Raw genomic sequence first — 72089 nt, forward strand, 5'->3', positions numbered from 1 at the left:
TCAACACATGAACTTGTTGCTATGGACTCGTCTCTAGGCTTCCTCAGTCATTGTAAAGCTGCCGAAGCTGAACATTATCCAAAACTCAATTTCTCAGACGATTTGGGAGCTTGCTACACCTTCCTTCTCAAATGACTTGAAAAGACCGTTTGCACAATTTCACAAATAATCACAGGGACCGAAAAATACCTAACAAGCCAACTTTTTCCGGGTTTAGGCCTATCATTTTACCTTTTCCCCGCAGTCTTGCCGTTTTAATATTTTCCCGTAGAATATCCCATATTACTGTAATACTCTAATAACATTAGTCCTGCATTCTGGCCTTTCTCTGTGTTGTCCTGTTGTTACCCCTTGCCCTTCCAGAGAAACAGATGTATTCAAATCATCGTTTTTTTGCTTGCTTGAATGCGAACTCAGAGTGATGTTAACCTAAAGTAGGCCTATTTAAGTTAACGACGTGGTTGTTGTGAGAGCACGATTCATTGGCGCTTGCAGTGTTCGGCCGTAGGCTATGTCTGACCTGCCAGGCTAAGAGCCAAAGAAATCCCCCTGTATATTCACTCCAAGTTGGCCTACCATAACTTACCAACTCTAGCCTACACTGTAGACCATAAACTGGCTATTTATATGACCAATGTATTTGTATTCTGTACTCTGCTTTATGAAGCAGAATTACGCACTGCTACTTGGAACGTAACACATTTTACGCACTGCTAATTGGAACGTAACACTTGTTGCTTACCAATAAATAGGGCCTAGGCCTACTATATATTTTTTTGCAAACAACAAAAACAGAAAGGATGGAGACAGCAAAGCTAGAGATGGGCAGGAACAAGGTCAATTGGTAGAAATGCTTGTCAAAACGTTAGGAGCTGGATGTGTGGATGAATGAAGCACAAGTATGCTTTATAAACATGCACACTGTTTAAAGTTAGGCTATGGCTACACTAAACTACAAGTAAACCAAAGTTAGCTTTTTTAGGGCTGGATAAAGTTGACCAAATGGATATAGGCTGTTAGGCTTGAATAAAGTAGGCTACTTTGTTGCTCCAACCCTTCCAACGTTAATGGGGACGGATCGCATTTCCCGTATGTTGCTTGAGAAACCCGGGAAATCTCCCTTATTTTCATTGTTCAATTTTGACAGAGCTATGGAACGAAAGAGAACGTTATATGGCGACAGAAATCAACTATCAAACAAGCCACTTTGATTTTTTGCTGTTTTCATTAATACAAAAGATGGGTGACCCCCCCCTCCTAGACAAAAAAAGTTAGGTGACCCTCCCCTCAACAAAGAATAAAAAGACATGACCCTCCCCTATTTTCCTCCGGTGACCCCGTTTATAAATAACGAACGGTCCCTTAGCGGTGTCACGTCTGCCTGTCACAGACGTGGGGAGCTCTTTGAAGCTTGGGATAATGTGATACAGAAACAGTATTTTATTTTACTTCTTATGTATTTTTATTTTTTCAATTTTATAAATGCTTTGTTTAAATGCTGTTGGAACAAATAGGTGATTATAAAGGCAACTTTCTGTTGCAATTTTCTGTGTGTTCTGGACTGGTAACTTGTTAAACCAACACTTGTTAAGTTCTAACATTGCATAAATATTAACTGCAAACACACAGTGGAGAGTTGATTTGGTTTATACCAGACAATTTAAGTAGGCCTAACTAGGCTATTTGATCATGTAGCCTATGTTTGGATCATAGGCATGATGATTCATTCATGGCTTCATAAAATATTAACATCCCATGTTGCTTTTTTCTACCATTGGCCCAAGTAGTGACCAGTATTCTACCATTGGCCCAAGTAGTGAAAAAAATTGTTTGAAAACAATCAATGGTATTATCTTAATATTCTGGCAAGTTTAAAATATGATGGTCGAAAGTGGGCCAGAGGTGGCGATCCGATATCTGGAAATCTGATCTCACTATGCTTTGTGTTCACAATTTGGTCCCCCTCACTTTCAAAATATCTCCTGCGCCCCTGGCATTATTTAAGGTGGAACAGAAAATTAACTCCCCCGCGATCTCAAAGTGGTCTTCCCCCGCGGAAACGAAAGTGGTGCTAACTTCAGCCTCGTGTGTTAAGTGGCAATGCTAACCAGGCTAATAAACAAACCATGCTACCGTGAGTAACGTCGAAGGGTAAAGTCACGTGGCTTTTTTGTAGTTCGTTTATGAAACAAAAGGAGCAATTTCGATTTTTTTTAAATAAGGCAAAATAGGGTCTGACATTTTCACAGTTAGAAGATTATTACTGTATAGACACTGAAAAATATTGTTGGTGGATAAGATCGCTGATTTGGCTTCACAGTATTTTAAAAAAATAGGTCTATGGGACTTAACATTGGAGCTGCTCTTCGATAGGAACGCAACCACTTGGGGCGCTGGTTTTCACTTTCCCTCCCTATGCTACAGACCTTTTATTTATTTTCTTATTTCATCACACGTCAAAACACACACACACACACACACACACACACACACATATCTGACTTTCTCCAACTTTTGCACATCTCCATAGAACTTTTTTTTTTATTTATTATTTTTGATTTCTCCTCTATCTATCTACCCATGTCCTTGATTGCTTTCCTTGTAGAGCGTTTTTCCTTGCCCCTATTGCTCTTGGGTGCACCTTGTTGGTGCCCCCCCCCCATCCCAATCCTCCCACACCTTTCTTATGCAGCCCTTGCCACTTAATCTACTAAACCCCTCTTCTACTGCACGTTTTACCTAACCCCCCCCCCCCCCCATAAATGCACAAATAGGCTGACACCAGACTTAATTTCACTGCATTTCTTACTTCCAGTAACTATATGCATGTGACAATAAACTTCCTTGTATCCTTGTATCCTTGTACACAAGTTTGCTGCCGCTGGAGCGTTGCAATATGTGTCCATAGGATAGAATAAAAACGTTGCAATAGCGTTGCAATATGTACGTATCCATAGGATAGAATAAAAACAGTAAAACTGTAAAAATCCAAAAAGTTGCGAAGTAAAAAGTAAGCAAAAAACATAGAAAACGTAATCTTACCCTTAATTTACGTTGTGATGTACAAAACACATGTTTTATATTGCAGAGTTTCAGGATAAGTTTGCATAATCACTAATACGTTTTGCCTTTTATTAATCTCTGCCAAGCTATGTCTTCAACGATGAGAATTCAAATATTGATGCCAAGTCAGCAGTCAGTCAGGGAGCAAAACAAATGGACTAGGTCATCAACTATAAATCTCATATCAAATGGTCCTTAAGGATCGAATAACACACTCAAGACTCCCAGAGACACCCAGGCATAAGACAGAAAGCAACTGTGGAGGAGGGAGAAGCAACTGTGGAGGAGGGAGAAGGTTCCATCAAATGTAAGTTAATATTTCAGCTTTTTGAATATTTCTACACTTTTTGGAAGTAACTGGAGTTGAGATTGCACAATGTAATTGCTACATCATTAATCTGTCCTGTATCACCTGTGGCTGTATACTTAAATTAACTGTATCAAGGTTGACCATGGCAGACCATTTGCTGTGCCGTAACAGTAAGATCACCAAAAATAGATATAGATAATGCCCCTTGTTGACAACGTTTTTTTCTCTGTGAACAACAGATACTTACCCTTATTTATTCAATTTCGGACATTATAATTTACCTAGATGTTGTTCTGTTAAATGTTGGCTCACCTAAAATTGTTCTCTGTAAAGTTTATTGTTCATAATTGTATTCATTCTAATTTGATACGAATATTGAGAATATTTGAGTTTAAATTGCAACACTAATAAATAGTTTTAACAGTCTGAACCTTGATAGTTCTCAAAATAAGTTGACATACAAATATAGAAGTATCAGTGACGACAAACTCTTATGAATTAAGTTAAATTGGCTTGATTTGGAACTTGGAAAACAAACACAGTACAACAAACATATCAAACAGTGCAACCCATATATACTTAAGTTCTGACTAAATGGAAACAAGGGGGTGATGTGCTTCTTGTGGCATCCTGCATCCTTTTTACTGTATTGCATTCTTCTGTACTGCATTACATTTTGGACAAAAATCAAAATGCCTGTTCAACATGGTGGTGTTAAATTTATACAAGTGAATCGCCAGGTCAAACACATAAATATCAGCCTTAATGCCAGTAAGGTCAAATGTTTTGTGTCTGTTTTGACCATGAGAACATGGGAGCTTCTAGACCTGGCTACATAATATGATTGCATGCCCTTTCATTTCACTATTGGACAGAGAGCCCACTTAATCTCTTTGCCAGATTCATCATGGACTGCATGGCAGCAGCAACTACAGCAGATCAAGCTTTCGAGGACTACAGCATATACAGTGGCTTATCTGATGGTGAACTGATTCAGCTGGCCATTGAACGCAACCTGAGTGATATCTTCAGTCCTCCCTCGGAGCACTCACAGAGGTCATCTTATTCACTAGCTGAAGCAAGCCAACCTATGCTCTTTGAGCATGAAGCCATGCCAACATTTCCGAGACAAACAGCTTTACACACTCAGAACATCGCTCCTGCTGCCAATCCACATCAAACCGCCAATCACTCCAGGTGATACTCAGATATACAACTGTTCCATATGCACAACTCTATAGCAAAATGCTATAGATTTTAAATGCATTCTATGCAAGTTTTTTTACCATCATATACAGCTTTAAAGTCATTTGATGATAAACAAACGTATATTACAAGTAGAATATAAATACTCTGCAACTCTAGGGGGAGCCCTAGAACCCAAAAACTGCATTGGATGCCTTTAACAGCTTAGCGATTGCACAATTCCTATTGTCAAGGCTGACTTTATATCTTTGGCTGTTATTTCTGTTTAGCCAAAACCGGGCGGAGAGTTCATATAACTGTGCTGGAGACGGAGTAAGGGTGTGTTCTTGGACGAAAAGCAACAATGGAGGTTTGCAAGTTAGACTGAAACCAATGGAGTAAGGACACCTGCATAATTTCCATTATTCAAATGAAATGTACAGTATTCAATGAGGAGAGTTGTAATAGCACTACATCAAAACCTGTTAACAGTTAGGTTGGGTCAAACTACTGGGTCATTCCACGTCAATTCAACCAGGGGCCCACGTAGTCTAGGTCAATTTTGAAAATAAATTAACCCTGAAGGCAAATCATGTTAATTTTTGGCATACAACACTTTTAGGGGTTTTGAAGGAAGGGTGCTGAATTCAAATCTTCTGTATGCCAGGCTCAAAAATTTCCCATAATGCCTCAAAACGGAGAAATCCAATATGGCCGCCACCGCCAGGTCAAAATCTAATTAATCACTTATCTTTAGGACTGTACAAGGTAAAAACCTGAATGTAATGTGCTTTTATAGGTTTTCACATATAGGGAATTCAATGCCATGCTCAGATTTAAGATCAAGACTAGAGAAAATGCTTGAAATGAATGTACATGGTTAAAATTGTTGTCTCGGATAACGAATAATTCATGAAAAAAGAGGACCATGAAACAGGTTGATAGCTTTCTGAAGAATTTACTTGAAACATGTTTTTTATTTTTATATTTTAACTATCTATTTATATTATTTATCTGTATTTTAACTATTTATTTAGTATTTGAAGAAAATGCTTGAAACTCTTAAGCTATTACTACTAGATTTGCCTACTATTGAAATATTGTACCTGAGCTTATTGTTTTGATGTCAGTGTGCTATGATGACATGTTTGCCCATCCCACCCCTACCCGTACCCCTACACTCACACAAATACCCATATGTAACCCTGAATGAGGCCACACCCTCTACCTATACACTGAGGAGGCACTTTTTAGCAATTATGTTGCTCCTCTCACATGATGCTCAGCAGTAACAGGTAAACTATAACATAATATCACAACAATTTGTTTAGGACCATGTAATACATCTATAATAGCATGTGAATATTGTTATGTGAGGATTATGTATAGGCTAACTGAATAATTAATATATCGTAAGAAACTAAAAAAACGTTAGCTAGTTAGCCTTTGTGAATAGGAAGAAGCTAACTAGAGCCTCGACTCTCCGGGATGTGGGCCCCCTCTTGACAAGATGTTGGCCGCAGCATACAAGGCCCCCGGCACATGAACTGCTCTGAGAGAGCTGAACAGGGGATGAGCCCAGAGCCACAGGTCTGTCGACAGGCTGCAAAGACCTGGAGACCCCAAGCCCCCCTGTCTGTTGATGTAGGCCGCAGTCACCGTGCTGTCGGTCCTCACCATCACATCTTAGCCACGGTAGATAGTGTCGGAGGGCGAGGAGAGCAGCCCTCAGCTCCAGGACATTGATGTGCTGGGATAGCCAAGGGTCCGTCCAGAGACCATTGATGCCCTGACCATCGAGAACGGCGCCCCAGCCTACTGGGGATGCGTCTGTAAATACGACCCAGTCACGAATCTCTGGTTCCATGGCACTCTCCTTCTCGGTGTTGGCGGGATCTCTCCACCAGTATAGGGCCCTGTGAAGCCTGCGGGACACAGTCACCTTGGCCTGGGAGGGCCCTTGGGGGCACAGACCAAGGCTCAACAGGCACCTCTGGACTGGGCGCATGTGAAGGGCCATAAGGCCCAAGAGGCGAAGGCAGAGTTTCCACTCCACCTGGGCGTGCAACGTGAAGCAACTGAGACATTGAGACGGTTGCCCTCCTGGAGTCCAGGACCATGCCCAGGAAGGTGGTGACCTGGGAAGGCTGGAGCCTGCTTTACTTGGGATTGGGGCGCAAGCCAAAGTCCTGAATGTGCTTCAACAGCAAGGCCACGTGTAGGCGGCATTGCACTTCTGAGGTTGCACAGATGAGCCAGTCGTCTAGATAGTTTAATATCCTCAGCCCCCTCTGCTTCCATGCACCTGGTAAAGGTTCGGGGGACCAGAGAGATTCCAAATGGGGGGACTTGGAACTCGAAGACCTGACCCTGGAACGCAAACCTCAGGAACTGCCAATGCCCTGGCCATGGGTATCTGAAAATAAGCATCCTGTAGGTCGATGGCAGCAAACCAGTCCCCTGCATTGATGGCCTGCCGCACCCTCGGAACTGTGATGAACCTGCACCTCAGAGACCGGTGTACGTTGAGAGCCCTGAGGTCTAAAATAGGACGAAGGTCCTCTGTGTGCTTGGGTACAGGAAAATAACGGGAGAAGAACCCCGCTTGGGGGTCTGAACTCCTCACTTCCCTTATCGCCCTTTTGTCCAGGAGGGTGGACAGCTCTGCACATAAGGTCTGAGCGTGGGTCATGGTGGAGAGCACCCATGGATCTGCTCCAGCCAAGCCTTAATGCATCGAGCTGAGAGGTGAGGCTGGCTGGCCCGGAGATTGTCAGGAATGACGAGAGCACCTGGAGAGGCCACGGCTAGTAGCACGCTGGCCCCCTGGCCAGCTTGTGGGCGGCCACCCCGCCCCTGGGATGCCTGAAGCCGCTGCCTGAGATCAGTCGGCCCCCAAGACGGATGCCGCAAGGTAGGTGTTGGCTGAGGCGTGAATGCTCTAGGGCGCCTAGCGCCCCTGGTACGCCTGCCAAGAGACCCTCTCACCTCTTCTGCACAGGGCCAGCTGTCACGCGCCTGCTGTGGGCCGAACATGGACCCAGGCTCCACCGGCACTCTCAAAAGACGTTCTCTGTCTGCCTGCTGGAGCTGAGATTAAGACAGCCAGAGATGGCGTCTAGCTACTTAGAACTGAGGCAAGGAGCGGCCCGATGACACTGCCTGCTCCTTAGACACTGCAGTGAGGTACACAGAGGCTGACTGGAGCTCTATCAAAAGAGTGGGATCACCGGCACTGCTTTGCAAGAGACCAGAGAGGTGTCGAACATACAGGGACAGAATGGCCGCTCTGTTAGCCAGGCGGCCTTGCATCACTATGGGCCTATGCAGCTTACCCAGCAGAGCCTCCATAGTCCTGCCATTGGCACTGAGGCAGGAGGGACCACCAAAGAGGGAGTTGGGGGAGTTGAAGACGGGCTCCAAAGCTTGATCCACTGGGGGGAGCGAGCCACAACCTATCAGCCCTTCACCGTGCATGTTGGAAAGCACCTTAGCCTGGCCAGACCACCTATGAAAAGTAGTTGGGGAGGAAAACTGGTGACAGACCAAGTCACTAAAGTCTGGTAGGAGGGGAATAAGCGCCGCCACTGGGCGCTCAGTCATGTCTGTGTGGAACCTAGATGCAGAGGCAAGGGGCTTTTCTGGAAGGGGAATATCAAGAGCCCTGGATGCCCTGCCAACACACACTTATCAGGCCATCCAAATGTGCATGATCAGTTAGTGCCACAGCTACTACCTCTCACCAATTCCAAAAGCTTGTAAGGAGATCACCTCCTGTGGTTGCGTCAAGGGATGTCTAAGCCAGCGCTACAGTTGCAGGAAAAGTTGCATGTTATGCATGGAGTCATGCAGCTGCAGCAGCACCTGTCAGAACACTGCTGGAGAGGAGGAGGATGAGGATGATTAGGATAACCTAAGTGTGTAGCCTACCTCTTCATACCAAGAAGTTTAAAGAATTGATTAGAACAGAATGGATTAATTACTAAATAAATAGGTAAATATGCATTATTAAATAAATAGTTAAAATACAGATAAATAGATAAATACAGATAAATAATATAAATATATAATTGAAATATGGTAATCAACCTTGCTTCTAAACATATTTCAAGTAAATTCTTCAGAAAGCTATCAACCTGTTTCATGGTCCTTTTTTCATGAATTATTCATTATCCGAGACAACAATTTTAACCATGTACATTAATTTCAAGCATTTTCTCTAGTCTTGATCTTAAATCTGAGCATGACATTGAATTCCCTATATGTGAAAACCTATAAAAGCACATTACATTCAGGTTTTTACCCTGTACAGTCTAAAAGATAAGTGATTAATTAGATTTTGACCTGGCGGCGGCGGCCATATTGGATTTCTCCATTTTGAGGCATTATGGGAAATTTTTGAGCCTGGCATACAGAAGATTTGAATTCAGCACCCTTCAAACCCCCTAAAAATGTTGTATGCCAAAAATTAACATGATTTGCCTTCGGGACTTTAAATAAGCACATTTTCCAAAATCCTGCCTAGTCTAACGCACTTAGGTCTCAAAAAATTCTGAAAAAATTACCAGGTGTACCTATGTTACCCAGGAGACACACTGTAAAATTACTCTAATGTAAGATCAATACTTTCCAAGATACAGCCAGTTTTACTGGGGGAGGGGGGTGTCGATTTTGTCCAGCCTCTTTTTTTTGTCAAAGTTCACAAGCCCACAGCGCAAGAACTAAACCATGTAGGAGGCTCAAATTTTGCATGGTGGTACATAAATAGGAATAGTATGTAGCAAAATCGTCACGTTTGGTCTGGATAATCCTGCATGGTCATAGCTGTCCCTCAAAGTTGATACAAATTTTATTGGAGTTTTTGGCTGGGCTCTGTTTAAGCCTTCAGAAGACATATTTGTACTCAACATAGGCTCTTGATTTATTTTCCTTACTGAGATAAGTAGAAACACTCTCACAAAAAACAATGAACATAAAATAAATTCCTTCAGGGTCTGAACAGCAGACCTTAGAAGTCTAACAAAATAATTGTGGTTCTCATTTTCAGAGCACCTAAACACCTTGTGGGAATATACAAAGATTTTTTTAAATATTTTTTTATTTATTCTCCATGATCTTTTCTTTTTAAAAACACCAATTTGACTTGTCTTATGCAAATCTTTCTTTTTCACTTTCCACCCTGAACATGGGCAAAATGCACCATTGACATCAATATATTTTGTATAGAGCTACCACAGGTTACTCTATACAACAACAGGTGGCAGTGTGGTGACTATATAAAACATATTGATGTCAATGGGGCATTTTGCCCATGTTCAGGGTGGAAAATAAAAAAAACAGTGTTTCCCAAACTTTTTTTCTGGCGACCCACTTTTTAAAAATGACAGACCATCGCGACCCATTTCACTTCAAATCTACCCTGCAACCACCAACATTGTTTTAGGCCACAGGTTCTCCAACTTTTCTATGCCTCCCCCAACCATACATTGCTATAGGATCTAAATAGATAGATCCTGCTTTGAACACGGTAGTGTTGCATTTTGAGCACCATCAGCGTGAAAAGTTGGAAATGACTACTGAAAAGATGCGTTTTAATGCGCATCCGAGAGTTTGGGGAAATTCTCGCATGTTGCGCATTCGTCAGCATAGTAAAGCTTCTGTATTTCTAAAAAAAATGTTGTAGGCTACGTTGCGTTGCAGACAAATGGGTCCATAACACTGTGGACGTCAATTCCGATGTAAACAGCAAATAACTCAAGTCGTTATATTGTATTGTTGTAGGCCTATTATATTATATAGTCGCTATATCAGAACAAGAGACTTTTGGGCAATAGCCGGAAGAATGCGCCTTTACTTTGGAGTTCGCGAGGTAGAAAACGAGAGAAATAGTGTTTAAAATGTCTATTTAAAATTTAAATAAATTGTAGCCTAATATAATGCACTGTTGTGCATTTTAAATCAGAAATAAGAATGTGAGGAGGTTGCTATTAACTTTAAAGATTGCATCTACAATCGAAACTATCTACATGCAAATTGAATTTGGATGTCTCCTTTAGTTGACAGCACGGTCACTAGATTTTAATCGTTAAAGTTGAGGAACTGGTATCTGTTAATGTTCGTGCAAATAGGCGGATTCATGTCCCTTGCAGTTTGCAACTGCGAGGTACAGGTCATGGCAGGCGCCCCACAGAACGGTTTCATTTTGAGAGGTAGATATCCATGCTCTGGCTCCCCCTCTGCGATGCGTTTGTCCCCCAGTTTCATGCGCCAGTTTCATGAGCTTTTATGACAAAACCGTAACTGTGGTAGTTAACAAACTACATCCTAATAGAAAACTGTTTACTTTCCTGGTATCAAATGACAAATGGTATCAGTTAGACCTAAAACACAACATAAATTGTGCTGGGCTGGCGACCCAAATAAATTCTCCTGCGACCCACCCGTGGGTCGCGACCCAGACTTTGGGAAACACTGTCCTAGGACACTCAGACTCTTAAACCCAACAAGTTACATATCTATATGACGTATCATAGTTATGAGCCTTCTATCTATCCTTAAAAAAAATAAAAAATAAAGTGAGATGTACTAGAATTTATGTTTGATCTTACAGGGACATGTCTGCTGTAAAATCAGCCATCTGGAGGAATGATGCACCAAAACTCCTTGAAGTATTGCAGGAACAGCCTTCTGACACTCTGAGTACACCAAACAAAAACGGCTGGATACATTTGCATGATGCTGCATACAATGGTTATGAGGAATGTTTGAGAGTGCTGATAAAAGGTACGAGTAAGAGACCATTTTTGAGGCGATATACAATGATCAGTTTCTGGGATGCTTGTTCTGTATGAGTGAAATAATATGTTAGTACATGTGCAACAGTGACATACAGGCTGTTTCTCAAAGTCAAGGATCCTCAAAGCTCCTTCATTGGTAGAACAGAGTCCTGCCGAATCAGATTTTTCAAAGACAAGGCAAGGCTTCTTGCTAGCATTCGGAAAAACACACAATGGACAGACTATTGAGTGTGCAGGAAGCTGCAGGTGTGCGCTATTGAAATTCATACCTCCTGCCCCACTTCTTTTTGAAAAACAATGAATGTGGCACTTTCATACTCCCACATCAATAAAAGAAATTATACACTTTTAATTAATTTGCTATAACTGCACAGGCAGTAACTAAACCATTAAAGTGTAAGCTTAAAGGAAAATTCCGGTTTTTAGCACTTTAAGGCCCTTTTCTGGTTTGTTTTGGATGAACTAGAGTGGTGGACACCGAAATTTTGACGATTGGTCCTGTCTAGGGATGTAACGATTACTGGTATAATGATAAACCGTGATAAAAATGTTGATGATAACAATTTCTTTTGAAATATCATAATTATCACGGTTGATTACCACGGTGTTGAAACCGTGTGTTTAATCCTTCCCAGCTTCATCCGAGCCTGCTTTTGACATACAGTAGGCCTGGTACAATGAAGCAAAATTGGTACCCTACTGATTCTGTTGTCTAATTGATGGTTTTAACTGCTATTTGGATTAGGCTACAACTGATTTTAAAAGGCAGAACATTTTCACCGCAAAACTTGCACTGTATCATTTAGCCACTCTGCGTCTTTTTATGTTCGTGTCCACATTAAATCCATTCCACTCACGTTATCAGAAGAACACAGTAGCCTAAAGTTTTATTTCGAACACTTAATTTGGTCTCACTCAGGATAGGAATAGGATAGGAATTCCACGTCGTTGCCCCTTGCTTTGGCCGTGATGTCCCATTGAAAATCAGAGGTTTACAGGCCACGGTGGCCTTGGTGCCCTTCTTTCAATATTCTGCTTTTGCGTCCTACTAATAGCGATTTTTATTTAGCCTATGGCCTGTCAAAATATTCACAGCGCAAATTAATTTAGTCTTTTACGCAGTGGAGAAAGCGCAAGAAAGAAAGTGCGTCTAAATTCACCCATTCTTCTCAGTTGAACTACTCGCGAAGTAGCCTACTCATCACACAGACATCACAAGTATCACATGAAAGAGCTTTTTCTCAGCTTTTAAACGATGTTAGCCGCGAATTGCTGTGGTGAACGGTTCGCGAGAAAAGTAAATAATATAATTCAACACAAAGGTGTAAAGCAGTCCCCTGTACAGTTAGCCGTTCCAGAGTAATCCAGTTTTGAATTTGCAGTAAATTTCGACATGCATGGATGTCTCCAAATTTGGGCTTTAAGTTTTACAATGTGTTCCACATGATTTCATAACGGGCCACATACAAAATAAATGTTACAAATATCGCCCAGATATCGGTAAATCAGAGGACAGCTGACTAAGAGTTTGTGAAAGTAGATCACAAAATGCTAAGCATGCATCTAGGCTATTTGAGTTTCTTATAGCTGAACTGTGCTTACATTGTTCAATACATGATGTCATAACAGGCCAAATATAAAATAAATGTTAAATATAGCCTCGATATCTGTAAATATTAGATGATCAGATGATTTGCAGTTCTATGTAATATGTCATGTTTTATGTTTTTGTAATGTTTCATACAGTGATGCAGATCTACTGCAGTGAATAGGCTATACAACTTTGATCATTTTTATAGCCTACTACTGTATAGTTAACTTTGGCCCTGGTGCCCTAACATGTGGCCTTTGTGCCCTCCACCAAATATGCCCAATTGAAGGCCAAGTGGCCTTGCCACCAGAATGGTGAAATTCCAAGCCTGGTCTCACTCATTGGCAGTGTTAGTCTATTTTGACCACTTTTTTCGGTAACGAGTAATCTAACGCACTACTATTTACAAACCAGTAATCAGATTAAAGTTACTTATCTAAATCACTGTGCGTTACTATTTTTGTCATTTTCCTTAGTAAAAAGATATATTCTTTGCTTTCTTCTTGTCTCGGGGATTAACGTCATGTAGGCTAGGCTACAGTATGCCAACCTTTTCAGCATGAGGACAACTCACGTGTAAAACCACGCAGTGACACAAACGTAAACAACAATGGAGGGAGGAGAGAGATGCACGTTTTATCTATACAGTCATTGTTTTGAGTTTGTGTCAGCTAAACATGACAACATTAAGGTACGTTGTACATTCTGTGCTGGCGACAAAGTGCTGTCTAGCTAGACATCCCAAGTCTCCCGAAGTTTTGGGAGTCTCCCATATCAGGGTTGCCAACTTTGGGTGTTTGGCTGGAGTGAGATTTTGTGAAGTCATAGTGCGTGTGCGTTAAATTTTTCCCTAAACCTAATTTTAAAAATGTCTGTCCCATGACTTTTTTGCTATGTACAGTATAATCCCTGATTTATGTTTTTTTTAAAAAAAAAAAAAAACCTAATAGAATGGAAAAGTTTCTTCAAAATGTACAATTAAATTATTGATTGCACTTGAAAACAAGACCAGTGTTTTAACACCGTGGCATGGAAGGATTATGAGCCACTGGGCCCCTGGGCACAGACATGAAAAGGGCCCCCCTGCCCACCTGAAAAAGGTAGTAGCTCAGTAGAAAACTAGCGCAGAGCGGTACAAAATATGACCGCCGCCCAGTCCAGCACATTTTTTCCACAAAAAGAAATCACGCTGAAAGGCCTATATGATTCTAACTGTCTCACTAAATTGCATTATCCACACTCAATTCTCACTGGTATCTGCTAGACAACAAGTACCAAAACATGATTAGTTCATAGATTTCACATGTAAAATTCATTTTATACAACCCCACCTCCATCTTGCCTGTTTATAATTCTGAGAAATTCTTGATTGTTTGTGTTATGTTTATGTTATGTGTGTGTGTGTGTGTGTGTGTGTGTGTGTGTGTGTGTGTGTGTGTGTGAGTGTGTGTGTGTGTGTGTGTGTGTGCGTGCGTGCTTGTGTTTGTGCCTGCGTATGTGCCTGTGCATGCAAGCGTACATATGTCTACTGTGTGAGTATATGTCATACGTATGATTACTGTGAATGTATGTGTGTGTGTGTGTGTATCTGTGCACATGTGTGCACATGAAATGGGTTAACATGACCCCTGGAGGCAAACATACAGAAAAAAATGGTCATCCTAGGCCCTACAGTTCTCAAGATATTCACAGAGAACTGTGTCTGCCCTACCCTCCTTTCGGGGGGTCCAGTCCAGCGGGGGGGCTACAGATCAAAACGTTCCATGTTCCATGCTATCCATGTGGGGGTACATGCCCACCAAGTTTTGTGTACCCCGGTCTTTCAGTGTCCCGGGAATCCTTCTTGGTGTACGTCACTAAATGTACACATAAATTATTTTATTGTAAGGCCCCCCATGAACGAAAGTACACAAAACTTGGCATGCATTCGGAGGGTGTCATAATGATCCTACACTTTTAATTTCGTGCAGTTTTGACCTTGTCAGCCAGAGATATTGTGATGAAAACACCTAATTTTTTGCTTTTTCATTTTTAACTAGGTGGCGCTATACATAAAATAAGTGGTAATGGGATGGGTTGACATGCCCCCTTAAGACCAACATACATAAAAAAGGTGGACCTCCTAGGCCCTACGGTTATCGAGATATTCACAGAAAACTGTCTCCGGCCACCTACAGGCCAGTTGGTGTATAGTAACATAAATGAATTTATTGTGTGGCCCCCCATGAACGGAATTCCACGAAACTTGGCGTGCATACAGAGGGTGTCATAATGATCCTACACTTCCAATTTTGTACAGTTTTGACTTTGTTAGGTCACAGATACCTTCAATTACAACACCTCATTTTTACTTTTTTGTGTTTAACTAGGTGGCGCTATACATGAAATGAGTGGTTATGGAATGGGTTGACATGGCCCCTTGAGATCAACATACAAAAAAAAAAATGGTCCTCCTAAACCCTACGGTTTTCGAGATATTCACAGAAAACTGTGTCTGCCCTACCCTCCTTTCGGGGGGTCCAGTCCAGTGGGGGGGCTACAGATCAAAACGAAAAACGATGGTTCCATGCTATCCATGTGGGGTTACATGCCCACCAAGTTTCGTGTACCCCGGTCTTTCAGTGTCCTGGGAATCATTGACAGAAATTTGGGCATGCGAAAAAAAAAAATCAAAAAAAAAAAAATCTGACTAAACCTATATGACCGCCGCTTCGCTGCGCGGCGGTCATAAAAAAAAATCTGACTAAACCTATATGACCGCCGCTTCGCTGTGCGGCGGTCATAATAACCCCTTAAATGATGACTTCTGGCGAGTTTTGTGGAAAGAAATGGACAGATTGAGACTTATGAATGTGTGTATGAGTGTACATATGTATCAGGGATGGAAATAGCCTAAAATATTTTTTTCCACCTACCATTGTGGCTGGTGGATTCCAAAGTCTACCAGCCACTAGAGATACAGAACATATGAACATTTGATGAAAAATCACGACCAAAATGATCACGGTTATTGGTATTATTGCAATATGATTAAAATGTGCTGACTTTTTTTCTAAACCTACCATCAATGTTGGACAGAACTCATAATTGGCCTGCCCTTCATGCCCAGTAGCAACAAATCTAAAGGTCAACAGACTATAGTGTCATAAAAGTGGTGTGGCTCCTTTAAGACCCAATCCACTGGTGTGAGTTCTGGAGCCATCCAACTTTATCTAACTCTATACTATCCTACATCATCTGATTTTAATATTATAGGCTATATTTAACATTTAACATTTATTTTCTATTTGGCCTGTTATGAAATTATGCATTGACCAATATAAGCACACTTTTTTAAGACACTTAAATACATCCATGCTTAGCATTTTGTGAAAACAAATCATTATGGCTACATCGACAAACTCTTAGCCATGAGCTGTACAGTATATCCTCTGATTTTAATATTTACACATATGTAGGTATTTAAGCACAGCTCAGTTTTAAGACACTTAAAGCCCAAAATTGAAGACCATATAGAAATTTGCTACCATTTCAAAACCGGATTACCCTGGAACGGCTTATTGTAGCCTACAGGGGATTGCATTACACCTTTGTGTTCGGTAAGGTCTGCTGTTTATTCTGGTTTACGGTTTGTCATGTGTGGAACGAAAAGTTTGTGAAATATTCCTCCTATATGAATTGAAATGAGCGCAGCCTAATATGATTATTTCTTGAAAGTTAATTTTCTCGCGAACCGTTTATCGCAGCAGATAGCGGCTATACCTTATAAAAGATGAGAAAAAGTTATTTCATGTGATGTCTGTGAGGCTACTTCGCGAGTAGTTCCTAGAGAAGAATGGGCGGCCACACTTTATGTCGGTCTGCCTCATGTCTAAATAGCAGCGTGTTCCGTGAAGGTGTCGCGGACCGGATTAAACAGTCAGCGAATCAACAATCAGAGAAAACTGCGCTAAGAACGTTGTAAACTGATATTAGATCTACCTGCTGTTTGTCTAGACATATGTATGCCTTAAACTCGTATCCTGTCATTTAGAAACAATGCTGTGGTCTAGTCTAGTCATCAACAAAAAATTAACGGATTGCAAAAAAAAAAAGAATGGATTTGGCGTGACATTTCTTGAGTGTGCATGAGAGCCTGAGATTGGTGCTGAATGCGTGAGTGTCACGCCAGATGCGTGAGAGTTGGCAACCCTGCATATATTGATATCCTGACGCCTGCAAATCATTGATCGTTGATGTTCCAAAACAAGTAGCGCGAAATACAGTTTCTGTCGTGTTTTATTTGGCATTTTGTAAAATCCCATTGATTTCTGTTGGAAGACTCATTGCACGTTAATATTACTGCGCCACTGTCTATGCTTCAGGTTCAAATATTGAGCGGAAGTTTATACGCGGTTGTGAGGTGTCTGAATAAATAGTTCCACTATAGCAAATAACTGGATTGAAATCATACATTGCGCCGATATATTTGTTTTTAATAATCAACGAACACCACTAACCACTCAGTGAGTTGCACAGTTTTGAAAACGAATGTTAAGGGTTGTTTTAGGACATGTTTGAGTAGCCTACTACAGTATGCCCATTGCCAGCCACCCTGAGAAGTCAAAGGCGATTCAAAACGAGTCAGAAAAGTCGAGACAGGACCAATCGTCAAAAATTCGGTGTCCACCACTCTAGTTCATCTAAAACAAACCAGAAAAGGGCCTTAAAGTGCTAAAAAACGGAAACTCTGGCAAAAATTGACCCAGGGTCTTTTTCAGCATTAAAAACATCAAATAAGCAGTGGAGACAGTATTTTTTGTTGATCAACCACTACAGAGCTTTACCTGGTATATGCTATAGCCCCAAATTGCAAACAGTGGACTGCAAAAATGTGCGCACAGGATTATGGGTGTTTTTAAGCAAGCTGAGGATACACAGAGCCATCCAAATAAGCAGTGGAGACAGTATTTTTTGTTGATCAACCACTACAGAGCTTTACCTGGTATACGCTATAGCCCCAAATTGCAAACAGTGGACTGCAAAAATGTGCGCACAGGATTATGGGTGTTTTTAAGCAAGCTGAGGATACACAGAGCCATCCTTGAAAATTGTGTGAAAGTAAGGACTATGGAGGGGAATTCTCCCATTCGCACGTAAATCGCGCGTAAGCTTTTTTTACGCACTTCAGATAAGCACCTCTGTGTTGCAAGTTCAAAATCAAGGCGGCCTTAAGAAAGAGGCGTGATTTATTACTCATTAATTTATTGATATGAAAACGTGGAACATGGACTTTTCATTGACCTTCTGAATGCCATATAAATCCAGAAAGAACACAAACCAGTCTTTGATTTTGAAAACGTAAGCATGGTGAACTGAATAGCGAAGGCCCACAGTAAAATGGTCTGTCATCACATAGCCTTACAAAAAATTGACTTCACAAAATGTCACTTTTGCCTTGAGGTTTGTTTATAAAGAGTCAAGATGTGCTTGAGGTGTGTAGATCCATAATTTAGAAACTCACGGTTGAAAAAGAAAGTTGCAATATCAGCTGCTTCTTATAATATCAATTTATCTATGCTAACGAAGCTGTAGACTGGCACCTGCAAATGTATGGATGACTTCAGTCAAATTGAAAAGAAAAGATTCAAACGAAGTAGGCTCCGGAATTATGACTTCACGTCAAGTTAAAACTGAAGATGCACAGTCGGTAAGCTCCAATACCCAAAGTGGGTAATTTTAACAGGGTTTTCACTATTTAACAATGTAGCCAAAAATGGTTGATTACGAAGATACTTCATGAGAGGCCATTTCCTGTCCCTGGACATTTATGCAAATAGGGTAGCAGTACATGCCCCCGCACATTTATGCAGTGATCGGGCTCTCTTTTTAACATTGAGGTCTATGGCAGAATCCAAGAATTTCCCAGAATTTGTCAAAGCCTTATTTTTCTGAGCAATGGATGCACATTTCGGACACGGTATCATGATCTCCAAACCCTCCAGTCGGGAGAAAACAACATTAATGAAGGTGTACACCAAGTTTATTTTGTACTCCGACTTGTCTGGCGTGGAACCGAGGCGTTCAAATGTAAGTCATACGTCAGTGACACGCCCCTGTGCAGGCGGGAACTGAACCAGAGCCGTCTCTGACTGAACTCCACTTTGCCCTCATAGACATGAACTAGGACGACCCATCTTGCTACGCTACATTATCTTTGATGTAGCCTCATGGATAAGGAAATGTCGGGAAATATGCCACCGTGTGACACTGTATGGGGGAAAACATGAAGCTATACATGTATCAGCATATTAATGCAATGTTAATTTGTAACGTTCTGTGTAGCCTACATGTATTTAGAACTAGGCCTAGGCTACTGCCGACATCGAGCAATATGCTGTTTTAACGTAGTGGCGCTCAACCTTAAAGGGGTGGTTCAGGATTTTGGACATAAGACCTCATTTCCAAGTAAGCAAGTGTGATATTTATCAGTGGAGACCGTTTTCAACACGTTTCATCCAGTCCTTCTAATTGCAGAGTTCGCAGGTGCTAGGCTAGCGCAAGTCAACGGTATGTGCTAGCCTGCCACTAAAGACAGTCTTACCCACTCTAAACTACACCTGAGGCAAATTCCAGACAATCGATGTAAATGTCTGTGTTGATAGAATAGTGTAAGAAATACAACTACCCTTGCATCGCGTTGCAATAGTTATACTTTGGTCCCTGAAGTTGTTAGTAGTCATTTTGCAACTCAGCGGCGGACTGCTATTACCAAGGCTACTACTAGGGAGTGCGCTTTATTGTTTACTTTTCGGCGCAGTACTACTAACCGGAGAAGTATAATTCCGCCGCTGCTAAGAAACTAGTCCCTCAAAATGTAATGCGATCGTTGAAATGCAAGGATAGAATAACGTTAGAAATAACACTATCAATACAGACATTTACATCGATAGTCTGGCGTTATAATTTATTTGCCTCGGGTGTACTTTGGAGTGGGTAAGACTGTTTTTAGTGGCAGGCTAGCACATACCGTTGACTTGCGCTAGCCTAGCACCTGCGAACTCTGCAATTAGAAGGACTGAATGAAACGTGTTGAAAACGGTCTCCACTGATAAATATCACACTTGCTTACTTGGAAATGAGGTCCTATGTCCAAAATCCTGAACCACCCCTTTAATACAGCCCTCCGGAATGCGTAGCTGGAAAGGTGCTTAAGCCATGGCAAAATGCGCACAAGAATTGTATACATAAGAAACGCCCAGATTTTGGGGTTGCTCCTCCCAAAACGCGTAACTCCCTCTATCACGCTTAAATGACAGATTTAAGCCGAGGGAAGAAATGCGCGTAGTTGCGCGTTATTTTTACATTACATTACATTTGGCTGACGCATTTTTAACCAAAGCGACTAACAACATGGTAAACAGTTTAAGTTTTTAAAGCAATTCTCTCAACAATTTTAGGACAATTAAAAACGGTACAGTACAATAGGAATAAGTGCATCAGTGAGTGCTGTTTTTAAACAGTTGAGTGTCAGCCAGTGCCAGTGTAGCTGGATGAGCAGCGGTAACATGTGTCCTTTTGGGTTGGTTGTTTTTTTTACTGACACACCCTTATGCACCATTACGCATATGGGAGAATTCCCCCCTAAGTCCTTGGTAGAATTTGAAGGATGCTTAACATTGGAACGGTGTGTCGGCGAGATTCGATAACGTACATTTCTTGAAAAGCTTTGAAGGATCTTTCCTTGTGTTTGAGAGACAGCCATGTCTACTGTTCTATCTGACTTGCCATTAATAATTCTGTTTCTATTATATCCATACCAACTAAAGCCTTTCCTAAACTAATCGACAAACGTACCAACAAGCGCCAGACGCCTCTAGTGTTGGCTGCTGCCGGCAAAAACCCGTTGTGTGTCCAGTATCTTCTTGAGGCAGGAGCAGATCCCAATACAGCCGACAATGTAGGAGAATCACCTCTCTACACAGGTACAGTATCCCTTATATTAGAGAGGAATATTGAGAAGCTAATCAGTCCTATACCAAGAAAGACTTGTTAATCTGTACTTATCTATCTCTGAACAAATCCACTCTTTCCAGCTTGTGAAAATGCAAATGAGGAAATAGTGGAGCTTCTTCTGAGGTTTGGAGCCAAGGTCTCACATGCCAACGCAGAAGGAATGACACCATTACATGAAGCGGTGCGACACAATAGTCTTCGCATGTGCAAGCTTCTAGTGACAGCTGGAGCAAACATAAGAGCCAGGAACACTTACGGCATTGAACCACTATTCATGGCTGCCCAAGGAGGATGCACAGAAGTATTGAACCTCCTCATTAAACATGGTTAGTTTCACCAGTATTTAGATCGCACATGCTGTCCATGATAAAATTGGTCGGGCTTTTTCTCAAATAGATAAGTGAAATACAGTATTGCCTTTCAAATGTATTATAACAACTTTTCTCATTTACATTTCTAAGGAGCCTATACTGACTGTCAAGCTAGGGATGGAGCAACACCTTTATTTGAAGCATCCAAGAATGGCCAAGAAGAGGTGGTGAGGCTGCTTCTGTCTAAAAGAGCAAATGTGAACAAAACAACCAAAGCAGGACTAACTCCTCTACACATTGCTTCAAAGAATGGACATGCTAGGTTGGTAATGTTGAATTTGGAACTTGAAAATCAAACAATTTTTCTGAAAATTAGCAACAGTGCAGTTTATGGTTAATTATCTGATCTGCATACAGCATATCTGAATACAGCATAGTTTATCATGTTTTTAACTTTCATTCTGTCTTTGGGCAGAATCGTGTCCTTATTGATGCCACATACGGACAAAGTGATCATGCTAGAGAGTGGCATTAGCCCACTCCACCTTGCAGCAGAGCATAACAGAGAGGATATCTTGGAGATTCTCATCAATGCGGGCTTTGATGTCAACTCTGTGCTGAAGAATGACCACTCCCAGATTTATGACGACTGGTGCTGCTCAGCCCTCCACTTCACTGTACGCAACAGCAACATAGACACAGCCTCCATGATGCTGGAGGCAGGCGCTGACCCCAATCTGGATGCTTTCAACCCTCTTCTGGTAGCCGTGAGAAAGGGAAATACAGAGATGGTGTCTTTGCTGGTGGAGTATGGTGCCAATGTGAATGCCTGCGTGCCAACACTCCCCACTACCTTTCCTGGAGCTCTGCTCTTTTGTATGAAGCACACACTGATTTTGAAGTTCCTGCTGGACAATGGATGTGATGCTAACGCCTGTTTCTCATGTGTTTATGGAGGCAGCCCACATCCTCCAATCAAGAGCCGGCTCACTACTAGGAATGAGCTGGACCTTGATGAAATTCCTCAGAGCGAAGTTGCACAGGTTATGAGTATTTTCTTTTTTGGCAAAGGCTATTTTCACCCCGGTACGAATATCAATATTTATACCAGTGTATAATTAGAAATGGATGCTATTCATACCCTAGTGTAGGTAACAATGTGTGCTCTACACAGTGTATAATTAGAAATGGATGCTATTCATACCCTGGTGTAGGTAACAATGTTTGCTCTACACAGTGTATAATTAGAAATGGATGCTATTCATACCCTGGTGTAGGTAACAATGTGTGCTCTACACTTCGCTGTGCAGTCTCATGGTTTGCTCATCCCAAAGGTTTTCACAGGGGTTTTAGATGAAGTAACTGAAGTATAAGTATATATACTCTTTTGATCCCGTGAATTAGTGAAACACACTCAGCACACAGTGAACACACAGTGAGGTGAAGCAACCATGACAGAACCATGACTTCATTTTATGTTCAGTAAACTAACACTCAGCACGGTTACATGCAGCCAATAAATGGCTGTCGACGCCTGAACAATTGAAATACAGGTGGAAGACCCTGAAAATGTTGTATTGTACAGCCAAAAGAGAGAATTCCACCAGCGGAGATTTACGTTGTGACATTGGGAGCCTATGCGTCGCTGACTTATTCGGAATAATGTTGATTGCTATGTAAACAGGTATATGCTCAAAATGTGACATTCTACTTTCTTGTAAACAGGTTAAACGGAATATTGACATAAACGAAATTTGGGCAATAAACTGATTCAAAACGTTTTTTTCCCGGCATGAAAACATGCTGAATGTCTTCCTGTAAGATCAAACGCTGACTCATTCTTGGTTGGCGGAGTCAAATGTGGCAAGACTTTTTCATGTCCCGGTCCAAAGAGTTCACAACACCATTTAACTTAAAAAAAGAACAGTCCTACAACATCATAGTTAACAGCAGCAACATTCGTTTTAGTATAATCATCCTCTGCAGGCCAAACCACCTTGAGCATTGGCAAAAAGCTACAGTAAGTTCTTTAGAGTATGATTACAAGCAAAATACCAGTAGCATTTAGCAAACTTCATGCACTTGCATCTGTAATTAAATGTCATAAAAGACAAGATGAAAAAGATGATTTTTATGACCCTTTTTACTCATACCAGGCGAGTCAATAATTGTGGTGAGCACTGTACACTCACTGTCCACTTAGTGGGCAGTCGTGGCCTACTGGTTAGCGCTTCGGACTTGTAACCGGAGGGTTGCCGGTTCGAACCCCGACCTGTAGGAACGGCTGAAGTGCCCTTGAGCAAGGCACCTAACCCCTCCCCGAGCGCCGCTGTTGATGCAGGCAGCTCACTGCGCGATCACTGTGTGCTGAGTGTGTTTCACTAATTCACGGATTGGGATAAATGCAGAGACCAAATTTCCCTCACACAATCAAAAGAGTATATATACTTATATACTATAAACTATATACACTTTATTAGTTACACCTTAGTACTGCGTTTTGCCTTCTCAGGGTTCGTACACCTATTCAGAGATCAAATTCAAGCACTTTTTAAGCACTTTCAAGGTTAATTTTTAAGCTTTTCCTGCACTTTACAGCGGTGGCAAATTACATATTATATGAATACACTAACTAAAAATAATTTTTACTTTTTTTTTTATCACATTAAGAGATGGTTTTAACAAACAAGATTATCATGAGCTACCAACCAGAAGGCTAACAATGCAGAGATGTCATATTGGGTCATTTGAATGTCTGAATGTAAGGATTCAGAAAACACAATACCAGTTTTTGTGTATGGTAAACGGCGGAGCAGATAGGTGTAAATCACTGATTTGGAGACCTTTGTTACGGGAGGAAAAACAGAAGGAAAAATTAGGCTTCAATAGTTTTTTGCCACGTTATTTTCAAATCTGACTATACAATATATCTTGGAGATTCTCATCAATGCGGGCTTTGACGTCAACACTGTGCTGAAGAATGACCACTCCCAGATTTATGACGACTGGTGCTCGCAACCCAGACCCACATCAAGATGTAGGGTCTGGGAACTCACCATTCGCAGTGCTCAATCCGAGGGGTGGGATAAACGGTTGTCTTTCAAATTCCCTCTGCACGCAATAGGATGCTACAACTCATGAGTACCATACCTCCGCTGCGCGTCGGGGTTCTGTTCTCCCTGTCGGGACTTATTTTCTGATAAATACCGGCGGACAATACATTATCCCTTATATATATACATAGATCAGGAGTTTCTGAAATACTCAGACCAGCCTGCCTGGTACCAATAACTACGCCAGGTTCAAAGTGGCTTCAGCACATGCCTAAATACATTGAGTTGCAGCCATGTGATTGGCTAATTAGATATTTGTGCTAATGAGCAGTTTAACAGGTGTACCTGTGAGTGGCAGTGAGCGTATATCTTTAGTGGTTTATTGTATTTGGGTGAATAAGTGGATTTTAGTTCTTCCTAACTGATGTTTTATCCTTTCTGTACAGTTCTGTGAGATTATAGCAGATCCCCTTTACACCTATTGGGCAGGACCTATACTTGACCGTCTCCTTGATTACACTGGTCCTGTGAAACTGTGTTCTAGAATCACAGAACTTCTTGAGAGCAGCAAGGAGTGGGTGTACATCAAAGAAAAATCAAGTGAGTACAATGAGTTACCTTCCAGATACTTTACCGTTTCATACATTTGAGATTAACTACACCATATTAAAAGCCAATTTATAGTCCAGGCGACAAGTGTCGCTCAATAAAATATAATGTAAAAGTGACTGCTAAAAGTGACTGCTAAAGGTGTCTGGGTTTCGCAAAGCTTGTTCCATACAGCATTTGAAATGCTGTACATGTTGCATACTCGGATTGGATATCAAGTCAGTTCTACTGGAGTTTGACTTCTATTGTGTGTTGCAATGATCATGTGTGTGTCAATTTACTTTCATTTTGCAGTGGTGTTCTTAAACCTCAGAATTGGTCGCAGCTTTGTTCTTATGCTGAATCCCAGAGCACCTTTGTGAATATGCTTAAGAGTTTTCTTAGGACCTTCTTAAGAGCAAATTTAAGAACATTCTTAGAAAGATATTGGTGAATGAGGCCAGGTGATCTTAAAATGTCCTTAAAACATTCAGAGCCATCCTTCTTCCTGATGCATCTGTGCCGACTGAGGATCCGCCAGCTGGTGGGATGTCAGAGGCTGAGGAGAATGACAAGCCTTCCTCTGCCTGGCCGACTCATCAAGTACCTATTCTACGACAACGGAGAATCTGAGAATCTTTGATTGAGTGTTTATGTGTGTGTCTCTTAACTTAAGCACTGACTGTCAGTCAATAATCTAACCAACAAAAGCTTGATTATCTACATCTTTCCCGAACTCTGATCTTGTTTGATTGTTGCCTCAGAGCGGAAGCCAGAATCTGTCTTCCGCTCCACAGTATTTACATTTATAGCTAACTACTACTGTAGTTGAAGTTCAGAGATGACTAAAATCTGTGAATTTAATAAAAGGGATTGCTGGTTGTGTGCCGATAGATAATCAAAAGCGGACAACGGTTTGCAAAAGTACTAATAACCTGTCGAATGGCCTCTCTAATGGCCAAGGATTTTTGGGTTAGCAGTCTATGGCTAAGTTAAGTGCAACAGCCTAACTGGAGGTGTGATGATGAAGCAGAAGGTTAACTTGTTGTTACAGGAGCTGTGTTCCAGTAATAGGAAGTTGCTATGTTCTCTGATTTATGTATTTTAACTATTCTATTTTATGTACTGTATTTTCCCCTTTCTTTCCCTTAAACTATTGCCCGGTCATGCTTCGCTGCGCGTCAATGTCCTGTTCGCCCTGTCTGGACTTATTTTTCGATAATGACCGGCGAACAATATATTATCCTTTACTTCAACAGAGAACAGAGTCCCCACCTTGATGTAGGCTAGGCTACCTTCAATTTATCACTTTCGCTTTGCTGTGAAACTTGCACTCTAATAGTCAAAACTGTCATCAACGTAGATGAAAGGGCCATGAGTCAGTTCACGTCTTGAAAGTTTGAGATCCCAAAAGCCTTTTATTTTCTGTATGAACCGTTTCTTTAATTGTCTAATATTGGTAAATACACAGAATTATTTTGGAACAAGCCACCGTTTTATAGTGAATGGAATCCTTTGTAGCCAGATATACGTCATGAATAAAAGTGAGCCAACAAAAAAAAACGTACTTCTTTTGGCTCCCGTCTTCACAACGAGTACAAATGGCAATGCAGATTAAGACGAGGTGATCTCCTAGGCAGGTATTGATTTGGGACTATATTCGGGCGAAGCATAGGTGAAGTACTGCTACTATTACTATATTAATAATAATAATAATAATAATAATAAATATAGCCGCAAGCGGCAATGGCGGGCCTGAGCACCTGCGGGCAACCCGTGACATTTTGGAATCCAACAAAGCACCGACATGGGCATTTGTGAAATGTACATATTTGATGCGTGTGCTATTTGTTTTTGCATTTTATTTTCTGGCACATGTACTCGCTTGGCCAGGTGGGGGCGCAATGCAAGGCAGACCCATTGGGTGCCATCATAATCATAATATATATTAACCTGAGAAATTTCAAACCATTCATTTTAAGCAAAGAACATTTCTGATACACTTTTTGGTTGGCCAGATGGTGGTGCTATGTTAGGCATGGAAATTACACATGTGAATATCATCAAAATAATTATATTTAATTAATATTTTGTTAATAAATTCCAAAAACTATTCTGACTTTGGCCAGCTGGTGGCGCTATGCCAGACAGGCATATGGGATGTTTGAATGTCATATACACCTAATCTGATTAATCTGATGCATCTGATTGTGATATCCAACAGAAGTGGAAAAAACACATTCCTTCTCTTGCCAATTGGTGGCGCTATGCAAGGCAACTCGGTGAGTTGCACAGTTTTTAAAATCAACGTTAAGGGTTGTTTTAGGACATGTTTCAGCATGCCAAGGCAGCCACTCTGACTAGTCAAAGGCGATTCAAAACGAGTCAGAAAAGTCGAGACAGGACCAATCGTCAAAATTTCGGTGTCCACCACTCTAGTTCATCCAAAACAAACCAGAAAAGGGACTCAAAGTGCTAAATGCCGAAATTTTCCTTTAAGCAGCACAGGTGCTTTGCACCACAGCTGTGACATCAGACCAGCATTTGGCTTAGAAGGCCAAACTTTATGGAGGGAAAGAGCAAAACTCAAGAAGACACCTCTGACACCTCAGAATTTGATAGTTCCAGTTGAACAGCTTCTCAAAGATGCTATAAAGAAGCCCAGGTGCCGAGCCCCACAGTGACAGCAGGTATTTGTACCTACTGTACGTAGCTTTAGGTAAACTCCCTGGAAAAGCCGTTCATACAGTTTGTAGAGGTTGAAGACAACTTCTTTGACTCCTTTGATGGAAGGTGCAAAACTACTCAAGCGGCAAAATTCTGGCCATCTGATTTTGCATTCATTTGCATGCATTTCAGTTAGGTTTTGAAATGGGAACTACACCACAGCACTGTACAAGACCCTACAGTATACTCCATGCTGTTACATGCTTCATGTCACGATTAAATCTTGTGTTAAATATAATTTGTTGTTGTTCTATGTGAGACATAAAATTTAGAAAGTGAAACATTCACCAGATGAAATCAAATGAAAGGAACACTCAAATTTAGCATACAGGTGATTCCTGTGGTCAGCAATGCCTTTTCTATCGAATGAGTTGTTTTCCTGGTGATACTGGATTTCCCATTCACACCAACACCATGAGAATTGTGGAGGCAATTTATTATCTTTATTGCTAATTCCTTCTATAAAATATGCAGTTCAAATAAATAGGTGCCGGTTATGCGTATACACCCCCACCCCACCCCTTTATCATAGAATACATTGTAATAGCCTAATGTGTTGCTTATAAACAGCAATTTTAGACCACTGCTATCTTGCATAGGAGTGGAATAGCCAGAGGAAGCCTACAAATCAAGTTATTTGCTTATGTGTAGCCTGTTTGCATTTGGCTATTGTATGTTTGCATAACATTGCCTGTCTCTAGTAAACATGGGTTAAGACGACAATGATGATAATGAAATGATAATTGTATCGCCATGTTATGATGACATGGCATGGGCTTTATGATGATGGCTATATGAGCAACCATAGATATGTGAGCAACGATGCCTCGCCATTCATGTCACCTGGGCTGAACTGAGGCTGTGGCTGGGGAAGCTAGACATTTAGATGTTGCTATCGCATCTGTGCAAGACATTGACTGCAGTAAAACTAAAAAAAAAAACAGAAAACAGCAATAAAGGCATGCATCTTTAAAGAAAACATTAACAATTGTTGGTGGCATCATAACCACACTGTAAATATGTTGCATTCAAGTTAATGCATCACCTACCATCACAAATAGAACTCAATTCTGTGGGAAACACTAGCCATCTTATAGCTAGCCGGCATAACCAGCGATTAGGTTCTCGCTTCTCATGCACTTCTTGATTTTTAGACACTGCCGGGACGATAGTGCAGATCTTCCAAAGACTCTTTGCTCTAGTTTGGTTATATAGGCCTTTACTGCTACCATGAACATATAAGCTTTACAATGAAGAGGATAGGATATGATGACATTGCCCTGATGGTATGATGACATGAATATTCATGTACTACCATCTAGAATCTACCATCTGTTATCATGGTGCAAGATGACTGAAATTGCTGTCATTTACTTTGTTGTTTAATTTGTCAGTTGTGCTATATCCACTACGGTGGCTAAACACCCGTTCCCCTTTCTTTGCTGTGTAATGTTGAAAAAAATGCATGTTAGTGCGAAGTGTGTCAGTATTTCAGAAGTACAGTAGGTCAAATGGTCTTGTCTGCAATGGACAATGTGTTCTGGGAAAAACACTCATCACAGGATCACAGGAGTGTCTAATACAGCAGTTGCAACAGACCCAATGGCTCTTTGCTCTAGTTTCTTTTTTTTTCTATATGGACAGTTATAAGCATGTCATCAAGCAGAAAAAGATAATATTTTATGGAAAAAAACATGCCTTACTTGCTGTCATTAACATAGTGTAGTTTTACAATAAAGTGGGTGGGGTTGCCCTGGTGGTATGTTGATGTGCATGTTCATGTGCTGCCATCTAGAATTTCAACATATGATACGTATAATATAATATGGCTTGAGTTACCTAAAAATGTGGTCACTTAAATCTAAATCTGCTGTTTAATTTGTAGCCATGTAGCCACTAGAGTTGCTATACTCCTTTCTTTGCTGTGTAATGTCTACAGATCAAAAAGATCTGCATGTTAGTGCCAAGTGTGTCAAGAGGGTGTAAGTAGGCCAGATGGTCGCAGCTGCTAGTATAGCAAAACAAGGTCATGAATCTAAACCTAAAAGCAAGTGCCCCCTCGTACCCCATTCTTAAAGGCCAGAGTGGCATATATACCCACAGTAGTCCAGCAGGCTTAACGAGGATCATAACATTTTCAAAAATATTTTGCAGAAGAAGATATCGCCGGTTGGGTGAGTCTGCTGTCTAATTGTTTGGATTTTTAGCTTTAAATAAGAAATGGCTTCAGAAATTAACATATTTTGAAAAATCATCACTGGTACAACTTAAGCAATTTCATAAAAAAATATTATAAACTTTTTTCTGTAGTTGTTTGAAAACATAGACTAGCTACTGCACAGCAGTGCTTTTTTACATAATTACCAGCATAAGAAGGTGAATGGAGCTTGGTTACAAAGTCAGACATATGCTCAAGTTCACAATCTTTTTCTGCATTTGATCATTTAGTTCATATGAAGGCTTGATTAAAGTGCAAATAGTCAGGTATTCCACAAGGTGCTTGTGCAGGACTGGAAAATATGGAATTATGAAATACTCTTTTCCAGACCGTCCAAAAGTATGGACATTTGTGGTTACAGACCTGGAAAAGTAGGCCAAGTGATTTGTTTCTGCAGCATGTATCACGCGGCCTTCACTCTTATTGGTAGTCTATTTTAGCCCCGCCTAGTTGGCGATACAATGTTAACTTGACCCTCATGTAACTGTCATGGAAAATCAGTTGGTCACTGTCTCTCTACTGTGGTATTTATATGACCACAATGGTGGAGGTAGGGCTCACAAATATGCACTGCTAAGATTGAGAACAAATTCAGGTTGATTTTTTTAACAGCTGTGTTGCATGACCACAAGGGTAGGGTTGACTTGAGTTTATGCAGGGGTTGGCGGGGGGGGGGCATTTTGCTCACAAACTACTAATCATAAATTCATCTTGATGAAATCAAGCATTTAGAGTTTCCTGGATATGCATGTTGTCTTTGTCACCATACTTTGGAGTGACAAAGACAACATCAGAGGGGAGGGGGCTGACATAAAGGTTAGTTATACTCTTTCAAGATTAGATTAGATTAGATTCAACTTTATTGTCATTTAGCAGAGTACAGATAGAGCCAATGAAATGCAGTTGACATCAAACCAGAGGTGCAAAGAAGTATTAAAAATACCAAAGTGTTGGTTGAGTACAGTATTCTGTGCAGTTATGTAGTAAAAATCTCTATGATCCCTCACATCCTGGTCACAAACTGTTCAACCTCCTTCCCTCTGGTAGACGATACAGTGCACTGTTTGCCAAAACCAGCCGACACAAAGACAGCTTCTTCCCCCAACCAGTCACTCTGTTGAACACTCAGAAACAGCCCCCACCCTCACACTGAACAAAGTCAGTCAACACTGTTCTGCTCATCTACCTAAGGTGACTTCAACCTTACAGTTACAGTATTATTATTAATACATTATCATTGCACTATTTATATTTAATATCAGTCTATACATATTGCACTATTCCCACCCTCTTTTCAACTGTATATTGCATCTTGCCTGTGTCTGCTGAGGTATCAACGACTTGGCAAGCTTGACAGGGACATTGGATTACCCTATACCACCCATAGTGTCTATTTATTTATTTGCAAATGTATATACTGTATTAAACATAGCCATATTCTACTGCCCTTCATTCTATTCATACTGTTCTGTTTTTATTCTTTTACTCTTTTTATGGGTTTTCTTTTTATTCTTATATGTTAAGTGGACATTAGATTAACTGGAGACAAAGTCCTTGTTTGTTTACACAAACCTGGCCAATAAAGCTGATTCTGATTCCCAAACTGTGGTCCGCGGACCACTAGTGGTCCGTGGAAAAGCAAAATAAAATATAAAATCATCGTTTTTTACAAGGATACAAGGAAGTTTATTGTCACATGCATATACTGTAGTTACTGGATGTAAGAAATGCAGTGAAATTATGTCTGGTGTCAGCCTATTTGTGCATTTATGAGGGGGGGGGGGGGGGGAGTAAAAAGGCTGCATAAGAAAGGTGGGGGAGGATTGGGATTGGGGGGGCACCAACAAGGAGCACCCAAGAGCAACAGGGGCAAGGAAAAACTCCCTTACCAAGGAAGAAACCTTGGGCAGATCCACGGCTCAAGGGGCTAACCCAACTGCCAGGGGTCTTGGTGTGTGTGTTGGGGGGATGACAGGGGAGATGGGATAGTGTGCTGTGTATGTGGGGAGAGGGCAGTGTGCAATATGTCATGAGACAATGTGCTGTGTATTTTGGGGGGGGGGGGGGGGGGGCAGTGTGCTGTAAGCAGGGTAGGAATTTCACGGCGGCCACGACGGCCATGGCCGTCGTAGCCCCTTGCATTGGCCGTGAAGCCCGTTTGAAAATCAGAGGTTTACAGGCCACGGTGGCCTTGGTGCCCCATTCTTTCAATATTCTGCTTTGCGTCCTACTAATAGCGATTTTTAGTTAGCCTGTGGCCTGTCAAAATAATCTTAGCATTCACAGTGCAAATTAATTTAGTCTTTTACGCTGTGGAGAAAGTGACAGCGCAAGAAAGTGCGTCCAAATGAACCCATTCTTCTCAGTTGAACTACTCGCGAAGTAGCCATACATCACACAGACATCACAAGTATCACATGAAAGAGCCTTTACTCAGCTTTTAAACGATGTTAGCCGATAATTGCTGTGTTGAACGGTTCGCGAGAAAAGTAGGCCTAAATATAATTCAATTTAATCATACATTCTACTGAAGGTTTTGCGTCCCATGATCTCCCTACCCATTCATCTCGGTGGAATACTTCACGAACCCTTCTTTTAACACATAACAAACCATATATCGGAATAAACAGCAGACCTTACCGAACACAAAAGTGTAAAGCAGTCCCCTGTACAGTTAGCCGTTCCAGAGTAATCTAGTTTTGAATTTGCAGTAAATTTCGACATGCATGGATGTCTCCAAATTTGGGCTTTGCGTTTTACAATGTGTTTAAATTGTTCCACATGATTTCATAACGGGCCAAATACAAAATAAATGTTACAAATATCGCCTAGATTTTGGTAAATCATAGGACAGCTGACTAAGAGTTTGTGAAAGCATTTGATCACAAAATGCATGCATCTAGGCTATTTGAATCTCTTAAAGCTGAGCTGTGCTTAAATTGTTCAATACATGATTTCATAACAGGCCAAATATAAAATAAATGTTATATATAGCCTAGATATCTGTAAATATTACATGATCAGATGATTTACAGTTGTAATATGTCATGTTTCATGTTTTTGTAATGTTTCATACAGTGATGCAGGTCTACTGCAGTGAATAGGCTAAATACAACTTTGATCATTTTTATAGCCTACTACTGTATAGTTAACTTTGGCCTTGGTGCCCTGACATGTGGCCTTTGTGCCCCCCACCAAATATGCCCAACTGAAGGCCAAGTGGCCTTGCCCCCAGAATGGTGAAATTCCAAGCCTGGCTGTAAGTATGTTGGGTATGTTTTAACCCTGATTTTACCAGGAAATAATTCCCATAAAAAAATGGTAAAGAATGGTCTCATGATCATATCACACACATAACCTTTAGGCAGTTTATATGAAACAAACTGTTTTAAATTATAAATGGAATGAATAAGGCCTATTATTATTTTAATTTCTAGTTAGTTTCTTGATCTCACGTTTCTGAAATGTTTTGTGGATGTGCTGTTATGTAGACAAACTCACATAGCCTACTTTTTGAGGACTATATCCAAGTGTTCTTATTACTGTATAGATTTAATACTCCATTGCTCTGGAAATAAGCCTATAGTTCAAATTAACCTGATTATGCCCTCGGAGCTTGAGTAAATAAATAAGTTAAATATGTGGCAGCCGTCATGTGCTATAAACTTTCTTTTAACAAGCCTGTTGTACTGATGCAATGACCAGTTATAATTTTAGTGCTAGTTCTATTAAGAGGTGTGGATTAATTCAGGTAGGACTGTGTATAGACATATTTCATTATGTGTATTTTGAGGTGGTCCGTGAAAATTCTTGATTACAGATAGTGGTCCACACACAAAAAAAGTTTGAAAACCCCTGAGACAATAGAGATTAATTATGTACAACAGTGTATAGTTAGATAATGCAGGTTTTCCAGATGACATGTCTACAGTGACAGATAAGGAGTATAGAGGGTTATGTACAGCGAGTATCAATAGAGATTATATATAACTTATATATAATATTATATAATAATATTATAATATATATAAAATATATAATATTCTCATGTCAAAGTCTCATGTTAGTGGGTTAAAGTCTTTTGCACGATTGCTAATCCTTGAATACTGAACAAACTGGGAGTTGAATTTTCTGAACAAAGTGGGAGTTGAAAATATTTTTTCCTTGTGCAGTCCCATGGCGGTTGCTGGTGCCAGCAGGCAAATGGCCACTGACCTACCTTTTGAAGACTATAGTGTTTATGGTCACTTATCTGAGGAAGAGTTGATTCATCTGGCCATTGAACGAAGCCTTACAGATACCCATGGCGGATCTTCACAATCTGCTCAACCTGCTCATCAGTCTGCAAGTTCACCTGCACAAATTCAGTCAGAGGCAGAGTATGATGGCATGTCAGCATTTCGTGAGGCCCGCAGAGAATATGCATCCAGGAGACGGGCCGCAATGGGCACTCAGACTGTTAATCCCTGCAGGTGATTTGACATTTTACAGTTGTGCTGTATACACAGCAGAAAATATTTTTGAGATTCACCAATAATCTATATTCATCAACGACAATATGAGAAATGAAATTGTCTTATAGATTTCAGTAGATGTATGGTATTGTACACCAGAGGCAGTGACGGGTGTATTCCCACAGAACAGAGTGACATTACACTCTTGTGACCTTCGGTGGAATTACTCCGTAAGAGCACACATGAGATATTTTTGATCTCCTGTTTCTGTCTGATTACAGTGAAGGCCAAAAAGATAAGAAGAGAAGTGAGCATTCCTATGCTGGAGACAGGGAGATGATGCGGGCCTGGAAAAGAAGAAATGGATCTTTGGAGGTTACAGTGACAACTTTGGAGTAAGGATTTGTCTTCGGGCCAGTTTCGCCTACACTGATTAAAAGGCCATTCACAGCCACAACAGGAACAGCCACTATAAAGATAACTGCTAATGATATGAGCGTCCAAACTGACCAACAATAAGTAAAGTCTCTCCTGTTGACTCAAAATCATTGTGAAAGTGATCCCCGACGATAGTTCTTCGTGCCAGTATCGGTTTATGTGTGGATGTTGTCATTCATATTAGCTAGCTAGCTCGCTTTTGCCATTATCGTAGTTATCGGTGTGAACTGCCTTTAAGCTTTGTGTTAGACTTTTAGAAAACTTCAATGAAGATCTCCACTGACAAAACATTATTTACTATAGGATCATGCCTAATCCATGTATGTGAAACTACACAGACCTCAAATGCAAGGTCACATTTTACAATTTTACAAATCGTGCACACATTTTACTAAATTGTGCAATCATTTTACTAAATTGTGCTCTCAATTTAGTAAATTGTGCTCACGATTTAATAAAACGTGCGCACGATTTAGTAAATTGTGCGCACGTTTTACTAAATACAGTAGTGCGCTCATTTGACTAAATTGTGCTCTCATTTTAATTGTTGTAAATTGAGTGCACAATATAGTAAAACGTGCACACAATTTAGTAAAACGTGCGCACAATTGACTAAATCATGTGCACGTTTTACTAAATCGCGTGCACGTTTTACTAAATCGTGCGCATGATTTACTAAATTGAGAGCACAATTTACTAAATTGAGAGCGCACATTCTCTCAATATACAAAATATCTTGCAATGACACCTCCTGGGCTCCGTACAATCCACAAAATGTGTGAATTCTTAAATTCTTGAATAACCAAATCATATCCACTTAATGCACTAGGCACAATGCACTAACTAGTAATTACACACTAGTTACCCAGTTAGATACTTAGACATGACAACAGACTTTTATGCTAACTGTAATAACTCTATTGCAGTGATCCAGTATCCAAGTTAAATTCAGCTATCTGGAAGAATGATGCCAAAACACTGAGTGAAATTCTAGGGACAGAGCCTGCTTTGAGTCTGAGCAAAACAAATAAGGATGGTTGGATACATTTGCATGAAGCTGCATACTGTGGTGCTTTGGAGTGTTTGAAGGTGTTACTAAAAGGTATGACTTACATACGACTTTATGAACACGAGTGAAATCTTTTGTTATAGTGCAGTAAATTATGTTTGTACAGTAGTCTCTGTTCTCTTTTACCATAGTGACATAAGTAATAATTAATTTCTATTTTTTATTTATAGCTTTTCCTCAGCTAGTCAACACACGAAGCCACAGGAACCAAACCCCTCTGATATTGGCTGTTGGTCGTAAACACCTTTCATGTGCCCAGTGTCTTCTTGCAGCTGGAGGAGATCCTAACATAGCCAACACATCAGGAGAGACAGCTGTAATGAAAGGTATAAAAATACATTGAAGTATTTGGTCAAGAATAAAATTGTGTCTGTTTCATCTAAAACACTAACAGGAAACACCAAGAATGGAAAAAAAAATGAACCATGTATTTTCTTAAGACAAAACTGCCATTGTGTGTTCCAGCTTGTGAGAAGGCAAATATAGAGATGGTGGATCTTCTTCTGAAAGCCGGAGGCAATGCCACTCGGAGCAATCTTGAGGGATGGACACCTTTACACGAAGCAGTGGGAACCAAAAATGTCAGCATGTGTAAGCTACTGGTGGAAGCTGGAGCAAAGATGTGGGCCAAAAATATTTACGGTATTGAGCCACTGTTCACAGCTGCCCAGGCAGGAGCCACAGAAGCTTTGAACTTCCTGATTCGACATGGTGAGTTTAACATGCTATGTTGTACAGGGTCTTAGAGGTATATGCCAGTATATGCCAGAGGGGCAGGGTTTGGAGGGTTAGCTTAGCAAGTTGGCATCCAGGTTGGCTGCCACCATCTCTACAAATGGCTTCTCATGTGTGCACACATCTGGCTATATTTTCTCAAATGTCTTCACCATGTCTTGGCTTGATGCACACATTCCAACTGATTCCAACGCATTCCTCATGATCCAGATACTTCCAGTTCATGTACCAACTCTTATTCACATACCCTGTAGGAGGAAATATTGACACTCAAGTTAACGATGGAGCATCAGCTTTGTATGAAGCATCCAAGAATGGTCATGAAGAAGTGGTTAAGCTACTTCTGTCCAAGAGAGCAGATTTGAACAAAACAACGAAAGCAGGATTAACTCCTCTTCATGTTGCATCAAAGAATGGACATTTGGGGTGAGTAGTCTTTAGATGTAATTAAGAATTTGTAGGGTTAGGATTCATGTGTCATGACAGTGTCACTCTTATGTTGATACTGTCAAGTAAAGTGTTGCCAAAGAGTTTTTAAGTGTTGCGATTAAAAAAAGGAACTCTCTGTTAGAAAGTAGAAGCTGATATTCTTTGTGCAAAACATGTGAGCATGCTCTTCAGGGTATATGCAGGAATCATAGAGTTGAATTTACTACTTTTTACTACCTTTTTTACTACCTCCACAATATTTTTTACTACCAACACGACATCAAGCAGCAGCCCTTTTTTTTGGGGGGGGGGGGGGGGGGATGCAAAGCGCCACTTAGCCTACTACTTGCTATAAGGTATAAATCAATATTAGGTACACTAACAATTTCTAATTGTGATCATTAAGTATTGTCATTGTCAACAACAATGCTTTTTTGTAGTGTTGAGTTGAGTTTCAGTTGTCCTTAGCCCTAATAAGGTGAATAATAACCTTAACCTTGGCACTTCTTAAAAACAAATGACACTTAAAAACCAAACATGTCAAAAATGAAGAACAAACACCACCGACTACCCCCCCCCCCAAAAAAAAAAACCCCTCCAGTCTAAGGATAGGCCCAGAAATCTATTTATATGGATATATAAAACCATTATTATTGGTATGGTATTGTTGTTGCACATTTGACACTAAAGCAGTCCGTGAAAACATGCACATCAGTGGACTGCTTTACTAATGCAAAATTGAAAACTATGATTTCATTGCATTACTCAGTATGGTTGCACGATGCTTGCATGATAAATACTTCCCAAAACAACAGTAATTATAAGGATGACATTTAGGAGTGTAAATCAAGTTTACACAATTCGGTACAATATCGATTCTTTAAGCCAACAATTTGATTCTTTTCAATACTTCAAAATGTGTAGCAATACGATTCGATGCGTTGCTGGGGTCTGTTGTCGATAGGAAATTATAGATTTTGGTTAATTTTCATGGATTCAAATGCCAATACTATAGGCTAAATTATAGGCCAAATAATGAACAATGACTGTGGAATCAGGTAGGTTACAGAGTTTGTTCTCTTCCCCCCCCCCCCAACACCACCTGTCACTAGCTAGATGCTTTCAAATTTAACATGGTTTAAACTCGTATGTTGCAGTATACGTTTTCTGTCACTGCAATAAAACTAGCATATTTGGAATATTTTGTAGGCCTGCTGTTCCTTTTATGAGAACAATTTAACTGACTGATCAAGTTTTCATAGGCTATTGAATGCTTTAAATGTGAATGCCATAAACTTAATTCACCATTAACTAGTTTATTGGTTCTTCACGCAGTTGTTATCTAAATGCAGTGTTTTGTAGGCTATTCAAAGCATTTCACTCAGTTGTGTTTAAATGTCTGGGACTTTAAATTACGTTTTAACTCCATGCTGTTTTTGTTGATCGACAATAAATGACACATGCACTTGCGTGATTAAAAGTGAATTGTTTTCACTCGTTTTCTTGCAATTCCCACGTAACATTAGATACTACAGTAGGTCTAGATTACATTTAAAAAAATGTTGTCGATTACTATGTCAGTGACTAGTTTGAACTTTGTTACTGATGGGCTAGGTGGAATAATTACATTATTGCACGGATGATCACAGTCAGATGGCAGCGCCACTGACAGCTGAACGAAAGCTTACACACTAGTCAAGTCCACAGTTGTTAAAACTTCCAGCTGAAGTAGCCTAGTGCGAACTGAGAGAGTGTAGCCTATATTTTCTTAGCTGCTATCAGAGTGATAGGCTAGCCTACATCTACCGCTCCTTTGCTACAAATATTATCAGATGAGTGACAGAAGCACTGGGCATTTGACCAGCAGGCCCATATGATAAACACGCTGCTCTGGTTCCTCTGGTAGCCTGCGGTAGGGCCTAGATGACGTGAAAAAAACGAGAGTCGCCAAAAAGCATCCCTGCATCCCCCACCCGAAAAAACTCTTCGGATCTGTACGATTCATATAAGTCGCCCAAAGGAACGTGAAGGAGGCACCGAAAAGCGCGTTGTTTGCATCCCTGTCAACTGAGGCGAAAATGTTGTTGGTGTCGCTGATAGGCTGTCAACCACGGAACTCTACACAGTTTACTTTTACGTCATTGCTATCAACTCCGACTGACTCAGGTCCTGTTAGCACGTATATATTTTTTTAATTAGGTAAGATGAAGTTAAAACATGACGCAAAAAATGTAAACTCATTATATATTGAGGTGGTGATGAAAAATGTACTACCAAGTCAAATTGCATTTATTACCTTTTACTACCTTTCAAGGGCCTTAATTTTGTTAGATTATATTTACTACCTTTTACTACCGCGCGGACACCCTGCTCTGAGCTTCTTCAAAAGAGTATGCTACAGGTAGTCAAATAACAAACAAATTTTCATTTGATTATATAGTTTTGTTTTATTTTTAACTGATAGGCTACCCAGCCAAGCTGTGCTAGAGCATGATACTCTGAATCACTGACATAAAAAGCAAAGAAATTATTTCTTGAGAGAGGGGCATGACAGCTGGCCTGGGAGAGTACTGTTCACTTTGTGAATAAGTCTAGATATTTCCAGGCTAACAAAACACCCCTCAGCAAAAGCAAAAGGACCCTTTTCCCCAAAATGCATACTGACAATAAAACTCTTATTACACAAGAACCTCTTTGAGTAGAATCATAATCTTGGTGTCAAATGAAAGCTTATTTGAACCATTTAACAAAACACTGCATTATGGAGAAAAGTATTAACAACCAGCTCTATTGAAGCAGTCTTGCCCTAATTTCAGCTACACAAGGACTCTCTTTGACTTTTCACTTAGGGTTGCCAACAGTTTCGTAAAATACAGAATTGTCCCGAATTTGAAAGGAAAAAGATGTGTTCCGTATTGAACTGATTCCTAGGGTCTGTTATGCTGAACCAGCATGGTAACAAGAGTCATAGAAGCTGCAAATCACAAGTCCATCCAAAAGTATCAATGCTTTGATTACTTGGACCACATCAATTGCCACAACACTGCTATATTTGCAGTGTGTTTCTGTAATATGTTGTGTATTTGAACTCCATGGAGGTCATATTTGTGTATGTACAACTACAACTGCATTTTCCTGATGATGATAAATGGTGAGTTTGACGTCAACTTCTTTTCACTGTCTGGACAGAGTTGTGTTGTTACTGCTTCCACGCACCAACAGAGCAGTTGTGAGACGCTGTGGTATTAGTCCACTCCACCTTGCAGCAGAGCGTAACAGAGATGGGATCTTGGAGGTTCTCATTGAGGCAGGCTTTGATGTCAACACCCAGCTGTCCATTGACTGGTGTAAAATGTATGAGGACCGTCGCACCACAGCACTCTACTTCACGGTCCGCAGCAGCAACGTAGAAGCAGCCTCCATGCTGTTAGAGGCTGGTGCTGACCCCAATCTGGATGTCTTCAACCCTCTTCTGGTAGCCGTGAGGAAGGGTAATATGGAGATGGCATCCTTGCTGATGGAGCATGGTGCAAATGTGAATGCCTGCTTGCCAACACACCCAACCACCTTCCCAGGGGTGCTCCTCTTCTGTATGAAGTATAGACTCATGTTCAAGCTCATTTTGGATAATGGATGTGATGCCAATGCTTGTTTCACTTGTATTTATGGAAACGGCCCACATCCTCCAGTCGAGAGCAAACGTTCCACAAGGGATGATCTGTACCTACATGGGCTTGACGCTCCTCATAACACAACAGTACAGGTCAGGAGGAATGTCGCCTTTGAGTTCATGTATTTGTTAAGTATTTGGACATTTCCAGACTAAAACTATTTTATCTTCTTTGTTTTTTTTCTTCAGTTCTGTGAAGTGTTGGCAGATCCTTTTCATTCCCCATGGGCTGGACCTATAATCGATCTCCTCTTAGATTATGTGGGTCATGTGAAATTGTGTTCAAGACTCATTGAACTTCTGGACAGAAACAAAGACTGGGAATACATCAAGGAAAAAGCAAGTATGTACTTTTCCTTCCTTGTACTCTTCGCTTTAAAAGTTGTATCAGCGATAGCGGGAATACGTCACTTCTGTTGATGTTCAAACAAAACAGAGACCTAGCTCGCTACTCCCTCCTCCTCCCTCCCGTGCAATTGAAACTCTCCTAAACGTGCATCTCGTCGGTTATTGGTTGAAACACTTAATTTTGCCTTTGAGTGGTTGCCAACCCTTTTTGGTAGCAATTGTTTTTGTGTACAGATCTCGGAGCCGAGGCTGCCTACAGAGACGCGTTTTTTTGACAGCCTGCTTATGGAGCAGGCAGCTAGCATTAGGAAAGATTAGATGAATGTGATCATTTATGTTTCAGCATTTTTGGGCCTGAAATTGCTGATACAACCTTTAAGTCCCAATGGCTATTGGATCAATAGCTGATAAACAAAGTTGATGGCTGGTCAACTTTATACAGTAGCTGTTGACATCTTAATAGTTGGTGTATTCACTGGCTGTATTATAGCTATCGGAAAAATGAAATGGCCTTGAAATATCCTTGAAACTTTCAGGGCCACCTTTCTCCTTGATGCACCTGTGCCGACTGAGGACCCGCCAGCTGGTGGGATGGCAGAGACTGAGGAGAATGTCCAGCCTTCCTCTGCCTGGACGACTCATCAAGTACTTGTTCTATGACAACAGAGAGTCTGAGGATTTCTTGAATTGTAGTTTAGACTAGACTAAGCGCATACAGGTTCACTTCCAGTTGCAGATAAATGGTAACCTGACGAGCCAGACCCACATTAAAATGTAGGGTCTGGGGACTGACATTAAAATGTAGGGTCTGGGGACTGCAGTGCTCAGTCCGAGGGGCGGGATAATCGGTTGTCTTTCAAATTCCCTCTGCACACAATAGGATAGCGCTACAACTCATGAGTGCCATGCGTTTTCCCACCAGTGGAGCTAGTTGGCTAGTTTAAACTTTTGCCAACTTAAAAAAAGCTTAACTCGTGTCACGCTGTTCGCCAACAGCAACATCCATCTTCTTTATTTTCAAGTAGCAGGGAATTCACGCCGAACCATTGCAACTCTGCCATCAATCATTATGTATCGACTCTATACACGATGTGATTGGCCTTATTGAAGCTATATTTTTCCAGCTTACAAGCCTAGACTAGCCCAGGCAGCAAATTAAATTTGCTGCTGCTAGGGTGCATCTAGGGTGCATTTCTAGGCTAGAGAAATGGAGCAGCTCTTTCAGGATCGACTGTATCACTCAACACAGTTGCACTGCAACAACAGCACTGCTACATTCTGAAACCAACTATTTCCAATTCACCTTGTGTAGTAAATATGTAATCAAAGAATGCATTGGGATTTGGGTAAAAAAGCACTTTATAAGAACATATTATGACAATTATGTATTGACATACTGCGCTGAGAATGGCCAGTCCGTCTCTGAAATATATCTCCATACGATACGGGAGGCCACTGTCGCATATCATCTACCCACACCGTAGAGGTGAATAGCTTAGGGTTGCAAAGTACAATATTGCCATTTGACCTCCTGATGGCAGTTTTCATTTCCTCCAAAGTTAGCCTCTCCATCCACTTCTTCTGCAGTGTTATCCTAATGAAGCTAATTAGCTGGAACTAACCGACCGGAAGATTGAGCACAAGGAGTAAGAAAATACATTTCTAAAATGGGTGTGTCAGAATAAGGTGAATAGCCTTTGCCCACGCAAAGACAATTTTTTTGCTGCTCTGAGCAAAGCGCTCAATCTAGTTGAACACTGTGGTGTAAAGTGACGAACACTCAATAGGACACTCAGCAAAGCACAAAATGAAAGAAAAAGCTGATATTGTGTCTTGAGTTTCCCAAATTCAAGTTTATGTGTGCATTGAGACTCCTGGAGGAAAGCTGTAATATGGAAACACATTTGAGCCAAATAAGCATTTCAGGTGTGTTCCAACTGTTAGGTAGCTTCTTGTAGGTAGTGTAAACATAGCTGAAGATTGATGTGAATTGCACAGAACATCACCTTCTCATGCTTTTGCCTCCTACTTTGCTAAAATGCTATTGACTGAAGCTTGCTTGTTTTTGAAAATGCAATGGTACAAATTTGTGTGTGCCTTTTAATGTTAAAAACTGTAAAATAAAGAAAGACCCCTTTAGTCCCAAGATACCCCATCTGACTCCTGATTAATTTTACCTTTTACGTAACTGAAGTATGTCCCAGTTTCCTATCTACTCCAGTGCCTCTGGCCACAGATGCATCTTCTGACCCTGGCCTGACCTTATGTGTTTGGCCCCTGATGAGACCCAGGAGCACCCATCTATCCTGCACTCCACAAGCTCCCACAGCACCCCTAGCTCTGCAGGGACCAACAAACAACAAAGGGAAAGGTGAGTTTGAGAGCCAGGTGATGAAAGAGCTCAATCAGTCTACATTTGAGGTCTGAGATGAGATGAAGTTTAGCAGCATATGAAACCTCTCAAAAGCCTGTGAAAACAGGAGTGAAGTAGAAATGGAGTTCATGACAGCTCTACACTGGGTTTTCCGGGGGGGGGGGGGGATTCCTGACTGTTCCTTTTCCTCAGCTTTAATGTTATAGTACTTTGGTTTGTTTTCATTCCGAACAAACAGTTGTGTTTCCAAAACTCAGAAACCGTACCTCTTCTAAACATAAAGGACAGTGTTTTTGCAATATTAGCTATACATGGCATACATAGCATTATCTGTTAATCAACAAACCCCTAATGTTCTGATACTAAAATGCGTGGTTGTGGAACAAGAGAAAATAATTCTTGGTAACACTTTCTATGAACCTAGTATTCATAAATCATTATAAATATACTCATAAAGGGTTATAAAGCATTCATAAAGCCTCATAATTATTGTCATTAGTATATATACTCATGACTGCACCCATGAAGCATTATGATGTTACTGTATAAACCTTTACAGATTGAAGTGTCGCAAAGCATTATAGTGCTTCATGGACATCTTGATGATGGCAATGATGGCATCTTTGTTATAAAGTTTTATAGCAGATTCTGTAAATTACAGTTACAGTTAAATAACAGTTACAGTGTTGTTTGTGTCGAGACCTGATATAACCTCTTTTGACCACCTTGAGGCATTTATACATGTATTTGCCACAGGTTGTGCAATTGCCTCTGTCAAGAGAAACAATTACTGGTAGCATAGTGGCTAAGGAGCTGGGCTAGCATGCAGTAGCCTAAAAAGTTGTGGGTTTAATTCCTGGCTTCCACCATTGTACCCTTGAGCAAGGCACTTAACCCCAAGTTGAGCTGGAGAGAATGGCACATATAGATGACATATGTCATTCGCCTCGGATAAAAGCATCTGCTAGAGATGTAGAAATGTCAATGTAAACCATACTGATGAATCCCAGGGGATGTGCTCCACTTCTCTAGTGCTGCATCACCTCTTTCATTCTTAATCATCAGGTTTGTTCTTGCTTTTACCTCACCATTCATCTCCATCCCTGCTCCACTCACTCTTTCTCTCTCTAAACAGGAGGAGTGCAGAGATGGCATGTCTGTGTGTGTGCATCTGGGTGGTGGTGCTATTATTATGTTGTCCTTAATCATAAACTTGACGTACCACATAGCATTACGTAACATGACCGCCACTAATTATTTATACCTCTCACGGAGATGCACACTTTGTAGCTTGTTGTTAAATACAGTCTGGCAGGAATAAGATAAGAGAGGGAGAGGGAGGTGTTATCTTGACACACTTTTCTGGGGAAAATAAGGCAAACATTTTGTTGTAGCCTATGTCTTAATCTGAGTGAGAAGTTAAGGAACTGTAGTTTGTGTATGTGGCTGTACATGAGTACAAAATAACTTGTTAATTAGGTTACATTCTGTTGTTTTGCAACCTGTCTAGAGAATATGGGGATGAGTGTGGCACACTCGAACAGCCTTGCGATTGCTGCACTATGGTCAACAGGAGGGCCCTCAACATCATTAAAGACAGTATACTGTAGCCATCTCCTACATAACCTATTGCGTTATACACATATATATATATTTAGTATAATGTGTATATATATATATATATAATGTTTTGACTTATTATGAGATTTATCTGACTGATTTATCTGCTGTTCATTGTTGTACAACTGTTCCACAGAGGAGTTGTTAAATGCCTGATCTCATCACTGAGTTATGTCTCGAGCTATAAAACACTGCATGATAATGTCAAGACTGTCATTTCAGGGGCAGGCCAAATCGTCTCCACTGCTAGCATACCAAAAGAGGGTCATATGTCTGTTAAACTAGACTCAAGAAGCCCTTAAATTCATTTTAAAGAACAGAGTGACACACACACCACAGACAGGCAGAATAACAAAGGAAAGGATCAAAACAACTCAACCGTTAACACTTAACAGAGGAGAGTATTTCTAAATTGGTGAGTCAGCTGTTTAATTGTTCTCTTTAGGTGTTATTTTTATGTTTCAAATAAGAACTTGTTTCAGAAATGTATGTAATATCAGTACTTCATCAGTACTTTTTCTTTCATTTCACAAAATCCATTTTCACATAGTGATATTATTTTTTGTTATACACAACCTACTGCTCAGCAATGCAACTGAATGTACATGTACAGAAGCACTAACAAGTGAATGAAGTGTGTAATATAAACATTTTAGCTGAGTATTTAAGAACCATCCACAGCTAGTAGTATGAATTAGTATGTCCAACCTCTGTCTAAACAATGCATTTACTAGACACATTAAAGCTTTGACCTTGGTTGTATATGTACAGTAACTGGTTAGCCAAGCACCTACAGTAACTCTCTTCATGGGGATGTATGCACAGATTGGGTGGATGGGTGATGGTGGGGTTGTGGGCATCAGTCACAGACTGCGCAGTAGGCTATTTAACGAAATACACAGTTACTAACTACTGTAAAATGCAGAACAAATGTAGATCAAGCTCTGTTAACTTCACTAGCTATTTTCTGGGCTTCATTTGCTATAAAATAATTAAGGGTCCAAGCAGACAAGCTGCGGGAACCCTATTGTTTTTGCAAGGATTATTCTTGTTTCCCTTTTCTGTCCAAAAAGTTGTTGGACAGCAAAAACTAAAACCAAACTTCATACCTTCCTAGCCATGCAGGGATCTTGCATAACTTTAATTATCTCACCATGATTCTAGGGGGCGCTACAATAAGCACATTTATGTGTTGAGTCATATCTTAGGCTTCGTATGGAATTCCTCTGATTCCTTGGAAGCTCCTGAATTAAACAACCACATTTTTACCTCATTCATAATGGCACATAGAAGCTCTGTGCAGAAATAAAGTGGCCTAATCTGGCGCTGCAATAAGTAAAAGTGAGTGGTGTGGGACAGTAGGAAATTGGCACAAGACAGTAGGCAAGTGGCATGGAACAGTAAGCAAGAGGCCTGAGACAGGCGAATGGCACAGGATGGTGGGCAAGTGGCAGGGGACAGTGGCCACTTCAGCCATAATTCTTGAACCCTGTTAATCAATTAAAACAACTATATTTTGTTATTTCATTTAATATTGGGAGGGAAATCACCCTCTCTTACAGTATTTACTGTCTAGCAAATGTGTTGATGCCATTAACCTTCAGGAAAATAAATGTATGTTTAACCCACCTTGTCAGATGAAATTGAAACATTGAGTTTCCTGTAAAGTGCATTTTGTCCTCGTCAGCATATTTTTGCTGGCATTTGAGGAGGGAGGGGTGTGAGAGTATTTACAGATCCCGTGTAGAACATGTTGTGTGTACTGCGGCTGCTTCCAGCCAATTGTGCTGCTGAATCCTGCATGATGTTATATTATGTTAATTAGGCAAAATTTTTTGATAGTCCGCTTTGAGAAGTCCCCAACCAATTGCACAAACAATGTTGTTGTCACATCATGTATAGCTGAAATGATATTTATTCTGTATCACTGCTAAGGCAACACAAGTCTATACATATTACTTTCCTTATAATTCAAAACTAAGTGAATAAGTTTAAATATTTTGTGTAATTGCTGAGCATGTGTGGATGATCACACTGTCATCCATAAACTGAACTAATTGGAAATTGAAAAAAATAAGTGTTTGTTTTTTTTCTTGTGTAGCCCACCATGGCATTCTCTAGTGTCAGTTGGCAAATTCCCACTAACCTAGCTTTTGAAGACTATAGTGTCTATAGTCACTTTTCTGAAGAAGAGCTGATTCAGCTGGCTGTTGAACGAAGCCTAACAGATGCCTACGGTCCTTCTCAACCTGCTCATCAGTCGGCATATTCACCACCTACACAAACGCAGTTGGTGCCCTCTCAAGATGTCCGCATACCTACATTTCATGTGGTCCAAAGTGAATTTGCAGCCAGGAGACCAGATGCTATACACACTCTGAATGTCCCTCCCCCTGCACTTCCACCCCAGACAGACAATCTCAGCAGGTGAGGTGAAACTTTGTAGGTGTGCTGCATGTAGAAAAGATCATTAGGGGTCCATTCAGAAAAAAAAAACATTGTATTCCAATTCTTCCAATTCCTTATTTCCCCCCACAAAACACGTAAGAATTGTGTGTAATTGTTTTTCACTAATTCTGCTAACATGCCATGAGGTGCCAATTGGCTCACTGAAAAAAGGATGCCAATGGTAAAATGTTATGAAATCAAATAGGCAAATTCTTAATGACTATATAAACTGTACCTGACTTGAAGAAAATCTATAAGGTGGCTCTGCTGCAAACCACAATGAATTTTCTTTATTATGCTCAATGTGTCTTCAAATTCTCCCAAAATTGCTGTATCTCAAGAACTGTAAGGTTCAACTTGAGTGGTCGATTTGAGCAGGTTTTTATACCATTTCCTACACTGTCACCTCTCTCCTGTTGAAGATTAGAGGTCTTTATTGTCCACTACTGTGGAAATTCATCTTTGGCCCCACAAACATGTAACACACACAAGCAAAGCTACACAACAGGTACAACATAAAGCAGACACAAACAAAGACTACACAGCAGGTACAACAACAACAACAACATAATGCAAACACACACAAAGACTATACAGCAGGTACAACATATAGCACACACAAGCAAGTCTACACAGCAAGTACAACATATGGAGACATGGAAATGTGCAAAAGAGGTTGATGTCAATAAAAAAGCAGTAAATAATATCAGTTAATCATAAAACTCATAGATTATATTGATTTAGCAAAATAATAGATGATGGTATAAAAGATTTCTTAAAAATGTTTCTGCTTGATGTAGGCATCTTCTTCCTGAAGGGAGTCTTTCAAAAGTGGGATGTAGTGGATGAAAAGGATCCTGGACTATCTGTAGGGCTTTCCTCTTAGTGTGTGTTGTGTACAGTTCCACCAGCTGCCTCTGGGGGTTCAGTATGATTTTACTGGTCATATTTATAATTGAACCAATTCTACAACTTGTTGGGACTGCTGATTGTGGTTTATGGCAATATATTCCTTGAAAATCATCAAAAGTTTATTTATAATATGACAATGGGCATAATAATTTATGACCTATATGTTTGAATTTTCTAGAGTTCTGCACTAATCTGCACAACTTCTGTTATTTCTATCTGACAGTAGTCTGAACAGTAAAGTCCCAAGTGAGGAAAAGGGAAGTAAACATTTCTTTAGTGGAGACAGGGAGAAGATACTTGAATGGAAAAGGAGAAGGAAATCCTTGGAGGTTACAGTTAAATCTGTGGAGTAAAGAATCACTATGTTTAGGCTCTGCAGTATTACGGCTGCTTCTTCAAGTCTAAGTCATCTCACACTTTAGAATGCACTAGTAACTATGGTACACTAATCACCCATTTATCTAGTTAACACAAAACCTTTAATTAATGGAAATTACTTTTTTATTGCAGTGATATAGCCAAATTAAATTCTGCCATCTTGAAGAATGATGCCGAAACAGTGAGTAAAATTGTATGCAGAATGCCAGCTGAGAGTCTGTGCAAACCAGATACGGAAGGATGGATACACTTGCATAAGGCTGCATACGAGGGTTCTTTGGAGTGTTTGAAGGTGCTGGCAAAAGGTATAACTGAAAAACAATTTTGTTTTCACATTGAGTAAATATTGATGTCATTGTGGGTAGTAGGTAGGTACACTCTTAAAACGAATGTGTTACAAACTGTGTCGTCCCTATCTGGACAGAAATGTATTTTAAAAAACAACACAAGTTGTGTTATATCCATTTAACAAAAGCAATGTGTTAGAAACAACACAAATTGTGTTGTCCCTATCTGGACATAGAGATGTGTTAAAAGTAACACAAGTTGTGTTATTTTAAACACATTTGTTTTAAGAGCGTACTGTTATTTTGTACACTCTCTTTTTATGGCTGTGACACTACACTACTAGAATTCTGGTCATTTAATTTGTTGTTTCTCTGTCCCAACAAATGATAGCTTTTCCTAAACTAATCAACAAGGGCACCCACAAGAACCAAACCCCTCTGATGTTGGCCGTTGCTTGTAAACATCTTTCATGTGCCCAGTTTCTGATTGCAGCTGGAGGAGATCCTACCATAGCCAAAACAACAGGCGAGACAGCTCTCTTCAAAGGTATAAAAATAAAATACAGTTAGTAAGTATTTTCAGACTTAGACCAAATAAAGTTATATCTGTTTCCAGTATGTCTAAAACACTAACAGCAGACACCAATAATTAAATATGTCTGATCCTATGTCTAAACAATTGCTGTTGTGTGTTCCAGCCTGTGAAAGGGAAGATGAGAAGATGGTGAAGCTTATTCTGAAATCTGGAGGGAGTATATCAAGGGCCAGTGAAAAGGGAATGACTCCTTTACATGAAGCAGTGGCAAACAGAAATGTCAACATTTGTAAGTTACTGGTGGAAGCTGGAGCGCACATAGGGGCCAAAAACAGTTATGGGATTGATCCGCTGTTCACAGCCGCCATGATAGGATCCACAGAACTACTGAGATTCTTCATTTCATGTGGTGAGTTTCATCAAGATTCTGAACTATTTGCCTATAAGAATTTTCCCTATAGGAAGTCTTTACTCTGAGAGGGTTCAGTGATTCCTTTTGAGCACTATTACTCATTAACTCACGATTAAGACTATTACTAAACTAAATGCAGTTGAGAGAAAACATCTGGCATGATGTGAGAAGGAGCTGAAGGAAATTCAGAAAGATTTTTATGAATGGGGGTATTTAGTATACTCTTTTGATCCCGTGAGCGAAATTTGGTCCCTGCATTTATCCCAATCCGTGAATTAGTGAAACACACACTAATCCCAGAGCAGTGCCAGTGAAGGGGTTAGGTGCCTTGCTCAAGGGCACTTCAGCCGTTCCTACTGGTCGGGGTTCGAACCGGCAACCCTCCAGTTACAAGTCCGAATCGCTAACCAGTAGGCCACGGCTGCCCACGACAGCTCCACGAAAGGAGGGAACCCTAAAGAGTTTGTCTCTGTGAAAAGTCTTCTGATTCAATTAAATACACAAAACATTTTTCATTCTTTTTGTAAATATATGTTGGGGCTTTTGCCTTTTATGCAGATTATAGGACAGTGAAGATAGACGAGAGAGAGAGAGAGAGAGAGAGAGAGAGAGAGAGAGATGGGGGTGGGACAGAGAAATGTTCATGTCATCTGACCATAGAAGACAACTCTGGTCAAAATCTGAGGAGCATTCAGCAAACTTTGCTTCATTTACCATCCTCATCACGAGGACAGAGTAATCTTGGGTCCTCATCCAGGCAAGTTTGTAACATTTTCATAAAGAGTCATAGAGAGTCTTAAGGCGGGCTTAACAGGATAACGACAGTCCTGCGACGGTGAACAACAAGGAAGGTGGCTATGGCGAACGAAGAGTGGTTGTTTGAATCGGCGTTGGGGTCAACTTTGGAGGAGTTGGACATCCTTTCGAAGAAGGATGTATTTGACGTTTTGCCGACCGGATACGGATATGGTCGTAGCGCTGGCCTATTGCATGCGCTACGACCATATCCGTATCCGGACCATATCCGTATCATGAGCCATCTCTTGCGTACGTTTTAGGAGGAGATATTAACACTGAAGCTAACGATGGAGCAACAGCTTTGTATGAAGCATCCAAGAATGGCCATGAGGAGGTGGTGAGGCTGCTTCTGTCCAGAGGAGTAGATGTGAACAAAACAACTAAAGCAGGACTGACCCCTCTTCATGTTGCATCAAAGAATGGACATGTGCGGTGAGTGGTCTCAAGATGTGTTTAAACTGTGAAACACTCATACCCAGAGCCATATAAAGGTAGAGTTGCGACAATGGGTGTTCAAAATTCCGTTGGTCACGTGGTTTGTGTAAACCTCAACTAGTTCCCGGAAGTGATTGACAATGGATTAGAATGCATTAAATAGGCTACTGTCAGAGAATGTCTAATAAGGAGAGAACTGCCACTCTCGGAAAACTTCCGGTTTCTGAACTGATTGCAGTTCCTTCTGTGGTTCCACATGAGGGCGCTCGTCCACGAGTGCAGAATGCATGGAGGTCTATGGAGCTGTACCCCTCAAAATCCACTTTTCCTGGGGTATAATTTTTTTCCAAGTCATTTGAATATTGTATTCGAAAGGGGAGGCAAAGAAAATACACTTGGTTGAGTATTATATTTTTTAAAGTCTCTTAAAAGCCTTTCAAACGTGTCAATGACGTCACTCATTAGCACAATGCTAGCGTGTTATGGGCAACAACGACCCAACCAGTAAGAAAACAAAAGGACATAAGTACTCGTTCGTTCAACTTTTGACCTATAACCCATGTTGAAGTTATACAAACTACAATCAAATCTGAGATTTGTCAACGACAATCAGGTGAGAGACAAATTTAGCCGTCTAGCTCCATTGACTCCCATTCATTCTGCACTCATGGCGATCGCCCCCAGTGGAAATCTGGTGGAACTGCAACTAAAATTCGGTACAATGGGACTTAATACGGAGTGGCCAGGCTCTCCGTAGACGGGCTCTGCTACTGTTCAATAGACAGAGCCACGATTTTGGGTAATTGACAGTCAATAAATGCATTGATATACAATATTTATAACACAGTGTAATTATTGTGTAAACTATGTAGTTATCCTACCATTACAACAATATTAAATTAAATTCCAGACCTTATATCTTAGCCTGCTATATAAGGTGACCTTTTTTTCCGCCCTTTTACGTGTCATTTAATATTAATTTCTGTACAAAATCAAGACGGGAGATTCTTTAGAAAATGCAATTGCACCCACCCCATAAGTGTATCTAAATTATCGCTATATAAAATAAATGACCTCGTACAGTGACTCGAAAAGTGAACAGTGTTTTTGAGACTGTGTGTAGCCTACAAAAGCGCATGGAGCTCCTGTGAAGCTTGTTGCAACGAGAAACTGTAACACAGCTAGTCTTACATTACTTGTTTGAGTTTTCTACCCCGCGTTTCCTTTGGTAGTCACTGATCTGAGCTAATGAGCGAATTACCTAGCCAAGCCTAGCCTATCGTCGCGGGAGAATAAAAACAAGTTTAAACGTTTTTTAACATCTCCAGTGTAATGGTGGGCATTCTAAGTTAACCGTAGCATTAGGCCTACCTATTAAGTAACCCATGGTAATGCGAGTGATCATAATAAAATACTAGATGTACCGCAGAGCGGTACAAAATATGACCGCCGCCCAGTCCAGCACATTTTTTCCACAAAAATAAATCACGCTGAAAGGCCTATATGATTCTAACTGTCTCACTAAATTGCATTATCCACACTCAATTCTCACTGGTATCTGCTAGACAACAAGTCCCAAAACATGATTAGTTCATAGATTTCACATGTAAAATTAATTTTATACAACCCCACCTCCATCTTGCCTGTTCATAATTCTGAGAAATTCTTGATTGTTTGTGTTATGTTTATGTTATGTGTGTGGGTGTGTGTGTGTGTGAGTGTGTGTGTGTGTGTGTGTGTGTGTGCGTGCTTGTGTGTGTGCCTGCGTATGTGCCTGTGCATGGAAGCGTACATATGTCTACTGTGTGAGTATATGTCATACGTATGATTACTGTGAATGTGTGTGTGTGCGTGTGTATCTGTTTGTGCACATGTGTGCACATGAAATGGGTTAACATGACCCCTGGAGGCAAATATACGGAAAAAAAATGGTCATCCTAGGCCCTACAGTTCTCAAGATATTCACAGAGAACTGTGTCTGGCCTACCCTCCTTTCGGGGGGTCCAGTCCAGCTGGGGGGCTACAGATCAAAACGAAAAATGACGGTTCCATGCTATCCATGTGGGGGTACATGCCCACCAAGTTTTGTGTACCCCGGTCTTTCAGTGTCCCGGGAATCCTTGTTGGTGTACGTCACTAAATGTACACATAAATTATTTTATTGTAAGGCCCCCCATGAATGAAAGTACACAAAACTTGGCATGCATTCAGAGGGTGTCATAATGATCCTACACTTTCAATTTCGTGCAGTTTTGACCATGTCAGCCAGAGATATTGTGATGAAAACACCAACATTTTTGCTTTTTAATTTTTAACTAGGTGGCGCTATACATGAAATAAGTGGTAATGGGATGGGTTGACATGGCCCCTTGAGATCAACATACAAAAAAAAGGTGGACCTCCTAGGCCCTACGGTTCTCGAGATATTCACAGAAAACTGTCTCCGGCCACCTACAGGCCAGTTGGTGTATAGTAACATAAATTAATTTATTGTGTGGCCCCCCATGAACGGAATTCCACGAAACTTGGCGTGCATTCAGAGGGTGTCATAATGATCCTACACTTCCAATTTCGTGCAGTTTTGACTATGTTAGGTCACAGATACCTGCGATTACAACACCTCATTTTTACTTTTTTGTGTTTAACTAGGTGGCGCTATACATGAAATGAGTGGTTATGGAATGGGTTGACATGGCCACTTGAGATCAACTTACAAAAAAAAAAATGGTCCTCCTAAACCTTACGGTTCTCGAGATATTCACAGAAAACTGTGTCTGCCCTACCCTCCTTTCGGGGGGTGCAGTCCAGCGGGGGGGCTACAGATCAAAACGAAAAACGATGGTTCCATGCTATCCATATGGGGTTACATGCCCACCAAGTTTCGTCTACCCCGGTCTTTCAGTGTCCCGGGACTCATTGACGGAAATTTGGACATAAAAAAAAAAATCTGACTAAACCTATATGACCGCCGCTTCGCTGCGCGGCGGTCATAATAAAACGTGACATGTAAGTCCTTCGATAAATAACCAGGCTATGAACTCATGAACAGCATTTTGTCATCTTTGTCATTCACCGTGCTGTGAACAGCATTAAGATGCTAGGCTAAAGAGCTTGAGATTCAGACAGGTGAGCACCTGGGAATGGTGTGCATCGTGTCAGGAAATAGCTATTTGATCAGTGATCATGCATCATCAGCGCAAGCTTGGTTTGAAACTTTCTGGGGATGGGGATTTTACACGATCCTTCATCACTGGGCTAGCCATCACTGGGCTAGTGTGCCCTGCTGTGTTAATATGACCGTGCTGATGCTAACAGCTGCAGCTCCCTCAAATCTAGGTTCTCTCATGCATATTAGGCCAGCTTTTGCCAATGAAAATGAATGCAAAATTAAAAAAAAAACAGTCCTGCTCCTAACTGAAGAAACGTTTACGTTACCAACAATGTTAACAACAAACTCAGTTTCACTGTTGCAAGTACAAGTTGGCTGTAAATATGCTTAGCCATATTACATTTTAATGAACCAGCTAGCTTTGTGATAACAAAATCTTACCTTTTATGTGTTTAGTCCACTGAAAGTTATCCACATATCAAACGATTAAATCCACAGTTATGGAGGAATTGTTTTGGGGAAGCAGTTGCACTTCCCACTTTTGCTGCCCTTTTTAAAATTAAACCACTTAAATCCATAGCCTAGATGAGCATTGCGCATAACGTTACAACTATGTTGACATGATGGTAAATCTAAATGCCCAAGACACGTCACGTCATAAAAGTTGTAGACTACAAACGCAAAAACTTAATGACAGCTCGTTCGTGGTGTTGCCTAGTGCTGCCTAATTGAAATGGTAGGCCTATAGGCAAGGTTTATCTTATATTAGGTTATTATCTGTGGCACATTTATTGGGCTTTAGCCTCTTTTAATTTATTTGATAAGGAACTGATAAAAACTGAGCAGCAGAAAAGCTGTCATAGTAGCCTATACATAAATAGTTTATTATTAAAATTAGGTTATTAATACTATTACTTTACTACTAGGCTACTGTTGTTACTGTTATTATTATTATTATTATTATTATTCGGATGAGCCAATAATGTAAATCTGAGTCTGAAATGTTGGATACAAACAGTCTGTAACTGCACTGCTGCTATTATCAATTGTTAACTTTCGGGAACTATTTGAGGCTTCCATTTGCCGCCATTGTTGGGAAAAAATTGAACATTACCTTTATATGGCTCTGCTCACCCTACCAACCCCCCCCCCCCCCCCCCCCCCAACACACACACACACACACACACACACACACACATCCCTTAAATTAGACACCCACATTGGCTGCAGTTGCTGTAACACACATCAATCGACTTGATGACCCAAAGCTTGATAATTTACCTTTGTTGGCTGACAAAGTTGAGGTCAAGACCAAGACTGTCAAGACCAGGTGCACCTCTAACCATAACCCCCCCAACCCCCCTCCACACACACACACACACACCTCCCTTAAATTACACACCCACATTGGCCGCAGTTGCTGTAAGGACACACATAAATCAACTTGATGACCTACAGCTTGATCATTTACCTTTATCAAGGCTGACAGGTTCTGTGTGGTCTAGTGCTAACTAGAAGTACCACATAGCAGAACAACATATGAGAGCCCCTCGGTGCTGCACATTCTCTCTGCAAAAATAAATGCTTCTGAGTGTTAGTGAGTGTGCTGCTGTGTGTTAGTAAGTGAGTGTGTGTGTGCGTGGTGTTCATGTGTGTGTGTGTGTGTGTGTGGTGTACATCTCAGCTGAAAATAGTGGTGATTAAAGTGGCATGTTTTTGCATGTTAATTTTTTATTGGGGCGGGTTGGGGGTTGCAACATTACAAATGAGTGGTTATGGGCTAAGTTGATGCAGCCTAGCCCCTTAAGATCAACATACCACAAAAATGTAGTCATCTTGGGTGCAACGATTCGGTAGTTATTTACCGAAAACTGCCCGGCAGCACCCAACTGCCCAAAGCAAGGGGGTTGCCCCCGGGGACCAAATAGTTACTTTCCATAAAAGTCTAGTGGGGATACAGTACATGTCCAGCATGTTTCATGTACCCCGGTGTTTTGATGCCCCAGGAATTGTTGACCAAAAATTCAGAAAGTTAATGACGGAAAGAAAGAAAAAAAATCCTATATGACCATGCTAGCGACGGTTATAATTACCTAATCAGAACGACTTATAACTAGCCACTAACGGTGTATTAAAGGCATACATTGAAAGACATTTGCTTTACATGCTCTTTTTTAGTTATCACAAGTTTATTGAGTTGTATAGTGACTGAACCATTATTGCTATCGTGCTATGCACCAAAAGTTTAAGAGACCTATTAAAGTAATTGGTAGCCAGTGTAATGAATGATTTAGTTGGGTGAGTTCATAACACATTCATAGCAGCTGTCATAAACTGCACATAAAGCATTCATGACTGTTTCATGAGACATGACTCAACATTCATACCAAACCTTTCATGAATGTGGAAGTCCAACAATCACAAGGCAGCATTGCCGTTTTTGTTCCTTTCCCTATTTGTGTAACCTGGAAACCATTAATTTAATCACTCCAGCCTTTGTAAATATTTCATGAATATCTTATGAAGTCTACATCAAATGTCACTTTACTATACAAGTTGTGAAGTATTCGTAATCACAGAGTTTAACACTGGGAGGTAAACTAGCCTATACATTCAGCTGACCCGTATTTGTGTAACCTGGAGCGGTTGGACATTCCCATAGCAAAAAATTAGAAATCATCTGCAAAGGTTACATCATAAAACAAATACATTTTTATGAAACAAAAATTATTTGCTTGACCATGTTCTGACTTTTTGGCACTGGAGTAGCCTGTTGACTCAGATGTGATGTGATCAGGTAAGAGATTTGGAACAAAAAAGGCAATGCTGCTTTGCGATGGACTTGTTGGACTTGTTGTCAAGTTGTTGTCATTCTGTCTTCCACATTCATGAAAGGTTTGGTATGAATGTTGAGTCATGTCTCATGAAACAGTCATGAATGCTTTATGTGCAGTTTATGGCTGCTATGAATGTGTTATGAACTCACCAGTCAAATAAAGTGTTACCACTATTCCATTGCTGCTAAAAGCCTCTTCATTTAATGTCAACTTCTTTTCACTGTCTGGACAGAGTTGTGTTGCTGCTGCTTCCACATACCTGCACATCAGTTGTGAGACGCAGTGGTATTAGTCCACTCCACCTTGCAGCAGAGCGTAACAGAGAGGCAATCTTGGAGATTCTCATTGAGGCAGGCTGTGATGTCAACACCCAGCTGTCAGTGGACTATTCTATGATGTATGAGGACCGTCGCACCACAGCACTCTACTTCACGGTGCGCAGCAGCAACGTAGAAGCAGCCTCCATGCTGTTAGAGGCTGGTGCTGACCCCAATCTGGATGTCTTCAACCCTCTTCTGGTAGCCGTGAGGAAGGGTAATATGGAGATGGCATCCTTGCTGATGGAGCATGGTGCAAATGTGAATGCCTGCTTGCCAACACACCCAACCACCTTCCCAGGGGTGCTCCTCTTCTGTATGAAGTATAGACCCATGTTCAAGCTCATTTTGGATAATGGATGTGATGCCAGTGCTTGTTTCACTTGTGTCTATGGAAATGGCCCACATCCTCCTGTCAATATCAGACATCCCACTTGGGATACTCTGCACATGTATAGAACTGAAGATCCTCATACCACAACAATACAGGTCAGGGGGAAAGTATTCTTTGAATTCATGTATAACCTTCTGTAAATGTAAATAAATGTATGTAAATCAGGGTTATTGGCCAAGTATTTCCAAATTTTGAGCTTTTTATTTTTATTTTCAGTTCTGTGAAGTGATGGCAGATCCTTCTCACTCTCCATGGGCTGGACCTATAATTGATCTCCTCTTAGATTATGTGGGTCATGTGAAATTGTGTTCAAGACTGATTGAACTTCTGGACAGCAACAAGGACTGGGAATACATCAAATCAAGTATGTGCTTTTCCTTCCTGGTAGTCTTCATTTTATGTCCAAATGGCTATTGAACCCAAAACTAATCAACTGATGGCTGTCCACCTTTTGGAAAATTAATCTATGACTGACCTTTCATTTCTACTCTAGCATAATGAAGTTGAGTGAGTGCACTGTTTGCTGCAGTTGGCAAGTCTGACAGATTGAGGGGACTTAGCCAAAATTTTGAATGTTTACAACTCTCATGCCCCTCCCCCACGACCACCGAGCACACTCTCATCGAGTTTGTGCTCGTCAGTGCGCACCAGACTGCACCAGACTGTGATTGACGGTCAGATCTCAATCTGCTCTGCTCTGCCCTGCTCTGATTGGACCAAAAAAAACGGGAGCTGTGGATTTTTGCAAAACAAATAACAGGCTCTAGGTGGAGGTAGAAGTGCGGGGTTTTTTCTAAAACCGGCGGATTTATGTTGTTGTGTCAGAGCATAGTGTCGGTTTCAGTGAATATGATCAAAAAAATCTTGCCAACTCCAGCTTTAAAATAATGTAATGATTATTGTGTGTTTCATTGGCTGCACTTGAGATGTTCCAAATGCCAGTGTTGGTCTGGCCTTGGGACCTTCAATTTCCTATTGTCATTTTAGCACTTAAGCCAACTGATGCGTTGAACTAGGAGGTAGCGTAGAGCGCTGAAAGTGCCTGTACTTGTGTGGAACATGCTGATGTTAGGCACATTTGCCAAGTGCTCAACTACTGTGTTGCCTTTCAAAGTACTTGCCGGCTTTGTCTGACAGTGTGCTTTGTTTCCATTGCTGTTTTAGTTTTGATGGTTTCATGTTCTCATGTGCCCGCAGTTCACTGCACACCACACACTTTGGGTTTCTGTCCCTTGTCCTCAACAAAAGTAAATTCATACTTCACTTTTGGGTCCTGACCCACCAGTTAAGAAACACTGCCATAAGCTATGTTCCCACAAGTACACTACCTTATTGGTTGAGTCTATAAAGTATATACCAATGGATTACTGTGCTTAACCTTCATTGACGGACATTTTCCCAAAAAGTTCTCACAGCACTGAAAAATCCAATGACCTTGAAATGTCCTTGAAACTTAGGACCACCCTCCGCCCTGCTCCATCTGTGCCGAGTAAAGATCCGCCAGTGGGTAGGACGTCAGAGACTGAGGAGAATGACCAGCCTTCCTCTGCCTGGACGACTCATCAAGTACCTCATCTACGACAACAGAGAGTCTGAGGATTTTTTGCATTGTGGTTTAGACTAAGTGTGTAGGCTACATATTCACTTTCAGTTGCAGAGAAATGGAACAGCTATTTCAGGATTGACTCTCTCAGTCAACACAGATGCAATGCGACAACAGCACCACCACACTCTGAAACAAATTACTTCCAATAGTGATTTGCTGCACTGAGCAAAGCGCACAGTATAGTTGAACAGCGCACTGACAATGGATGAATCTCGATGTCCCCCTCACAGACTCACATACTTTAATGAAAGACTTGTGAAGTGCATGAGGGCTTGCTCTCACCCTTTCCGTAAGTTGGCATTGGTGCAGACTTTAGCGAATGGAATTACCCACAATTCATGACGCGAAACACAAGGTTACCCAAAGCGAGGCTGGAAGTTTAAAAAAAAAAAAAAAACATCAGTTAACAACAGCCATGAAACCCTTACAACCTCTCAAACGCAATCACTTATAAAAAGTTAAGTCTTAGGGTTCAGGACTTAGACCTTAAGGGGGACATCGAGATTCAGCCTAACACTCAATAGAACTTTTAACACAAACAAAGCTTCCATCCAGGCAAGGAATGGAAATTAGGTAAAAGCTAATATTGTGTGTCTGAGTTTTCCCAATTATATGACACAAGTTTATGTTTATGCTGAGACTTTGGGAGGAAAGCCGTATCATGGAAACACATCTTGAGTCAAGGAAGCATATCAAATGTGTTTTACAGAATTCAAAACTATGTTTACCTTGGCATAGTTGAATAATGATAGCTTGGTGAGTAAAACGGACATCCGTCTAAAATCCAATTGTTCATTCTTCATATGCAAATCCCATAACTTGAAATGACCGCTGAAAACAGATCAACGAACCCCCAATGTTTCGTAACACATGGCGTCAGCATTTGTGTAATATGCCACAAAATTGGCATACACCAGCCCACACAGCTCAGCTACAGGAATTCCAAAGAAGGAAATGCCATGACCATGAGGTATCGGGTCCCAGCGATTTGCAAGGTGGGACGAGAGTTTTGTCTATGGCGATTGAATGGAAATGGAAACGGAAAGCACTAAGCCATAAACGCTATTGTAGCTAATGTTAGCTAGCCAAGATAGCAGAAGTGAAGACATATTGTATGGGCTCCATGAGTCTATGTGATATTTGGAAAACACAGCAGGAAAGACATTTTGACATTACATCAAAGAGGTTGTTTCTTCACAAATGTACATATTTCTAGGATATTTTTGGATGTTTTTAACTAACAAACAAAAAACTCCACATAGCACCTCAGCCATGTGACTTGTTGCAGGTAGGTAACATTTGTAAACATATTACAAAACACGTATTTGTAAATATACATGCTTTTTACTGTTGTAAACAGCTAAATAAAGATGGTCATTGTTTGTAAGGGTCCAAATGGAGTTTTCTTTCTTTTTCTATATTATATCAAGACATGGATAGTAGAAACAATTTTATATTAACACATGTAGGAAAGATTCTCTCAGACATGACATGCCATATTTTCTACTGTACAACAAGTCAAAGGCTTCTTTTTGTGGATCCTTCTGTTATGCCTTAACTCAAAGTAATTGTGGCTGTCAAATGAGCTTCAAAACAGAAACTAAAGTAAATTTTCGAAAACAACATTCAGTCTGTGAAATGACTGTTATACGTTGTACAACAAGGGTCAGTGAAAGTTGACACATTGCACAAGGGCAGAATGGGCAGAATGGATACAGAGAAGAGTGTAGACTCTGGAGGAGTGTTGTGTTGATGAGTGTGTTGTTGCTTTTAATGACCTACAGATAATACTTATTATATTCAGCAGAGTATTTTTAGAAGGCATCACACAGGAAGTACATGAATAGATTTCAATAACATTCTACATTTTTAATTATGATCATAATGACAAGAGTCCATTCCGATAACATGTCCCAAATACGTGAATGCAACCTAATTTTCAACCTAATCATGACTGACTAACTTGAAAACCTCACAGAATTGGTTTAGAGTAGCAAGACAAACAAGACACACCAGTGCCTGTCCAAAACGCTGTCAGGAGCAGCAGCAAGGCAAAATTGCCATTGTGCTTTCGATTATTACTTGAAGCAGAAGTTGTTTTTAAAAGTAGCTATAAGCAAGTTCAACTTTTTATGTACAGTTATGTGCAGAATAATAGCAGTTTGTTTTAAAAAATATTTATTTTTAAAAATCCTTAGAATCAAATCAAAACATGACCAAGTTTGTGTTATACCCTTACAGAAAGTGAAGAAAAAGGAACGTTGGGCTGATCCATGATCTCTGGGGCCCTATCATGACATTCTAAAGTGCATCGTCACTAATTTTTTAATCAGTCATATGGGTGTGTTTGGGGCATAACATAATTTAAACCAATGAGAATGACATCTGTCATTCCCTTTAACGACGCAAAGCGCGATATGTCAAATAAATGCATCGGTATTTTGGCATTCAACGGCGCATTTGAAGGAGGCTGCTTGCGAGACTGTATGGAATTCCACTAAACCATGCTTTACTAAAACCTAGCATAGCCTTCATGCATTTGCACTCATCTATTATTTGAACTCATTGGCAAAGTGAAACTAACTTCACCAAGGTGTCAGTCAACGACAAGACAGTTGACAGATGCAATTACTTTCACTATTGACTGACAATGGGTTACCAAAACATAGACTAAAGCAACACTTACCCAAATATTGCTCAAATGACTGAACAAAACAACATTTATCCTGCAGAGGAGTTGCTTATATCTCGTGACAGTGCGTTTTCAGCTGTGCTCCATATGTGTCTCTCGCCTCTCCCCTAATCACTTTTAACCGTCATTACCAATTTGCAAATGATGGTGAATTACTACTCATCATGAGATGTACAGTATTTCGTAATATCTTCATTCTAATTATGTTTCCCATTGTAATTGTGCAATTTGTAATGTTTTGCATGGACGTGCGCTGGTGTGCGTTCATGAATGATAGAAGGATGGTGCGTGCACCTGCCAATATGACTGTTGGCAATGCGCTCTTAAAATAACATATAAACAACTCGCCATAGACTTCTGACCAGGTGTACAGTAGTGATTTTTAGACAATGCGCCAGGACCCTCCCTAGGTTGTTAATTGCCACACCTCTGGGCGCATTGTTTAAAAAATAAACGTGCAAAATACCGAAATAAACTTTGCGCGGGTGGAAAACGAGTTTTACGCCATGCGCCAGTTTGCAAAATACAGCCCCTGGTGTTCAATAAATAGGTCCAACACCACAGTGTGAGAAACATCCCTATAACATGAATTGTGCACCACCGTGCTTTACTGTCTTCACAGTGTACTGTGGCTTGAATTCAGTGCATGGGGGCCGCAGACAGTTTGTCCAACGACCCACATGCACCGAAAATGCTGTTTCTGAGGCAAACCCCAGAAATGCAGAGGAATTGTGGAATGCAATTCAATCGTCCTGGGCTGGAATACCTGTTCACAGGTGCCAGTAGTCGACTCCATGCAACACAGATGTGAAGCAATTCTCAGAAATAATGGTAATGCAACTAGATATTAGTGCAATGATTTAGAGTAAAGCAAACTCTTAAGACATTTTTCAGTTCATACAGTAAATGTTTGAGTTTGAAAAGAAAAATGCAAACACTGCTATTTTTTTGAACAGCCTAACATTCCTTTTTCTTCACTTTCTGTAAAGGTATAACACAAACTTGATCAATTTCGGTCATGTTTTGATTTGAAATTGAATGTGCAGTGTTTCCAATGCATTGATATTATATTATTTAGTTAATTATTATTAACAGCTATTCTAAGGATTTTGAGCTTTATTGATTTTTTTAAAACACACTGCTATTATTCTGCACATAACTGTATTACCATCTTGAGTTGCACCATGTATTTGGGGTGACTGAAAGTGCCCTCACTTATAATGACATTTACCTGACTTGTTACTGCTGCTACTGTTGCGACGGTTAAACTCTTGGTCTCATATCTGAGTAATGTCTCCAGCTATAAAAATACAACATGTTAGTGTCAAAACATTTCAGGGACCAAAATGTCTCCATTGCTGCCATACCAAAAGAAGGTCATATGCCTGTTAACCTAGAATCAGGTTGCCCCTCAAAATTAGAAAGGCTACGATGTCATACAACCCCATAGCACACAGGCAGGCTTTCAGAAATTGTATATATGTAAAAATTGCCAAAAATGGCATGATATGAATATTATCATGTCAAAAATTGCATGACAATATTCATTTATTGCTGTAATTTGTAAACAAATCTCTCATCATGATGCACTAGATAAGCACTGGGCTACACAAGTAACATTTGTGAAATATTATGGAATTTTGGAAAGTCAAGTCAGGGAATTTTACCATTTTTGGGGCAAAGAGACGGAAAATCAGGGAATTACATTATAGCAGTTTAAAATGTACTTGCCGAAATACATTAAAGGAACCCTTAACAGTTTTTTGACCTTAACATAACGTAATCCATTATGATTTCCATATGGTCTCGTGTGCAAGCAGATTACTTCAAATGCGCAACTTACTATCAATACCGATGCGCTGTTTGAAGTTGCGCTGTTAAAGGGAATGACAGATGTCATTCTCATTGGTTTGAATGATGTTACGCCCAAGACACACCCATGACTGCTTAAGAAAGGAACGCCTTGTTGATAATGAAAAAACTCCCAATGTGGACTGGACATCCTACTAAATTTAAATAAGCTTTTGACTAGTGATCATGCGTTTTAGACAACAAAAATAGGGCCCTTAGTCACTAAATGGAAACATTCGGTTTGGTCCCCAGGGGCCACTTCTCTCCACTCACTATGATGGGTCTCTTCAGTGACATAAATTTCAATGACACTACAGGAGAAGATGATAACTTATATGTAACTATTACCTTACCTTATGCAACATAAATATGAAATGTTACATGTTTAAATCTTTTTACAATGTGTGTGTTCTTTTGAACATGTATAACTGTGACTACAAAGACCCTTCCCCAGCCACTGCAGAATGACCAAACGATTCAGAAGAAAGAAAGAGCACACCCTTGCTTATAAATCTGACCTCCCTGCATACATTTGTTTGTCTATAAATACAGATCAGGCATTTACACTATGTGTTTGTCTTCCCTTGGCGTTTATGTACTTTGATCTATTTGAAACTCAATAAGACATCCACAGATATTAAAGACGAAACATATGCAAGCCATTAAAGTCTCACAGATGAAATGAGGCCGGAATGATATCACGAAACCATGTGGCTGCCATAGGAAAGTACAGCCAGTGTTTCTCAGGCACCTGTGGTTATATGTCAGTATAAGTCTTCACTCTTGTGACTTTCTAACCCTTTAACTACCAAGAGGTATTTCCCTGTTGAGGGTGAAAGGGGGGGGGGGGTGGCTGGGCATAGCAGCACTGTCTGGGTGAGTCCCCTGCTGCACCACTAAGTAGGCCACCAGCCCCTCTAAGCAACCCGAGCTAAGAGGTTTCCAAAAAAAAAACCAGACTTGGACATCTCACCATTGCCCACAATGCACACGCTCTGGAGATATGACATAAACACACTGAGACCCTGTTGTACAAAAGGAAACTCAACAGCTGTTTTCAGGAGCAAGGAGTGTTTACAGGGGGGGGAAAAACGCCAACAAGAACGGCAGCAGTGGGTATTGCTGACGGAAAAAACATACAAGAAATCTTCTGCCAGGAGGAGAGGGTAAGTGTTATTCACTTACGTGTTGCTCCTCGTATGACCTGCTCTGTCTTGCATTCTGCACTTATGAGCTCAGAGATGTGTCCTTTTATTCTGAGCTGGTGTTAAGGCATGGTGATATGTCTGCTAATATGATTCTAAAACTGTGGAGAGTTATATGTTTGCTAACACCTTTGGTTCATTGATAAATAAAATAATTAAATGTTGGCACCACTGCAAAAGTCACACCATGATCTTGGAGTGGAGTGGGTGCTTCAATCAGTCAATACATATCATTTGATTTCATATTATTACTGAACTTTTTCCATAGATTTCCTTGAAATGTATTTGTAGTATGATGCAGGCTATATTTGTGTGCTGTACTTTGCAAAGGTCTATTTTTATACAGTGAGGGTGGGAAAGCAAGATTAGCTGGAATGCAGGCTGGATTTCAGAGCACTTAATCTGTCAAAGCAACAGTCAAGACACATCCAATGACTTTGTGCAAATTTCAGCATGTGACTCCTTTGGCTTTCAAATGATATTTTGTGTTTCCATCAGTGCATCTGATTCTGATAACATCTCCTGAAAGTTCATGGGGTATAGACAAATACTAGATGTACCGTATAGCGGTACAAAATATGACCACTGCTCAGTCCTGTACGTCCTCTCTGCGAAAATAAATGTTTGTCAATTTGTCTCCATCTCCTCTTCCATCCCCTACTCTTGCAACTTTTTTGTATGCTTGTGCGTGCCTTTGTGTGTGTGTATGTACGTACATGTGTATGTGTGAGTGTGTGTATGCCTGTGTGTGTGTATGTGTTTATGTATGGAAATGTGTGTCTGTGTGTGTGGATGTGTGTGTGTGTGTGCATGCGTGTGTATGTGTTTATGTATGAAAATGTGTGTGTGTGTCTGCGTGTGAATGTGTGTGCATGCGTGTGTGTTTATGCATATGTAACGGAGGCAGACTGAGCTAGCAATGCTAGTTGCCCGTGTAAATCCTCACAGCCCTAACCTTAAGAACACTTCTAACTGCTGAGTTGGGAGCTTGGGCTTTTAGCTCAGTGGTTAGAGCGTTCGTCTCCCATGCCGGTGTGTGTGTCAAGGTGGCGGGTTCGAGGCCCGTGAGCGGTGAACGAACCGACCTTGTGACACATACATGTTTGTGTGAATGTGTATGTGCCTGTGTGTGTGTGTGTCTGTGCGTGTGGATGTGTTTATGTGTTTGTGTGTGTGTGAGAGAGAGTGAGACAGTCCTGCCTTGTAGCTCCTCTCCTCATCATCCTCTACCAGCAACCCTTCGCTCAACACCACCATCAATGGGTCTAATTATTTTATGCACACCGCATGGATGAAATTACCCGAAACTTGGCATGCCCCCATGGATGTCAGGTTAACCATACACATGGAATTTGGTGAAGTTCAGAATATCACAACTGAAGATGGGGCGATTAAAGCAGTATAAAATTGCATTTTCATATTTTACCTGGGGGGGGGGGTTTAAATCACAAATGAGTGGAGTGGTTATGGGCCCGGTTGATGCGGGCACTTGAGACCAACATACCATAAGAAATGCTGTCATCCTCAGTACCACTGTTCAGGTAGTAATTTAGGATTTTTTTTTGTGTTTCGGGAGGCCCAGCGAGGGGAAAAAAACGTTGACAATCCCTACGCTAGCGGCGGTCATAATAAACCAGATCAAATATTACAAATGTCTCATGTGTAAGACAAGATGGCAGCTTACTGAAAATAAAGTGACTGAAAAACAATCGCAGACCAGGGTCAATTCAATTCTGGAATACAAAAACAACACTGATTTACACATAATTAGCCTGTGTGTCTCTGCTCTGTTCCTTTTCCAGGGTGCATCATGGCGTCTGCCAGTGTCTCCATGCCCAGCTCCTCGGGCTCAACACTGGGCTTTGAAGACTACAGCTTGTACAGTAACATGTCTGATGATCAGCTTCTACAGCTGGCTATTGAACGCAGCTTGATGGAAGGGTGCACCTCCACGCCCGCAGCTGAACCCCCCAGGGCTCCCCAAACAGCGGCACCTCCAGCCAGGCCGAATGCGGTCATCAGACGGCGTCCCCCTGCCCGGATTCCTGCAAATGAGCCTGAGCCTCCGCCCTGCCCATCCAACCCTCCCAGGTACTATGAAGGGTCGTTCAGACCAAGAACGATAACTATAAAGATAACTTTAACTATATCGTTCTTGGTGTGAACGGCACTTAAACGATGACTCAGTGTTCTTTATGCTGTTTGAGCTATATTATCTTCTCAGCCAAACGTGTTACACACAATGATCACAAAATAGCAGTTATTAGAAAGATCTGGCCAATGTTAATACTGCACTCAGTAATGTAAGTTCTTTTACATGTACTGTATATATTTATGCTGGACAAATGAGTGTACAAATGAGGCTGTGGAGGCTCTGCAGGCATGTCTGGACTGCACTGGTTGATGGCCCCTTGGTTGCTCAAGATGGTAGAACAAAGGTAGAGGACTGTCCCATTGCCCCACCTGGATCCCCTGTAATTTGCCTATAGAGCCAATAGATTTGTGGACGATGCAGTCAATATGGCACATCCTCCAGTGCTTGGATTGTGCAGGCACCTATGCCAGGATACTCTTTGTGGACTTAGTTCGGCCTTCAACACCATCATCCCAGCTCGGTTGCAGGACAGGCTCTACCAGCTGAATGTGCCTGATCCCACCTGCAGGTGGATCATTGACTTCCTGTCTGGCAGGAAGCAACATGTGAGGATGGGCAGGCGTGTCTCTGCCGCTGCTCTTCTCCCTGTACACTAACCACTGCACCTCCAGTCACAAGTCTGTCAAGCTCCTAAAGTTTGTCGATGACACCACCCTTATTGGACTCACTTCTAGAGGAGATGAGTCTGTCTACAGGAGAGAGATTGACATTCTGTTAACCTGGTGCAGTGACAACAATCTAGAGCTAAATGCTACCAAAACTGTGGAGATAGTTGTGGACTTCAAGAGGAATCCAGCCTCACTAGCCCCCATTATACTCCATGACATCCCAGTGAACACTGTGGAGTCCCTCCGCTTCCGGGGAACCATCATCTCGCATGATCTGAATTGGGAGCATAACATCAGCTCCCTCATCAAAAAAGCACACCAGAGGATGTTCTTCTTGCGGTAGATGAGGAAATTCAACCTGCCAAAGTTGATGATTGTGCACTTCTACTCTACCATCATATCCATCCTCACCTCCTCCATCTCCATCTGGTATGCTGTTGCCACTGCCAAGGACAGGGGAAGACTGCAGCGCATCATTTGCTCTGCTGAGAGAGTGATTGGCTGCAGCCTGCCTTCTCTTCAAAGTCAGTACACCTCCAGGACCCTGAGGCGGGCAGGAAAGATTGCTGCAGACCCATCCCACCCCAGACACAGTCTTTTTGAGACACTCCCCTCTGGCAGGAGACTGCGGTCCATCATGACCAGTGGGGGTATACAGTACTATGGAGCGCGCTGAACATACCCAGACTTTCTTTGGATAACCTGGATCGAAAAATATGAAACTCTCAATCAGAGTTACAGTAAATGGTACCACGAAGCTCACTTCCGAGTAAATTTGTCAAGCCAGGTTTTCCTCTTTAGTTTCAATGCGCGTTCCCATAAAAAGGGCGTTTATCGCATCATTTTACTCACCTTTACATAATGGATCGATCTGAGCAGTTTATTTCACGCACAAGGAGGAACAGGTTATATAGCCTAGTAATGAACTCCTATGAAGAGTCCAAGCAGCAGATCACTGCTAGGGGCAACACAGTTGCACATAATAAGGGAGGTGTGCTGGCTGCTTGTGTAAATTCCTAAATGAAAAGATTCTGCATATTGTCTGAAAAATATATATGCCACAGGCTGTTCACCAATAATCCCCAATAGAGTGTTAGTGTTTTCAAAATGCAAAAGCAATGTCCAACCTGCTTTGTGGAAATGTATTTTATTCTATAATTTAGGGAATTCACTTTAACTACACCCTATGCAATAACTGTATAGCATATGTTTTCAACAGCTGTGAGGGAGAGGCGTCTGGAGCAATGGAGGAAGGTCATGTAGTCTGATGAGTCCAGATTTACCCTGTTCCAGAGTGATGGGCGTATCAGGGTAAGATGAGAGGCGGCTGAAGTGTTGCACCCATCATGCCTAGTACAAGTACCGTACAAGCCCATGGGGGCAGTGCTATGATCTGAGGTTGCTGCAGTTGGTCAGGTGTAGGTTCAGTGACGTAATGTGCCCAAAGAATGAGGAATCTCCCGCCATCATAACAAGATCTTGAAAAGTCGAAAAGTCGAAAAATGAATGCAACGCTGAAAGGAAATAAATGTTGTGATATTACAGAAGCTTGTGGAAACGATGCCACAGCGAATGCGTGCCGTAATCAAAGCTAAAGGTGGTCCAATGAAATATTAGTGTGTGTGACCTTTTTTTTTGGCCAGGCTGTATTTGACCTCTCAAACTACTCTAAATAGAAGCACAGCGATACAATCTGTTTAGGAATATTTACAGAGGAATAAAATAGTTTTCAGTTAAAAGAAATAACATAGAGAAACCATCATATGTTTTGCCATGCCATTCCAGTGCAATGACCCATTTCTACAGAGATAAAAACATTGTGTACTGTAGGTCTCCGAATGATACTCTGTACTGTGGTCTACTGGTTAGGGAATCAGACTTGTAACTGAAGGGTGGTACTGTATGCCTGACTGGTAGGAAACATATGGGTGCATGGATGAGGTGCCCTTGAGCATACCCCCCTCCCCTCCCCAGGCACCGAATCAAGGGCATGCCCACTGCTCAGGGTGTGTATGTGTGCTTCCAGTGTTTGTGTGCTCTTGGTGAGCTACAGTAGCTGCTCACACACTAGGTATTAGTGTATGTGTGCACACTAAACCCTAAATGCAGATGACACATTTCTTTCAGGTCAAATAAAGTAACTTAACTTACCTTAACATTCTAACTGATTAACCTCTCCCCTTATGCTAACCTGCGACACATGTTTACTTACTCATCTGCTAAACTGCTAGTTGGCTGGAAGCTCCAGCGCATATCAGTTACTGTTATCAGACACCAGGCCAGACCGCCAGGCACGACAAGGCATCCCACAAGCCCACGTGCACAGCACCTGTTCTGGAGCATTCTGTCACAGTGGTCTTGGCACCTATGCGCTGGGAAGACGTTCACATGCCATCTGAGCAAAAAATAGCAGGGCACGATGAAAACAAGCTAAACCCTGTTCCACTCTGTGACCTCGGATACAATGCTGTTGTGGCTAGACTCAGCCACATGGAGTAGCCCCAGCTGCATGCAGTCAAGTCCAAAGACAAGTTTATTGTCCTTTATTATCAGTTGTCCTTTATTGTCATTTACTGTCCTTTATTATCAGTTGTCTGTCAAATTTTGGTTTTAACGAAAGTCCATAATTTCATTTAATTCAGTCCAAATTTTATTTAATGAAAGTCGATGATTATAAGATTGTCATACTATTTTGTAAATATGAAAGGTAACAGTGGCCCACAGGGGAAAATGCATTTTTTTTAAACATGTGTGATAAATAATGTGACCTGGTGCCCTATGAATGTACAGTGTTGGTAAGTAACGGAATGCACGTAACGGGATTGCGTATTGTATGTGTACAAAATATGTATTTTGCTGTATTTAAATATAGTTACAAATTAAATGGATGGTATTCAGAAAAAGTTACATTGATCACTGATTTAAGGGATTACTTTTTAAATCATTATAACATTAAGTCAAATTCAGATCATTTTTAACCAAACCATGTAGCCCATAATATATATCTCTCAGGTGGCTCCTTTCTCTTCCCCACTGTTTTTTGATAACAAAAACTAAAAACCTCTCAAGGAATGAAGAATGTAAAAATTGTTTTGTTGTATAGGCCAGTAGGGCCTATACCCAGCCAACATGTTTTAAGCCAGTGATACATTAGGTTTCTTGACAGAGTGTGCTGCAAAAAAGGGATACAACCCCTTGTGTTGTTAAAATCAATCTAAAAAAATCTATTTATACCTTGTTTGGGATTTGGTAGTATTTTAGCCTATGTGCAGACAAAACATCACTGTCGTAGGTTCTTTGACACAATGACATTAACAGTGTTTCATAGCACATAGGCTTATATATCCTCATTGTAAAGCAAGTTGTGGGTTGTTGACTTTTGCTACAGTAAGAGTCTCACAACTTCACTTAACCTCTGTTAACAACTGTTTCATCCACCGCAAAAAAAAAAAAAAAAAATGCTTATGTAATCCAATGTATACAGGATGTTACTCACTTTGAGTAATCTATCTGAATATGTTACAAATCATTTTAGGGCATGTATAGGACAAGTATTGCCGATACTGATACCAATAGCGATATTTTTTAAAAGGAGCTTATATACTTTTATGTAAGAAAGAGCAGCATGTCATAGTTTACAATGTGAATATGCCGAATTTGAACAAAGTGTAATGACCTCTAAATGATTTTCTGAAAACATATGCTATACAGTTCCAATGTTAAAGGTGCTATAAGCGGTGCAGGGTAACATAATTTCTGTTGATGTTCAAACAAAACAGATAGCTAATTCGCCACTCCATCCCCCACCCTCCCTTGTAATTGAAACTCTCCCAAACACACATCTTGTTGGTGATTTGCTGGAACAGCTTTTTTTGTTTTTATGGGCAAGGTTGGCCCAAGTTGTTCTTTGGCCGTTTTTGGAACATAGAGACCTTGTTTTTTACCATGTATTCGGGGTACAGGCAGCTAGAGGATGGTGAGGTGATGTTAGCTGTATGTGATAAAAAATGTTTTATCTTAGAGGCCGCGTTAAATCGCTTATTGCACCTTTAATAATTTATAAAGTGTGCATGCAAGATGTAAAAAGAGTGGTGTTTGCACAAATGTAGGGTAGTCCTTGGTGAAACGGGAGCAA

General features: G+C 40.8%; 4 protein-coding genes across 5 annotated transcripts in view; all 4 read left to right on the plus strand.

The window, feature by feature from the left end:
- The first annotated feature begins 11172 nt into the window (after positions 1–11172).
- Positions 11173–25536, plus strand: LOC143109319 (ankyrin repeat and SOCS box protein 2-like). The gene is made up of 7 exons (XM_076271973.1): positions 11173–11341; positions 20755–20910; positions 21022–21267; positions 21403–21574; positions 21728–22295; positions 24752–24905; positions 25388–25536. Exons 1-7 carry the CDS (start codon positions 11173–11175, stop codon positions 25534–25536), a joined length of 1614 nt encoding a protein of 537 aa, XP_076128088.1.
- Positions 25537–34014: 8478 nt separating this feature from the next.
- LOC143109320 (ankyrin repeat and SOCS box protein 2-like) lies at positions 34015–42064 on the plus strand. Its single transcript, XM_076271974.1, has 9 exons — positions 34015–34310; positions 34574–34687; positions 35657–35832; positions 35970–36125; positions 36265–36510; positions 36789–36960; positions 40153–40726; positions 40823–40976; positions 41518–42064. Exons 1-9 carry the CDS (start codon positions 34015–34017, stop codon positions 41682–41684), a joined length of 2055 nt encoding a protein of 684 aa, XP_076128089.1. The 3' UTR covers positions 41685–42064.
- A 5018-nt stretch (positions 42065–47082) lies between these two features.
- Positions 47083–59461, plus strand: LOC143109321 (ankyrin repeat and SOCS box protein 2-like). Its single transcript, XM_076271975.1, has 8 exons — positions 47083–47402; positions 48846–49018; positions 49392–49547; positions 49699–49944; positions 51006–51177; positions 57359–57932; positions 58054–58201; positions 59295–59461. The coding sequence occupies exons 1-8, from the start codon at positions 47083–47085 to the stop codon at positions 59459–59461; spliced, it is 1956 nt and encodes a 651-aa protein (XP_076128090.1).
- Positions 59462–64923: 5462 nt separating this feature from the next.
- The window catches only part of LOC143109646 (ankyrin repeat and SOCS box protein 2-like), a 21104-nt gene continuing 13938 nt past the window's right edge, over positions 64924–72089 (plus strand). For both annotated transcript variants that reach the window (XM_076272427.1, XM_076272428.1), the window contains exons 1-2: positions 64924–65152; positions 66994–67282. In XM_076272427.1, the coding sequence (XP_076128542.1) occupies positions 67002–67282 (281 nt within the window). In that variant the 5' untranslated portion in view covers positions 64924–65152; positions 66994–67001. The remainder of the gene's footprint in view (positions 65153–66993; positions 67283–72089) is intronic.

Source organism: Alosa pseudoharengus, unplaced genomic scaffold (assembly GCF_046254945.1).
Source record: "Alosa pseudoharengus isolate Yale_2024_CS ecotype anadromous, Long Island Sound unplaced genomic scaffold, YU_APseudo_1.1 YU_APseudo_1.1_scf_7, whole genome shotgun sequence".
NCBI classification, from domain to species: Eukaryota; Metazoa; Chordata; class Actinopteri; order Clupeiformes; family Clupeidae; genus Alosa; species Alosa pseudoharengus.

Excerpts from the sequence above, each read along its gene's own strand:
- LOC143109321 (XM_076271975.1), top strand. The coding sequence starts at position 47,083 with ATGGCATTCTCTAGTGTCAGTTGGCAAATTCCCACTAACCTAGCTTTT. Across the intron at positions 47,403-48,845 it reads CAGACAGACAATCTCAGCAG|TGATATAGCCAAATTAAATT; the intron begins GTGAGGTGAAAC and ends TTTTTATTGCAG. Across the intron at positions 57,933-58,053 it reads CTCATACCACAACAATACAG|TTCTGTGAAGTGATGGCAGA; the intron begins GTCAGGGGGAAA and ends TTTTATTTTCAG.
- LOC143109319 (XM_076271973.1), top strand. The coding sequence starts at position 11,173 with ATGTCTGCTGTAAAATCAGCCATCTGGAGGAATGATGCACCAAAACTC. Across the intron at positions 11,342-20,754 it reads TTTGAGAGTGCTGATAAAAG|CCTTTCCTAAACTAATCGAC; the intron begins GTACGAGTAAGA and ends TACCAACTAAAG. Across the intron at positions 22,296-24,751 it reads CTCAGAGCGAAGTTGCACAG|TTCTGTGAGATTATAGCAGA; the intron begins GTTATGAGTATT and ends CTTTCTGTACAG.
- LOC143109320 (XM_076271974.1), top strand. The coding sequence starts at position 34,015 with ATGGCGGTTGCTGGTGCCAGCAGGCAAATGGCCACTGACCTACCTTTT. Across the intron at positions 36,126-36,264 it reads AGAGACAGCTGTAATGAAAG|CTTGTGAGAAGGCAAATATA; the intron begins GTATAAAAATAC and ends TGTGTGTTCCAG. Across the intron at positions 40,977-41,517 it reads ATACATCAAGGAAAAAGCAA|GGCCACCTTTCTCCTTGATG; the intron begins GTATGTACTTTT and ends TGAAACTTTCAG.